Consider the following 72,089-nt stretch of genomic DNA (forward strand, 5'->3'; position numbering starts at 1 on the left):
ACAACCTCTCCTTCTCGAGGTGTGGGGGGGGCATTCTTTGCCAGGAGCCCTCCAATGGACGGTGTCTTTGCTGCCCAAGGCGCCAATCAGGACTAAATCATCCAGTTGATCCTCTGTGATGCGAGAAGGGACCCAATTGCACTCATACACTTGCTTGGCCATGATGAAATCTACAAAGTACATTGATATGTGCAATGTTAAACCGGAAGCAGATCTATCTAAACCGGAGTTTATGAAGCAACAGCATCACGGCGGTTCAACAAGGGGACTAATGATATATGATAGATTGCTTTTTCAAAAGTGAACCGCCTATGTGGTAAAGAGGATACATATCTAAGGCAAGAATGACTAAGGAAGGTAAAAACAGATTTCATAAGGTCGCAGTGAAATTTTGGATCTATCGTAAGACAGGAAAATAAAAGGATTTAGACCTAAAAGGTTGATCTCAAAGCAATTCACAAGGGACCAGATCAGTGTTTTATGCGCATAAAGGTTTGCTTTGGTAATAGAAGATAAGCCATTACTCGGAATACATCAGGTTTGAAGTTTTATTCATGGGCTAAAGAAGAAACAAAGGAAGAACAGCGCCAGAGTCTCGATGAACTTCGACGAACAAGGAAACCCTAGAACAGATCTGCGGGGGAAAGGAAAGAAGATTTACCGGAGCTGAGGAAGAAGCGGAAAGTCGCCGCGATGCTCTGGTGTGCTCAGGTTGATGCACCGGCCAAGGTTGATGCAGAGGTCGACGGTGGCGGCGGAGCTCCGAAGCTGGGCAATGCAAGGAAGATGAAGCAGAAGGGGTCGGAGGGAAAGAGAAAGGAAATGACCCTTCGGTCCTATTTATAAAGAAAGGGGTATGTCAGGCGCGAGAATCAAGGAGCCGCGAGTTTGGAAACGAAGCTGCGGCCTTAATTGTCACAGGCTTGTTAACAGGATAAGGTTCTTTATAACCAGTGACGTCACACCGGTCTACCGCGAGCAGAGAAGGTGACATCACGGCGGTTCAACAAAATACAAGAAGATGTTGAAGATGAAGATTTTTGCTAAGGATTGACATGAACCTGTTCAAATCAATTTGGGGCCTAATGTTGGGGATATTACTACTAGGCATAAACCGGCCCGGACAGGTCAGGTTAACTTCATCAGTAGTTGAGTATGATAAAAGCCCATGAGGGCAGATGAGGGCTGAAGGCCCATAATCGGTTTAAGGCCTATAGCTATAAACCGGCATCGGTATGTAACTTGTGTTATAAGTTAGGAATAGTGGAGACCGAACCGGACGCATCTATGAGCCGGTATCGGGACTCTGTCAACCGGCGGGCGTCACCCATGTATATAAGGGGACGACCCGGCAGCGGTTCAAAGACAGACAATAACTCGAGACATAGGCGAAGCTTATTTGCTCCCTATTCATCGAAACACCCATCAATTCCATCACAACTAGACGTAGGCTTTACCTTCATTGAAGGGGCCGAACTAGTATAAACTCTCTTGCGTCCTTGTGTCCGCTTTAACCCCTTCAAGCTAACCCGTAGCGATGGCTCCACGACTAAGTCCTTTCTCTAGGACATCTGCCGTGACAAAACCATGACACATTGGCCTCAGTGTCGCTTTCCATGGCGCCATTGCTTCAGAGTTAGCTATAGCCCAGCGCATCGTTGAACTGAAGCAGAAGATTGACTTTGAGAAAGCTCGGTTCAAGAAGCATATGGCCAAGCACAGCGTGCAAGAGGTCAAGAACTTCAAGATCATGCTGCACGAGCTCAAAGAAGCCTTTCTCAAGAAGCGTGAAGAAGCTCAAGGTTCTTGTGAGCGCATGAAGAACCTGGCTGACAAGTATGTGCAAGCCTACAATGAGGCTGAGAAACGCAAGGCCCTTGGGCGCCCTGGCATTGACCCCAGGATGGCTGCAAAGCAGCAGAAGAAGAAGCCCGCTATGGCCGAACCCAACGCACCAAGGCAGGAAGCACATCCCATTGTCTTCCCAACCAGCATGACTGGCTCAAAGCCAAAAGCCAGGTCTACCGCTTCAGAACTGAAGAAGACGAGGACTGCTGAGGCTGAAGCCAGAAAGAGGAAACATCCTGAAGCCTCTGCTGCTGCTCCCTCCAAGAAGAAGCAAAAGACCAAGAAGGAACGGGTTGCTCTCACAGAGCCCTTAATTGTTGAACCTATCTCCATGGTTCGCCCTGCCGCTGAACATCAAGAGCGCCAACTGACTATCCATGAGCCTGCTTTCACAGAGGCTCATGAAGCTGAAGACATACCAACAGCTGACCCCACCGCTGCTGAAGACATTGGTCACCATGATCATGTTGAAGATGATGTAGTTCTTCCTCAGATCGAGCACCAACAGGTATCATCGCCTGTGCTTACGCACAGTGAACTCATCAGCATTGGTTGTCCTCTGACGCCAATTGCTCAGGATGCATCATGGGCTGATCACCCACAACAACAAGTCACACCACCCCGGCAAGAAGAAGAAGATGACTTTGAGGCCCAGCCAACTCCATCTCCAAGGGCGTCGCCAGCGTTACGCAGGCTTCACAAAGGACCAAGGTCTCAAGTCTCCGAGTCTGAGGCTAAAACTGCTGAAGACATTCCGGCTGCATCAGCCGATGACACTCAAGAAGAAGAACGTGTCCCTACTCCCCCAACTACTAAAGAAGTTGTTCTCGAGGAGAACGTGTTTGTGCCCGACCCTCCAGCTCATCAAGTGGAGGTAGAAAATCTTGAGGCTGCCACCACCAACACCAATGAAGCCACTGACGCTGTCATGGCTGAAGCAAATGTGGAGCCTACACCAACCCAAGAACCAGAAGTCAGTGAAGCCAATAATGCTACTGCTTTTGTTCCTGCGCCTGCTGCTGGTCCTCAATTTGACTATCATATTGAGCATAGGCCTCAGGTACAGAAGCCCATGCCAAGGTTGCCCAGGTTTCCAGGTCCTGCATCAGCACCTGGATCCTTCAATGTCAATGGCTTCAAAGCAGACAACACCTTCTTCAATAGCTCCAAGAACCCCTACTCAAGGGAACGAATATCTTCTGATCGGTTCTGGAGCTATCCACAGTGACGCTATTACTCATGCACTCTGTACAATCAAGGTCGCATCTTCCCACATATGCGTCTTGACACCGAAGCAATAGCCGGTCTGCCCTGTTTGGAAGACGCTCTGGATTGCTTCAAAGAGGTTGGATTGCTGCCCTTCATCACCGACCAAGAGCACTGGAACGAAGAGTTGCTGCTCCAATTTTATGTCACACTTCACATACGTGGTTACAACAAAGATCCGAAGACTTGGGTCCTTGAGTGGATGACAGGAAATGTTCATCACGAAGCCAAAGCTTTTGATATCATTGAGCTCACTGGTCTGCCCACTCCTGGAGATCTCTATGAACCTGGCTGTCAGCTTCACAGTGAAGCTATGGAGAGCATCTTTCACAAGCCTGAACCGAACATGAGTCAGATGCTCAGTATGATGAAGCCTTTGCCACAAGATGCCGCATATCCTAAGGAGTTCTTTGTTGAAGACCTGGAGTATCTGCCAAGGACTATCTATCACATTCTACGGCGAACTCTCTGGCCCATCAAAGGACATTCTCCACATGCAAAACTGGAAGGTGCAATGAAGACTTTGGTCTTCTATATTCTCCATGGCAAATGCTTCAATGCACAAGACTTCTTCATTCGCCAACTTGCTGCATCAGGATCTGATCTTTTTGGCTTGAAGTTCTACGCTCCATGGATAATGCAACTGATTAAACTCCACTCAGCTATCTCATATCAGCCATCTGCTCGCAATCATCGGATCTTTCTGCCTGATGTGGATATGTCCGTTGAAGCCATTTATCCAGAGCCTACCAAGGAACCTCTTAGTCTTCAGAATGCGGAGCATCAAAGTTTCACTCAGAACATTGAAGGAGTTGAAGCAGTCACTCGTGTTTATCCTCTGGCTAGTACTACACGTGCACCTCATCGTGCCCTTACTAAAGCCACTAAAAGCACTATTGCCCACCGACCCAAGAAGCAATCTTGTGTTCTCAATGACTGAGAGCTTCTGGTTGCTCTTCATCAGAAACAGGATAGACATCATGACTGGCTGAAGTGCCAAATGCACAGCCTCTTGGTGGATGTCAACCGCATTCGCAATCTTGCCACCAAGAATGCCTTCATTGCCCATGAAACCTGTCGGCATACATGGAAAGGGCTGACGCTTATGTGTTCTGAGGATGATCTTCAAGAGGATGGCTTCTCTGAACGTTTCAAGTTTGACTCCACACCTCCCCGAAGGACTGTGCTGCGACGAACTCCATCTCTTGAAGACTCCGAGTTCTCTTCCTCTGCGGCAACTGTGAATGCTAGAGTGATCGAGGACGAAGATGATGCCACTTCACCGCCCCCTACTTCTGCACGCCTCGACACTGCCCCAAGTTCTTCTGCACCGCCGAACACCACCGACGACCCTGCTGCTTCACCTATTCTTCATGGGAACGAGTTGCTGCTCTATGTCTTCAAACCTTTTTGGTCCTCACTGACAAAAGGGGGAGAAGCATATGAGTTTGATAGTCTTCAAGCGGGTCCATATGGGCGGTTACTTTATGTTTTGCCTAGTGTTTACAACTCTCGCTTTGATACATTTGGTTCTTTGAGTTGTAACACTTAAACTCGATGGTCGTCTACTACTTATTTGCTATTTTGTGATGCGATGATAAATCCTGCATGTGCGATGATAAATTCCGCACTTAGATCATTTTGCAGACGTTCATTTTTCATTATGCATGTCATTATCTTCACATACCCTTCATGCATGATGAATTGTCATCATAAGTTGAAGAGGATCTCCACAAGTACAACCTGCCATGTGCATTTGCATTCCAAAAGCAAATTACTTATATGCACATCTTCAGGGGGAGCCCTTGCAACTTATGAAGACAATTCCTTATACTTTACAATTTCACATATTATATTCCCCGTTGAAAACTTCAACTAGTTTGTCATCAATCACCAAAAAGGGGGAGATTGTAAGTGCATCTAGTGTCACCCCTAGTTGGTTTTGGAGTATTGACGACAAACCTAGTTGAGGGACTAATGTGTTTGTGAGAATTGCAGGATAACACAGGTAGAAGTCCCCCATTGATTCGGTTTTCCTACCAGAGATGACCCCTAAAAATGTATGAAGACATTGAAGTCAAAGGTGGTAAGTGAAGACATTCACCTTGAATACTATGACAAGAGAAGACATCGCATGAAGACTATGGAGCACGAAGACTTAGATCTTTCGTAGTTCTTTTTCTTCTTTGTTGAGTCATAGGAACCACCGTACTATTAAGTGGGGTCCAAGAAAACCAGTCAGAATGACTATAGTGATGCTTAACCAAAATCCTATGTCTTCGAGTGAAGACTATGAGAGCGAATCTTGTTCAGAGTTGGACAAGTCAGCTTTGCTTGTAGCCCAAGTAAAGTTGCCGTGTGTGTTTGAAATCTGACCGTTGGAACACGTGTCAGTTCCTTAGTGACCCAGGGTCATTTCGGACAAATCAGGTCGGGTTGCCTAGTAGCTATAAATAGCCCACCCCCTACAACCATAAATGGTTGGCTGCTCAGAGTTAAAGTACGGCTTTTGTCGTTTGAGAGCAACCCACCTCGAAGCCTTTGAGAGAGAATTCCTTGAGAGGATAAAGCCCTAACCACCCAGAGCCAAAGAGTGTTAGGCATCACTTAAGTATTCTTGTCTGTGTGATCTGAAGACTTATTACACTTGAGGACTGTGAATCCTCCAGCCGGTTAGGCGTCGCGTTCTGAGCATCCAAGAGTCATTGTGGATCGCCAGTGAACGAAGTCTGTGAAGGTTTGGAAGTTTACCTTGAAGACTTACCAGAGTGATTGGGCAAGGTCTGTGTGACCTTAGCTTAAGGGAAATACGGAGAGGACTAAGTGTTCTGAGCTGTGTGCTCAGGACTAAGTGTCCGGGACTGAGTGTCCTCAGGTTTAAATACCTATCCGCCCTAACTAGACGTACAACTGTCACAACAGTTGAAATTGGTCTACCAAACCTTTGTCTTCGTCATGCACGCTGGTTCTATCCTTCTCATCTCTTTATTTACAGTTGGCTCTTGTAAAGTCGGTGCCTATTTGCTTTATCTATTTGTCTTCACTGTGTACCTGATCCTTACTGCCTAGCTACTATTAGTCAGTGTGGTTTCACTTCATTGAATGCTTGACTATTGTCTGTCTAGTGTAGTCTATCTTCCACTGCATGGAAATAGGTTCATTTCTATCATTTGTCTTCGGAACGTCCATGTTTTGAAGACTTTCATAAAAATCACCTATTCACCCCCCCTCTAGTCGATATAACACACTTTCACGACGGTTTAATTACATCACAAATAAAGTTTCGTCGTGCATAATTCAAAGTTTCGTCATACAGATAGTATAGACTAAACGGACACATTGCCATATATCGACAATCACTCCATGTCATGCCATCCATCCAAGTCAGGGAGATAGTCCCCGAGCTTAGTGAAAGGCTTCAAGTCGAGACGCTGAGCGGCTACGCGTGTTCGGACGTCTTCCTGCGACATTTGTCCGTCTTCGTAGAACATCCCTATTTTTTCGACGACCTCCTTCATGATGATTTGGGCAAGTTCGTGCTGGATGTGATAGAACTCAGCTCGAAGTCGATGATCCTTGATATCTCCTAAGTTCTTTGCCCATTGCAGAATATGGGCATCGCCGGATGTAGGTGACACGCGGAGTTTCTGGTGATCCCGTCTGTACTCCAGCATCTGGTGTAGGACATAGAATCCATCATTAAGAGAATCACTCGGTTGCTGGATGCAGCAGAAGTCGGTCTTATGGCTGAAGGCGGGCCTGTCGTCCTTTTTCTTCTTGTCCTTGACCTCTCCAACCCGTGCGTCATAGTAAAACATAGCACTGTCGAGAACATACTTGATGTGGGTGTAATCCTTTTTGTTAATGTTCTTCGACGAGTCCAAGTAAAGAGCGTGGGAGTATCGGGGGTAGAGAATGATGAGGACGACGCGCCCGCCGCTGCGCAAAATAAGTACACCTCAAATTAATTAACATCGGTTGATCGTCGGCAAGGCTCAAAAATTCGTCTGCCGCCAGGTAGACATCGTCGCAATCACGAGAACCCGGTCCTTCATCGTTGCTAGCCATGTTTCCTATGATTAAATCTAGTAAATTAATTCTACACCTAATAAAATGAATAATGACATACAAAAGGCCCATGTTTTGCAGGAAAGTTGACTCCTTCCCGGTGCGGCAAATCCCGGGCACTCGATATGTCCTAGTTTGTAGCACAAGTCATGCCGAAATTTACGAAAAATTTCGGCATGACTTTTGCTAAAAAGTGGACAAATCGAGAGCCTGAAATTTGCCGGAACGGAAATGAATTAACATTCCGGCAAAACATAGGCCACCCAGCTTCATTTCCTGGAAACAACAAAGCCACTTGGGCACAATCGAACCACTTCAATGAAAAGATATAACATGAGCAAACACTATTGAGGAATTTGCATATAACATGGCCACTTTAATGAAAAGATATAATCAACAATAATGGAATATGCAAATAAACATCAATGACATATATCATATAACAACAATCTTGTTTTTTGTTTACATAGTAACAATTAGTTTAACCAAGTTTTTGAAAAGAAAAACAATTCTGTTTTTTGTTTATAGCTAAATGCCATAGCTCTGTTTTTTATTTATAGCTAAATACTTTTGTTTTTTCTAAAGCTAAAAGTCTAGGAACTCCATTTTCTCTAACCCTTCCGACCTCACCGAAAATTCCACAGCAAGACCTTAGTACCTACACCCAATTTCTTAAAAAATATTCAGGTTCATAGTCCAAATAATTCAAATTTCATTTGAATGAAATTTGGAACAGATTCAGGACCATAGTCCAAATATTTTTTTATAGCTAAGTGTTTTTTGTTTATAGCCTCTGTTAATTTAAATCTAAATGCTACTATTATTTACATACCCTCTATTAATTTAAAGCTAAATGGAATTGCTATTTAGGCATTTTCATAAAAATTTGCCCTAGCTAATTTCCTAAAAAAAATTGCTAATCATTTTTCCTAAATGCTAAAAAATGCCTACTGCCCTAAGCAAATCTAGGGTTCATATGAACAACTAGGGTTCATATGAACATCAACACAGCATCAACATATATATGAATTTCCCTAGCAAAGAGAGAGAGGAGGGTAGGGGAGAGGAGAGGCATAGCCTTACGGCCGGCGGCGAGGGCAGGCTCTGGTTCAGGCGGCGGAGGTCCTAGGCGGGCTCGGGCGGCAGCGGTGAGGTCGAGGGCGGCGGCGTGAGCTCGAGGGTGGCGACAGTGAGGTCGACGACGGCCTCGGGCAGCGGCTATGAGGTTGAGGGCGGCCTCGGGCGGCGGCGGTGTGGTCGAAGGCGGCAGGGTGACGACGACGATGGAGCAGTTGGGGGAGAGGGGGAGTGGAGGGGGGAGGACTTAGCGAAATTTTGAGCCCGCGCGGCCGGGGGTTAAGTCAAACTAGCAGTAGTGTGTTTTGCCAAACGCGCTATAGCTAAGTTAGCTATAGCGTTTTCCAGCGAAACGCGCTACAACTATTCCTTTCTGTTTTATTTTATTTTTATTTTGTTTTCTTTACATTTTCTTTTTTTCATTTCTCCTCTTTCTATTGCTTTCATTTTCATTTACTTTTCTACTTATTTTCTATATTTTTTTCATTGCAGTAGCGCTCTACAGCATAAACGCGCTGCTACAAAGTTTTTACCAGTAGCATGCTTCTGGAAGAACCACTACTACTATTCCTAGCCTACCGGCACCAGCGAGGGAATTATAGTAGTAGCGCTTTTCCGTGCAGACGCGCTACTGCTACAACAATGGTTGTAGCGTGCTTTTGTAACAAGCGCTACTAATAAGTAGCAATAGCGCCGTGTTTTGACCAGTGCTACTGCTATACCTCTGTGTATAAGGTTTTCCCTAGTAGTGGGGTGCGTCGGAGTGCGCCTCGCCGGGCGGTGAAGACGCCGTGTGCTGGTTGTCGCCGGGTCCGGCGACTCGGACGGAGCCGGCCGGCTTGGCGAGCTGGTTGAGGCGGTCTTGCTGCGCGTTGGCCGCGGCGAGGAGGTCGTTCACCCTCTTGAGGCGATCCTGCAGCTCCTCGCCCGCGAGCTGATCCATGCCGGCCGCGGCCGCCTGGGCGGCACACATGTTCTTCACGGGAGTCTCGTAGAGGGAAGGGAGGATGCCTAAAGCGCGCCCGATCACACCATCCTGGGCTCGCACGTCGGTGATCCGGCTTGGCTCGGGGGCGGTAGGTGTGAAGCCGTAGGCGGCGTCGTGCTCCAGCTGGGCGGAGTCGAGGCGACGCTGCGTGGCGGCGAGTGTCTCGGTGAGATCCAGCAGGTGCTGGTGATCGTCGTTGAGGCGAGTCCGGGCCTCATCGATGTTGGAGGCGTCGATGTCGGTGCCGATGGGAACGCGGAGGCTCTGTATCGTGGTGCACAGTGGGTTGGGCGAGCCGACCCTATCCGCCGCGGCCTTAGCTTTGACGACCTTCCTTTTCGCGCTCGATGAGGAGGAGGCGTCGATGTCGGTGACGAAAACCTCCACGCAAAGGTCCATCGCGCCGGCGGGAGTGCCGTCGTTGATGGGGAGCAGGGAGTCGGAAAAGCTAAGTACCTCACGGGGGTACTCGTCGTCCGTAGGCGCGTCGGAGATGCGCAGCGTGGCGAAGGAGGCGGCGAGCGCGTCGATGACGTCGTTCGCCAGCATGACGGCTCGTCGGAGTCAGAGAAGATCCCCGTCTGAAGCATGCTCCCGGCCAGGACCTCGAGCAGCCCCATGGTGGGCGCCAACTGTCATGGTGGGCGCACGGCAGATGCCAAGGGATGGCTAAAGATAGGAGGAGGCTTGAGGGCACAGGTGGGCTCCAGAGGCGAGGTCGACATGAGCGAGCGCGAGACGCAAGACATACCCAGGTTCGGGGCTCTTCGGAGAGATAACACCTCTAGTCCTGACGAGTGTGGTTTATATGTAACAGTACAGAGCTGCTCCTAGAGCTGTATGGAGGAAGAAGGAGGTCTGGCCAAGGCTTAGGCTGCTCCCTCTCCTCGGGTGTTGCTTGCTAGGTGTGCGTGTGATCGCCCGTGCGAATGAAGTGGCTGCCCGTATGCATGGGGGCACCCGGGGGTTTTATAGGTCAACCCCCCAGGGGTACAAGGGTAATGTTGGGGGTTTGCCTCGAGCTCCTTGGCCCCTGTTCATGCCCCGACACCACTGTCATTTGCCTTCCCAGGAAGTTCCTGTTCGCCTCGGCTTCGACTTCATCATGCGTGGCCATAACCACACCAAGATGTTGCGTCTTGCACCTGTGATGTCTTGCGTGGACGCATTTGAAACCGGATTGGAACCTCAAGAGCCAAGTACCGTGAGTCCGAAGATCTTGGATGCACCAAGTCCCTCGACGACAAGTTCCTCTCCGAACATGTACAACTACACCTTGTGATGTGTCGAGTACCTCTACCGACGTCCCCGAACATCTACGAAACGTGTACGACTACCGTCGAACCTTGAAGACCTGTGAACGACTACTTCCCATGACGCCCTATGAACGACTACTTCCACTACGTCGTGAGAATGACTACTTCCCTTGACAAACTCGTTCCGCCTTGAAAATGCATGTTCAAAGGTATAACATCGAGACGGCCGCCGTGGACGAATGTTGTGCGATGTATGATATGAACCCCGTTTTTACATCGTGCATGTTTGTTTCGTGCACGTCCCTTGTTTGCCATGCCACCGACACATGGGACACCCGGTATCCGGGATCACTCCCCGTTGCATTACACATTCCATGCATCCCATGTTTCTTTTGCATCGACGTCTCAATGAGTTGTCGGAATCGGAACAATGCCTTGGCATCATTTTTGTTATCGCCGCCATGGCACCCCTTTCATTCCGTCATGGCGACCAAATGCATCATACCATGTTCATGTCAACTTTTAACAAAAATTGCGTAAAACTTGCATATGTCATCCGTATCATGATAACAACATGTAAATGCATTAAGAAATGTTGTTTGCATGAAAATTGCTAAATATGCATATGGGGATTTTCCGGAATTATTGTTGTTGTTTCCGACCTCATTTAAAATGCCTAAATGTGTAGTTTACTTATGCTTTACCTCTTGCCATGTTTAACAACATTTAATATTGATGGGTAGCATAAGCGGGAGTGAACTAAATCTTTGAATGTGGTGTTTCATCAATATGCAACTCGTTGCATATTGAGATCCACTTAACTTGTAGTATTGTTTCTTGCACTTTTCCATGCCATGACTCATTAAACTGGACATGCATCATACTTGATTGGACATCATGTCATGGTTATGATATGTGTGTTTACCGTGTTGTTTGCTTCTTTTCTGGTTGTACTTCTTCTCGATAGTTCCGGTTACGTTGCGATTGTGAGTATCCGTTCGACTACATTGGTTCGTATACTTCATGGATTCGATCTTCTTCCTAGCGGGATTTCAGGCAAGATGACCGTTACTCTGGATACCACTACTATCTTTGCTTTGCTAGTTGTCTCGATGCTATCGCTATGTCGCGCTACCTACCACTTGTTTATCAAGCCTCCCAAATTGTCATGATAGCCTCTAACCTTTTCCACCATCCTAGCAAACCGTTGTTTGGCTATGTACCACTTTGCTCAGCCCCTCTTATAGCGTTGCTAGTTGCAGGTGCAGTTGCAGTTTGTTCCATGTTGGGACATGGATATCATGGGATATCACAATATCTCTTATTTAATTAATGCATCTATATACTTGGTAAAGGATGGAAGGCTCTGTCTTTTGCCTGGTGTTTTGTTCCACTCTTGCCGCCCTAGTTTCCGTCATACCGGTGTTATGTTCCTTGATTTTGCGTCCCTAACACGACGAGGGTTTATGGGCCACTCTTGACAGTTCGCTTTGAATAAAACTCTTCCAACAAGGCCCAACATTGGTTTTAACATTTGCCATAATAATATTGAACTAAATAATTAATTGGCATAGGGCATCATGAACCCGAGGATTCTTTTCTACATACAGGGGGCCAGTGCTGATGGTGTTGGTCCCATACTAGAGTCCCTTACAGCGCCGCCACAGTTGTACGGACTGCTCATCCGGACGTGGCTTGAGACGAGATACGCGCGGCTACTATCAGGGTGTCGGCACGCGGGGAGGTCTTGCTGGATTAGTTTTACCATTGCCGAAATGTCTTGTGCATCGAGATTCCGAGTTTGATCGGAGGGTCCCGCGATGGAGGATTGTCTCCGCGGATCATGAGCTTGTCATGGGCTAAGTTGGGACACCCCTGCAGGGTTTAAACTTTCGAGAGTCGTGCCCGCGGTTATGTGGCAGATGAGAATTTGTTAATATCCGGTTGTAGTGGACTTGAACTAAACTCAATTAGAATACACCAACCGCGTGCGTAGCCGTGATTGTCTCTTTTTGGGTGAGTCGAGAAGAGAACACGGTGGGGTTATGTTTGAACGTAAGTAGTTCAGGATGACTTCTTGATCATTACTAGTTTGCGACCGTTGCATAGTTTCTCATCTTAATCTTGTACTCGTAAGTTAGCCACCATACAATGCTTAGTTGCTTGCTGCAACCTCACCACTTATCCATTCCATACCCTTTAAGCTTTGCTAGTCTTGATACCCATGGTAATGAGATTGCTGAGTCCTCGTGGCTCACAGATTACTACAACAACAGTTGTAGGTACATGTAATGCGATGATCTGGCGTGAGAGCAATGCTTGATTGCTTTTGGAGTTCTTCTTCTTCGATCAAGGGAATAGGTTCCGGGTCGGGGAGCCTGGGATTAGCAGGGTGGATGTCGTTCTTCTTTTTCGTTTGGTTTCATCCGTAGTCGGATCCTGCTCTTCTGTATGATGATTGCTATGTATTGATGAACTGTTGTATTCATATTGTAGCTTGTGGCGAGTGTAAGCCTTTATCTTGTATTCTCATATATTCAGTACATGGTATGTTGTAATGATATCCACCTTGTTATGCACTCGAAATACGGTTGTGCCTCAATCATGAGTTCATCGCGTGATTGGGATAGAATCGCATCTTGGGCGCTACAAAATTGTCCAATAATCATTCTGTTAGAAGTGTGATTTTATTTAAATTAAGTTTCCCAAGGTTCTCCCTATTACTGAATCATTTTGACTGCATGCATGTGAATCGTGTTCTCATTGGAATATCATATATGCATAATTCTTGAAGTGCACTTTACTCTTTTCTTTCTTTCTTTTTTATGACTACTGAGTTAAGGTTATCCGATACGTCCAGGTACATGCATTTAGGCGAATTTACTCTTATGGGATGTGCAGTCCATTGGCCATAGCTCACTCTGATTTCATGGTATCACTCCTACGTATTGTTTGGGGCTTATCTACCATGGCAATATGATTGACTTATCTCATGCATGTCCACTCTTTCTTTTTGAAATCTAACAAGTAGACTTTGCATGAATTCCCTTTTGTCGTCCTAGATTGACATAACTTCCTGATTGAATGGCAAGACGAGTTATTGTTTGAGACAAAAAAGTTTGTTGATTCTTGAATATATATTGTGAAAAGTTATGAAACCGACAAGCGATCCAAATTAGCAATGAAATGGGAAGGGTCGCCATCTTTAAAAAAAGGGTATTGTATGCCTTTCTTAGTTTCAACCTTTGATAATTCGCATATGCTAATCAATACCTATTTGCTAGCTGTCCACTAAAATACATGGAGGTATGCAAGGTGACAGTTAAATTTTCACGAAACAAGGTATCTATTTTTGTTAGTAATGGAAGAGGTGAATATATTATCGACAGTTGAGCCCAAGAATATTTTGATTCTAAAATTGATCATTTGAACACTGGATTTGGTGGCTTTGATTTATCCAGGTTGGTGCCCCTGCAATCAACCACAAAGTCTTTGCTTTCCACTCTTTGTTGTCACAGTGTATCTGTGTTCCATGACCTTAGTTCCCTTGGCAGAAATTGTTTAAGATTGTTGGAGATACCCTGCAAATCATCCTTTTGTTTTACACTCACTAATGACGGATTCACTTATATTTATGTACCCCCTATTGATCCTATATAAATTCTCGTTCGTTGTGCTAATATTCAGAGAATTCCACCTCTATTTTTACTCCTTATTCTGTAACAATTTTCCTGTATTGACCAGATGTTTAGTGCCCGGGTGTAATCCCTTGGAGAATCTTTGTCTATTATACTGCAATGTACAGTAGAATTTTATTGCAGGCTGGCAATAATGTCTGAAATGCATTGTCATTGTTTAAGTAATAAAAGTTGTTCAAAATTTCTAAAATATTTGTATGGCTTATTTTATTCTTAGTTTATGAAATATTCCTAATGCCTTTCCTAAATATTTATATTTTTAGATGTCATGAAGCGAGTATTTGTGAGAGAGTTTTTTTAGAGCCAAAAGAGTCATGATCAATCATGAAACTTGTATCGATCAACCATCTTAATTCAAAGATATGTTTGATTTCACAACTTGAACCAACAAGTCTATTAGGCCTAAAAGGGGCTCAACATGTCACTTTCTTGCAGATCCACCAAATTTCTTTCTTTGGTTGTATGCCACCATTGCAGATTAACCGAATTCCTCTCTTCGATTACAGACCATTAATTCCAAAAAATGAAGTCAAGCACAATCTACGAGAAAGCACGATACTTTTTGAAGTTGCAACACGCATTAATCCCTAACAACTAAGAGCAAAAATAGACGGGCGCGGCAACGCGCGCCATCAATGATCTAGTATACACAGATTATGACACACACACATCGAAAACATATATCACATCTAGTAAAGTAAATATAAAATAATTTGTCTCCAGACGATATTGATCCCGGTAGTCAATATCAAAACACAAGGCATGGGTATGTGGTTTTCCCTGTTGCAACGCACGGCAGTTTTCCTACTACCGCCGGCTCGTTGAATAAGTCTTTCACGTAGTTTTAGGTCAACGATTTAACTATCTAAATATGTATTATATGTGAAAAAAATATATACTTAGAAACTACATCCGTGTAGAAATCTAGTGATATACTTTTCATGACATATAATACATATTTAGTTCCTCAAATCAATGACGTAGAACTATGTGAAAGACTTATTCATCTAGACGGAGGTAGTAGTAAAATAAAAAAGAAAAAGGAAACGAAAGGAAAACCAGTCATGGAGGATTAACAAAAAAGGAAGAAACCAGAAAGAACCGTGAAAAAAAAATACGTTTCCTAGCTATTTGGGCTGGCCCATATGCGGTCTGTTCGCCTAGTAGGAAAACCCTATTTGTCCGCTCGAGCAGAGCAAGGGATTCGTCAGGTGGCGGCGGCTCGCGAGTACGAGCTCGACGGCGGCTGAGCATCGTCGGCTACGGGAGTTGGAGACTCGCGAGTACGAGTACCCACATGGGTCTGTAGATTGAGAGAGCAGTCAGGCGGCGGCGACTCGCGAGTACGAGCTCGACGGCGGCTGAGCATCGTCGGGTTCGGGAGTTGGAGAGGATGAGGGGGAGGCGGCGGCGCGGCGGGCGCCTGGAGTCTCGGCATCCGACCTCAGGTCCAAGCTGCCGACGGAGGCTGTTGCGCCGCGAGCACGCTGAGCCTGAGGTAGCTGGACGACGGCCACAGCGATGCACGAGGAGGCGAGCCCGAGGCGGTGGGTGGCGGCGGATCCAGTCATGCTCCTCCTGAATTCCCCGTCGTCGTGCTACCGAGGGCGTCTTCACCCAGATCTCCTCACGCCGGTGCGCATGGCGACTCCTGCCGCTGGTTCCGCCTGCCGGTCGCGACGACATAAACGAACAGAGCATGTGCTCGCGGCGGAGGATGCTCTCTCGCTCCCGCGGAACGCTTGCCTCGCCCGCCGCCACGGACAAGGTAGACACCCTCCTACAGCCTTATGTTGTTGCTTCCCAGCTGTTTGCCGTGTGATGCTCCTGCTTCCCTTTGTTTGCCGCGTGATGCTCTGCTGCTGCCACTACTCTGCTACTGCTGCTAATTTGCCCCGCTGGAACTCACAAGGAAGATATAAATTTTGTGACTAAAAGCATATTTGATCAGCTGTCCTGTTACAAAACATAGATTTTTTCTAGCATCAGGCAAAGAATCATAATGTGCACTCAGTTCACACAGCACACACTCTTTTTCTTTAGGGAAACATATACGGAAGTTGTGATTTGAAAGGACTATCAATCTACATAAATCATGGCAAAGTTTCCTACATTTTTCGGAGCGGGTTCATTGACGAGATTCAAGATACAACCTGCTGCTGCTAATTTGCTGTAGTGCTATTTTAAAGATGATGATGACAGATTACCACCATCAAGCATTGCTAATGACGAGTTAGAATTTTTTTATAGTTGGTAGCCAATGGAAAAAGCAAATCAGCAAGAGTTCTACTTCTCATTAGATGAATGCCAGAAATGGATTATTTCTTTAGATTATGAACTTAGCACGTTGAGAAATACAACAATGTGTAGAATGTGAAGTTCAAAGAATGGCTGAAGATCATTATGGACAGGCTCAGCTTGCACCATGTCACTTGATTCGTCTATTTAGGTGGTGATGTCAGAAGAAGGTAAATTGTTAGGTTTCAAGTAGATTCTCATACGGTGGGTATAGTTAGTGACATGTGTTATCAGTAGATTCTCATATGGTGGCCAACTATCTGTTCCTGAACGGTTTGTGGCAAGATAGTGGGAAAACACACCAGTTGTTCCAGCACTTATGATGAATGTTGCCCTCCTGAGAAGTTGATCAGCTCTTCTTGGTCTGACTAATCTTTGGAGGTTTCTTCTGTTATGCCATAGGTCCTCGACTTGATTGGAAAATGATAGTGTATTCTATCATGGAGAAAAAAACAAAAACACAGCTAGCTAATTAGTACCTAAAATACTGGCACTGAATAATCGGAATAGCTTGATTTATTAACTAGCTATCCACTCTTTTGTGATCTTGTAACTAATTGAATTTGGTGAATGTTATTTCTGTATGCAATTTGCATGTGCTAGTAGAATGTTACTCCCTCGGTTCACATATATAAGATGTTCTACCTTTTTTTCTGATTCAGATGTATATAGATGCATTTTAGTGTGTTTGTTCATTCATTTCAGTCCGTATGTTGTCCATGTTGAAATATCCAAAACATCTTATATTTGTGAACAGAGGGAGTATTTCTTTATGTAATTGGCAAGCGCTGGTGGAAAGTGACAACAGAAGTTTTCTTGCTATTGCGGCAGGCAACAAAATGGAGCATATTCCAGAAGGATTTATTTTGCACATAAAAGTGATGGCTTGGGCCTTCGGCACCATGGCGGCATCAGTTTGCACGTTGTCGCTCCACTTGTATTGCTGGTTGCAAAGAAAGGTGCGAACAGTCCATTAGGAGGTGAAACTTAAGCACTATGTAAGCTCAGCAACTTGCTTCCAGTAAAAAACACAAATTTGGATGAGGTTTGTTCAGTGCAACCTGCTTCTAATTCCTTAGCATTAATGCTTCTATTGATATTGCAGTTAGTGAAAATTTCTCTAGCATTGTGCAAGCTGCTGCTGTTGCATTTAAATCGGTTTGTCCAAATCGACAGTCCGAGGCTCCAATCGATGCAGTCGCGACCCCGCCTCTATCAGCTCACCACCCAACCAGTTACACTCAGTTATGTGACAGTTTTGATTCATTCTACAGAATTATTGGAACTCTGGAATGACCAAATCCCAATTCTGCTTCAAAGGTAATGATTCTGTTCTATCAACCACCCTAAATTTGTCCACAAGTGATGTTTACGACATGGTTATCTATTTCACACATTCTTATTCTATGTATATTGTGATTATATTTTCTTTTCCTTAGTTGTGTTGCTGTTCAGTTGGCTGTTAAGTTTACGGTTATTTCCCCCGCAAAAAAAGGGTTATGGTTATTTATTCCAAAAGAGAAAAGCATGTTTCTTTGTAGGAGACTATCTGCTATATAGACTTGAATATTTGTAATGTTTCTTTTACAAACATACGATGTTATAGAGTGTAGACACGGGCCTAGACATCTAGCCAAACCTACCTATAGCATTTCTAAAACGATATAATTATAATGGTTACATGTAAATTACGTGTGTAGATTTATCCTTTTTTCATATGCCTTACTTGGTAGATTATGAAAATATGGTGTGATGTACTGATGTATAAAAGTTTATGGTCAATGCTAGTTTAGTGTTTGGGTCAAATTATTATTTGAAAGTAGGGGTTAAAGTTTGCCAAGAAAAAAGCAGATTATTATTTGAGATTGATAGAGTATGACTATATCCCACTCGGTCTTGTTTCCATCAAAAGTGTGTCCCCACTTCGTTGAAGGATACAGCTACCACTCGGTCTTGAGATTGATAGAGTATGACTATATCGCACTCGGTCTTGTTTCCATCAAAAGTGTGTCCCCACTTCGTTGAAGAATACAGCTACCATTTTGGTAGTGGGCCTAACTCATCTCAGCGGTTTTGTTTGGGCCTCATTCCCCTAATACGCTAGTAATTGTTTTATTTCCCATATTTCCCTTAGTCTCGCTCCCAAGGAAGGGAATGCCAGCAGCCATGGCGGCAGTGTCCCCTTGGGCCATTCATGCCACTTGAGAGGATGAAGGCTTCGACGGCGTCACACGAGAGACATCGGCGCAAGCGAGGTTGCCACCATCCTTGTTGCAACGACAATGCCACAACGGAGGGTAGAACGGGATGGTGGGTGACGGCATTGCGGAAGGAGGTGCCGACCACTCATCTGACCCAGGGAAGCAACAATAATGTGCAATGTTTTAGTCCCGTATCTATCTATCTATCTATCTATACCTATATACTAATTACAGACTCCCAAAAAATTACCACGTTAATCAGTAATTAGGAGTCGTTAATCTGGTGGGACCGAGTTATTACGGTGTAGATCGACCGATATAATCCCCTGTGAATATTTTGCTTAATTGTGAAGAAAAAAACACTTTGAGGCCCACAATCGTTAGCGTTGGTTATAAAAATAGAATCACACGAGATGTGATTCCACTTCTCTTCCACGTTTCTCTTGCTACTCTAATTCAAGCAAACTCTATCTCTTTCCTTTGGATTTTAAATCATTGATTCAGATTAAATAATAGACTGTGGTCAGAGTCCCACAGGTATACAATCTGCAGTCCAACATAGTTTCAATCCAACAGAGTCCCACGGGTATACAATCTACAGTCCAACATAGTTTCAATCCAATGCAAAAACATGGCTCCATCGATGGTTACAATCTCATCTGCTGTCATCTTCCCTGACGCAGGCCTTCTTCCTCTCCATAGATTGCTGAACCTTGCATATCTCATGGGTTCCTGCAGGCCCCACTACCGTTGCATGTTAGATCAGCCTCCTCTCTTCTCTTCCGCCCACTTGCCAGATTTCTTTCTCGACATTTTCTCCAACTCAAATCGCCGCTAAGCTAAGTATCTGAAAAGAAAATTAAGCAAGTATTCATGCTCTTCATTGCTTGCCAAAAAAGTTGCAGCTACGATGTCCTTCCCTAAACCAATGTATTACTCCTGCGCGGCTGCCATTTGTAAATCCCAATTTCACTGAAACCGCCATCTTTTCTGTTCTTCCTAAAAACGATGCCTGCTGCATCCGTCTCTCCTCATGTTCTTCTCCTAATTGAACTCGCCTTTGATGAGTCCTTTCCGCATAACATGGCATCATCAGCCACCAGTCGCCTCACATCAACCCGTTCCTGTCCATAGACAAAATCTGATTTGAATTGAATCACAAAGGAGGATGGCAGGAAGAGGAAGGTCGCTGTCTTGGAGATGTATCATACCGGTTGATCAGTGCGTAGGACTGTGCTGCAAGGGGATACGCCAGCAGGGCCTGCAAGACCAAGATTGAAGGAAGCTTAACTATGATGTATTAATGCCAATGGAAGATATGTTGCATCATTCACCATGCATGTGCCGGCAACCTGACTTTTTTATCAACGACTTGATGAAGACCGAATAGACATACAGGTGCATTCGTTACACCATATAGCACAATAGAGTAACCATCTACCCAGTTCCAATCACCCCTCCTCCATCTTTTTTTTTTGCGGGGGAATCATCCCTCCTCCATCTAACTGCTAGAACTTGGACCTGATTGCCATGTTTGAGATAATATTTTTAAGAATACCTATGCAATGGTTATTTCTTTTCATGATATCACTGTGGAGATTTATAGTTGAAAAAGGATCAATTTCTATATAGAAGTTAATAGTATATAATGGTTCGGAGCAGCTCTAACAGTATTGAATTTAGGATAGAGTACATGACGTGATATACACTCTCATTAATAGTAGCTATTGTTGTCCGTGCAGCTTTTTCCCCTTACAAGATGCTATAGCCTATATGCAAATTTTCATGGCTGCAAAATGAGTCTATATGATTATTCCATATTTATGAAGTAACAATAGCACTGTTGTGTGCAGTATTTTTCTAGAGGATCATTTATGCAGATCATTTTCTCTGCAAGTTTCTGTCGCGCACATCAACTTCAAGCCAGCGCCCTAGGCCAATAAAATCACTTCCTCCTTTATTTATCCCTCCCTTTCTGACTTCCATCCTGCTTCCTTCCGGCAGGTGAGTACTGCACGAGCAAGTCAAATTTATTGGGACGTAGAAGAGGCAGCAAGCACATCTAGCAGCCGGAGACAAGCAACAGTTTGTTCCCCAACAGCAACAGCAATCCTGTTTTGTCTGGCGAATGGTGGCGATGGCATCATCCACGTCTGTCGAACTGGTGGACACTTACAGCAGGTATGCTAGCTCCTCAGATTAAATACATAATATTAAGTTTGTTACAGTTTATGGATGAAACTGGGAATCAGGTTCTACAAGCATGCCTCATAGTTATGTATAGTTTTTTTTGTACATATGGTGTGCTGAACTCATCCATCTGATCCTTCTGTTTGTTAGTTGGTTTCTTGAATAAATCAGTTCAGACGATTAATTGATTTGGAGTAGAACATGTCTTGCATTATAAGCTCCCAGCAGTTATATTTCAGATCAGTATTCGAGCTGAAAGGAGGCACTTAGGTTAGGAAACACCCAAGATTTGACTCGCAGTACTAACAAAAGGAAAGATACATTTATCAGAATAGAAATACATTTATCATTTAAAAGCAAGGTATGTTACATATTTGTTTTCAGTGATTAAGACATGGCTGGGGGAAACTCAATAAGTAAACTTACAAGGAAAGAGACCATTATCATTTTGGCGTGTAATATGTTTCCTTCCATTAATATGTGAGTACACCTGTATCAAGCCGTCCAAATAATAAAAGACAAAAAATTATTAGTGTGAGACAATTGGTAAACCTACATATATGTAAATTATCCGATTAGGAATCTATTGAAAATAGATCATTCATATCATAAATAACCAACATGCATTGGTTTTATGCATGTTATTAGTTGCGGTCGTTCATAATTGTATTATTATTAGTTCTGAATTCAAATTTTGAAAAAACATTGCATCCAAAAAAATGTTAGCAGGTGTTCATCCTATATACATCTACCTAAAATAGGCTAGCGGGTTGACGACTAGTTGCTACTAAATAAGGATCTTGGCCGAGAGAATCTAGAGTATGGTGTATGGTCTAGAAAAGGAGCAAGAGTGCACTCGAGCATGTTTAGGGGGAGGTATGTTCGGGGCGGAGGCCACAGGGGGGAGCTATGCCCGGCTGGATGACCATAAAGGGCGAGGGCGAATTCCTTCTTTTAAGTATAAACATATACTCCCTTTGTTCACTAATACGAAATGTTTTGGATATTTTAATATGAACTACATACAGGAATGAGTGAACAAAACACACTAAAACGTGTCTATATACACCTGATTCAGAAAAAGTTAGAACATCTTATAATAGTTAATGGAGGGAGTACTAGAGAATAAAATCCTTCCCTAGCTAATGGTGGATCAACAACACTGAGTTTGAAGAGATGGAGGAATTATTTGATCCTGCACATTGGAGCATACGAAGGAAGCATCGACACCAATATGCTTGGTGAGCTATGTTGCACGGAGTCATGCACAGTACTGATATCACATCTAAATAGACAAGACTCCCAACAAGATGATGATAGCGCGTCAGATCAAACAAAGGTGGATGTTGAGCTCCATGGGAGTTTCATGCCACTTGAGAGGATGAAGGCTCTAGCAACATCGTGCGAGAGGCATCGGCGCTAGCGAGTTTGCCACCATCCTAGCCACGACGACAATGCTGCAGAGCATATAGTAGGAAAGTGGAGCGACGATGCCGCGGGAGGAGGTGCACTCGAACGGGGGGCATTGCACTGCAGTCTGTTTCTTCTTTCGGGCAAGTGCCAGGCAGATAAACAAGGCTTGCAACAAAATGTCGATAAAGCGCCATATCAGACAGTAGGTCAACATCACTAGCAGGGAGGTGAACATTAAGCTCCATGGGAGTCTCAACATGCGCTCATTAGTAAGAGCAGCGCTCCATGGGAGTCTCAACATGCGCTCATTAGTAAGAGCAGCGCGAGTAAGAAGATCCTAAATTATTACTTTTGAGCAAGAATGGACCTCAATCCCAAGAAAGTAGTAGAGGGCCAAGATAAGACATAAGAAAGTGGGAGCAAAAATGAAGTGACTTAGAATGAGAACGTGGTATGAAATGTCTAGACGAGTGACATCTAAATAGACAAGACTCCTAACAAGATGATGATAGCGCGCCAGATCAAACAAAGGTGGATGTTGAGCTCCATGGGAGTTTCATGCCACTTGAGAGGATGAAGGCTCTAGCAACATCGTGCGAGAGGCATCGGCGCTAGCGATTTTGCCACCATCCTAGCCACGGCGACAATGCCGCGGAGCATATAGTAGGAAAGTGGAGCGATGACGCCGCGGGAGGAGGTGCACTCGAACGGGGGGCACTGCACTGTAGTCTGTTTCTTTCGGGCAAGTGCCAGGCAGATAAACAAGGCTTGCAACAAAATGTCGATGAAGCGCCAGATCAGACAGTAGGTCAACATCACTAATAGGGAGGTGAACATTGAGCTCCATGGGAGTCTCAACATGCGCTCATTAGTAAGAGCAGCGCGAGTCAGAAGATCCTAAATTATTACTTTTGAGCAGGAAGGGAACTCAATCCCAAGAAAGTAGCAGAGGGGGCCAAGATAAGACATAAGAAACTGCATACTAAGACATGCCTTAACAAAGGCAAATATACTCATGGTCTGCGTCAGTGATGATCATGTCATCAATATATAGAAGAAGAGTCGTACCAGGAGCAGAAAGGAGGACAAACAACGTTGGATCATGAGCACTCGATGAAAACCAACAACAACCACCATAGAGGCAAAACGCTCAAACCAGGTGTGAGGGGCTTGCTTAGAGCCATAGTGAGCGATGAAGACGACAAATCATGTCGTAAGGAGTAGAATACCCAGTGGTGGTTGTATGTAAACCTCCTCACGCAACTCACCATTAAGAAATGCATTCTTAACATCAAGCCTAGACACAGATCAGTGGCGAACAGAGGCCATAATAAGAAGTGTGCGAACAGTGGTCAAAGAAAGTCTCATCGTAATCAGGACCATGCTCGTGCTGAAAGCCATGACCCACAACACGAGCTTTGTAACGCCCAAGAGAACCATTAGAGTGAGTCCTAACCTTGTAGACCCACAAAGTGATGGGATGAACACGAGGAGGAACATACACAATATCCCACGTGCCGATGCGCTCAAGAGCAGCAGTCTCCTCTGCCATCACAAGGTGCCATTTGGTATGAACAACATCACAGTAAGAAGTTGGCTCAAGAACAGCATCGCCAACGCTTGGAAGACATTGGCGGTCAACATGCCAAAGCGGACGAGGACGCAAGCCATAAGTAGGCTGAAATGGGGAAGATGGCACATCGGTAGACGCATCCACAACACGTAGATGTCCTATATAGAAGTTAGGAAAAGATGGAAGAATACGAGCTGGAATCATCGGGATAAACTTAGGTGATGGAGACAAGGAAGCCACCAGTGATGAAGGTGTAGAATCATGTGATAAGTGAGGTGAGGAAATCATAGGAGATGATGGCGTTGGTTCTACAATAATCAGAGAAGAGTGTCGGGAAAACTGTGGAAAGAGATATACTCCACTTAAAAGGCCGAAGAAGATGGACTCAACAAAAGTCACATCCCAAGAAGTAGGCATCCGATGACCAACATGATCCCAACAACAATATCCCTTATGCTCATCGTTGTATCCTAAGAAGACACACTCAACAGACTGACAAGTTAGTTTGGGCGTTCACGAGGGGCAAGAAGGACATAGCAAACACAACCAAACAATTGAAACGTTGAATAAACGATCAAATAGACGCTCGAAAGGAGCGTCACCCTGCAGAGCAGTGGATTGCTAAAGGTTGATGAGATAGATGGAAGTGGAGACAAACTTGACCCAAAAGTGCGGCGGAAGAGAGGCGGTGACCATCAACGGACGAGTCGTCTCAAGAAGGTGACGATGCTTGCGCTCAGCCACGCCATTCTGAGCATGAGCACCAGGATAAGAGAACCAAAGTCTGCTCAGAAAGGATTCCACCAGAGCCATCATAGAACACACGAATAGGCGTAGAGAACTGAGTGTGAACCATGGTAGCAAAAAGCTTATAAGACCTCACTACAAGAAGAAATAAAGTATATCCAGGTGTGTCAAGAGAAGCTACTACCAGAGGCAAAGGCAGATGGACCCCTGAGATCATATTGAACAAGGTCGGAAGGACGCTGAGGCACTGTCTCGCTACGAGTATAAGGTAACTAGACCGTGGACTAGGGATATCATCGGAGACAGATCCAAGAAGACCACGTCGAACTAAGGATGAGAGATCACAAGTGACCCAAGGGGATGATGCCAATCCTGAAAATAACTGGTAGACAAGGCAACAAAGGCAGATACTGGTGGCGGTGGCAGCAGAGGGACTTGATCCAGCATCCACGTGCCTGTGCACTCTTCGTACCCCATCGATCTGGCTTGGCGCTCTTTTCCTGTTTGCGGGTTGTGGGTCACGCACTTGATTAAGCACCCCATGTTCTCCTACTGCGCCCTTGGCCTCGACTTTAGGTAGCGCCTGTCCTCGGCTTGTCTCGTGTATAATCCAGGTACGCGTTGACTGTCCGAGCTCCTGCTCACCATTGGTGGTGCTTGAGCGTGCGGTTATGGTGTCGCACACAAAGGGAACATGGGATGTGGGATTGAGACAGTACTCATAGCAACCCGCAGCAAGGCAAAGAATGCCCATCCAGACTGGCAGGGAGCAAAGGTGGGCAGAAAGGTGGACGTTGATTCCGTAGGAGTGAGTCTCAACAGTGCGCTCATCAGTAAGAGCGACACGAGCAAGAAGATTCTGGATATACTTCTCTTAGGAAATAAGAGAACAATCTCAAGGAAGTAGCGAAGAGGACCAAGATTAAGCAATGACCTTATCATTAAGAGCAGCATGAGCAAGAAGATCCTGAATGTGCTTCTCTTGGGAAATAAAGAAGCCATTAGAGGTAGAAGAAACCTCAGTTCCAAGTAGTGAAAGGGACCAAGATCAGACATTAAATCTATTCACTAAGACGAGCCTTCAAAAAGGCAATGCACTCAAAGTTGTTGGTAGTGATGATCATGTCATCGACATATAGGAGCAAAGCTCGACCATGAGCTTAAAGATGGATATAAAGTGCAGGATCATGAGCGTTTGCAGAAACTAGTCGCAGTCATCGTTGAGACAAAAAACCTCAAACCGTGCATGAGGGCTAAAGGCATAGAGGGAGTGACAAATATGGCAGATCATGCCATCAGGGAAAAATATCTATGTGGTGGCTACATGTAGACCTTCTCATGCAACTCACCATTAAAAAAGACATTCTTGACATCAAGCTAAGAGACAGACCAGTGGCGAGCAAATATCACAATGAGAAGTGTGCGGGGAGTGGTCATGTGGGCCATATGAGAAAATGTCTTGTCGTAGTCATAGCCATGTTCCTATTGAAAGCCACAAGTCACAAGACGAGCTTTGTAAGGCAAGGGAACCATCAGAGTCTAAATCTTGTAGACTAATGTACAATATACAAGTGATGGGTTGAGCATGAGGAGGAAGGGAAATGAGATCCCACGTGTCAGTGCGTTCAAGAGCAGCAATCTCCTCTGCCATCGCATGTCGCCGTTTGGGTGAACATTGTGTCACTGTAAGTGGTAGTATTGAGAAGAGCAGTGCCAGAACACCCATAGTGATCAATAGGTGGAAGCGGGCAAGCGCGGAAGCTAGGTTGAGCTTGAGGCAGTGCGTTTCCAATAGAAGGAGACATAGTAATGGGGGGGGGGGGGAGATTGCACATCGAAAGATGATGCATCAGAAGAATCCACAAGATGCGGATGACTAGTGTAGTAAAGAAGAGGATGCGGGGGAATCACCGGGGAAGTCTTAGGGGATGAATGAGGTGGGGAAGCCACAAGTGATGATGGCGTGCGGTCTACAATAGTAGTACAGGGAGACACATTGGAATGGATCTAGGAGGGCAAAACATGAGTGATAGGTGTATCAGAAAGCGTTACGAAAGAAATATCCTCAATGGGAGAGGCCGAAGGAGAGGATGTACGTGGATAGAAAGGACGAGACTCGTCAAAAGTCACACCCTGAGGAATGCGCATTCACCGATTGATAGGATCCCAACACTGATAGCCCTTGTGCTCATCAGCGTAACCTAAGAAGACACATTCCATAGACTAAGCAGTCAGTTTGGCGCGTTAGGGGGGGGGGGGAGAAGAATGTAGTAAACCGCAACAAAACAAATGAAGCGCTTAGTAGCCATGAGAACGACAAACAGACACTCGATAGGAATGTCACCTTGCAAAGCAAGGAAGGCTGACTTTGACGGGGTTGGTGGAAGTAGAAACAACTTCAACCCAAAAGTGAGGTGAAAAAGAGGTGTTGATCTTCGATGCATAAGCCGCCTCAAGAAGTTGATGATGCTTACACTTAGCAAACCATTCTGAGCATTAGGGCCACAACATGAGAACTGAGAAAGTGTGCCCTGCTCAGCAAGGAATCCGCACAACAAATGATAGATGAACTCACAAGCAAAATCTTCATGGAAGACACAATTGGGAGTGGAAAACCCGGTATGAAGCATGGGGGCGAACTTCTTACTGATAGATAAGACCCCACTACAAGAAAATCATACAATATATCCATGTGTGTTGGTGATGGCCTCTTTTTGAGGCAAAGGGAGCTGGACCCCAAACATCAAAATGAACAAGACAGAAAGGACGAGACACAATCTCGCTATGAAGATAAAGTAATTGAACCTGTTTGCCAAGCCGACAAACCTAATAGTCTAAAGACACCGCTAGAGATAGGTCCAAGAAGACCACTTTGAACTAAGGATGAGAAACAAGAACCACACAAGTGAAAAAGACGATGATGCCACAAAGAGACAGTAAACGAAGTAACCAAGGCGAAGAGACTATCGATGGTGGCAGCAAAGCGACCAGTCAAGCTCCCAGAGGACGTGGGAGTTACAACGATGATGGCCAACACAAGTAAAGCATCCATCTGAGGATCCTAATCAGAACAAGAGTTAAACTAAAGAATGGTTGTACAACCAAAGTCGACAATCTGACCACCTAAAATAAGCTGCACGGGCCAAGGAATATGAGCAAAAGAATTAACATGAAAAGACCACTTCGAACTAAGGATGAGAAACAAGAACCACACAAGTGACACAGGCGATGATGCCACAAAGAGACAATAAACGAAGTAACCAAGGAGGAGAGACTGTTGACATTGGTAGCAAAGGGACCAGTCAAGCTCCCAGAGGAACACCAAGTAAAGCATCCATCTGAGGTTACTAATCAGAACAAGAGTTAAACTAAAGAATGACTGTACAACCAATGTCGACAATCTGACCACCTAAAATGAGTTGCATGGGCCAAGGAACATGAGCAAAAGAATTAACATGAAAAGACGAAGTAGTAAGAGTGCCTCGACTGTCGACTTGGAGGGAAGTTCCATCAGTAGTAAGAACATGAACATGAGAATCTGAAGGTCGAATAGCTGACAAACTCAAAGAATCGTAAACTATTTGAAAATACGTCCAGTATCAAGGATTCATAGAGATGTACTTGATTGTGTAAAAGTGGTCACTTAGTACTAGAAAAATCAATGGCAAAACTTGTTGATGGAGAACCCAAAGAATCAGCTAGTAGACATGGAAGTCGCCTAATCTCCAGTGTAGTCACTGTCTCAACTGAAGAGGTTGCCGAAGAAGTATTGTGCGATGAAACTAGAAGTAGCAAGTAGGTGTTATGTTAAAGATCAAACACCCAAAAATATTTCTCTTTCTTCTTTGTTTAGTTTAATTTGGTTTTTGATTGTTTTCTTTTGTGTTCCTTTGTTTCTTTTGCTCCCTATTTTTTCTGTTTGTTTGTTGTTTGCTTTTAAAAGAAACCCTCCTTTAGTTCTTTTGGTATTTTTAAGTTCTTTTAGAAAACAATAAAAACATTTCTTCGTTCTCTTTGCTTTTTCTTTGGAAGTTTATTTGATTGCCTCTTTGTTCAAACTTTGGAAATCTTCTATCTTTGGGTTCTTTTTTGCCTTTGATAAAAACCAAATATTCTAAATTATTTTTGTTGTGTTTCTCTGGGTTCTTTGCATTTATGTTTCAGAAAATTCAAAAATATTTCTCTTTCGTCGTTCTTTTGTTTTCTATTGGTTGTTCTTTTTACTTTTCTTTATTGTTTCTTTCATCTTTGTGTTTAAGTTGCAAAACCCAAAATTTCCAAAAAGATTTTTTGTTTGCATCTTATTGAGTCCCAAGTGTTTGTTGTATTTTTTTACCCCCTATTGTTTGTGTGTTGTTTGCTTTTGAAAGAAACCCAAAAAGATTTATTTTTTCCTTTCGTTCTTTTTGCTTTTCCTTTGGAAGTTTATTTGATTTTGTCTTTAAAACTTCGAAAATCTTCTTTTTGCTTTCTTGTTTGCCTTCTTTGAGAAAAGAAAAAAAATCCAAAAATATTTTTGAAGTGTTTTTTGAGTTCTTTTTTGCCTTTTATGTTTTAGAAAATCCAAATATATTTCTTTTTCTTTGTTCTTCTGTTTTCCATTGTTTTCTTCTGGTTGTTCTTTTTGGATTTTCTCCGTTGTTTTCTTTTTGTCGTTTCTTTCGTCTTTGTGTTTAAGTTGCAAAACCAAACATTCCAAAAGATTTCTCGTTTGCGTCTTATTGAGTCCTAATTGTTTCCTTTGTTTTCTTTTGGTTATTCTTTTTCTCTTTTCTTTCTTTTTCTCTTTTTGTCGTTTCTTTCATCTTTGTGTTTAAGTTGTAAAACCCAAACATTCCAGAAAGATTCTTGTTTGCGTCATATGGAGTCTTAATTGTTTGAAATGTTTTTTTGCTTCCTATTTTTTCTTTTGTTTCTTTGTTGTTTGCTATTAAAAGAAACCCAAAAAGATTTCTTTATCTTTTTATTCTTCTGATGTTATTTGAGAAAACCACAAAAATATTTCCTCATTTTTTTCTTTGGATGTTTATTTGATTACCTCTTTGTTAAAACTTTGAAAATCTTTTATCTCTGCTTCTCTTTGCCTTCTTTGAGAAAAGCCAAAATTCCAAAATCATTTCTCTGTGTTTCTCTTAGTTGTTCTTTCCCTTCTATTTGTCAGAAAATCCATAATTAAAATATTTTCTTTCGTTGATCTTTTGCTTTCTTTTGATTGTTCTTCTTGGCATATTTTTTGATGTTTTCTTTTTGCTATTTCGCCTTTGTGTTGAAGTTGCACACGTTCAAAAAAAAGTTGCAAAACCCAAAAATTCCACAAAGATTTCTCTTTTGAGTCTTAAGTGTCTGTAGTGTTTTTTTTGCTTCCTATTGCTTCTTTTGTTTTTTGTTCTTTGCTTTTAAAAGAAACCCAAAAAGATTTCTTTCTCCTTTTGTAGTTTTGTTCTTTTGAAGTTCTTTGAGAAAATAATAAAATATTTCTTGGTTCTTTTTTGCTTTTCTTTTGGATGTTTATTTGATTTCCTCTTTGTTGAAACTTTGGAAATCTTTTATCTTTGCTTCTCTTTGCATTCTTGTTTGCCTTATTTGAGAAGAAACAAAAATTTCAAATTATTTTTGTTATGTTTCTCTGAGTTCTTTGCCTTTTGTGATTTAGAAAATCCAAAAATATTTCTCTTTCGTTGTTCTTTTGTTTTCGTTTGTTTTTTTGGCTGTTGTTTTTGGCTTTTCTCTGTTGTTTTCTTTTTGTTGTTTGTTTCATCTTTGCGTTTATTTATGTTGCAAAACTTACAAATTCCAAAAATATTTCTTGTTTGCGGTATTTAGTCTTAAGTATTGTGAACCAAAAATATTTCTGATTGGCTCTTATCTGCTTTATTGTTGAACTAATGAAAAGACCAAAAATATTTCCCTTGTCTTCTCTTTTGTACAAATTGTCCAGTAGTAAACCTGCAAAACCTATCGATAGAGAACCAAAAGAAGCAGCTAGTAGACATTGAAGTCGCGTAATCTCGAGTGTAGTGAGGAGGTCAACTGAAGAGGTTGACGAAGAAGCACAAGGCTATGAGTAAGAACTAAAAGAAGTAGGTGTCGAAGTCGTGCAATCTCTGTTCCTCGTCGATCCGGTTTGGCGTCCTTCCCCTGGTTGCAGGTTCTGTGCCACGGACTTGAAGTTGCATCCCATGTTCCCTTTGGTGGCCCTTGGCCTCGGTGACAGGTAGCGTCGTGCACACATCTTGCGGGGTAAGAATGTTGAGGAAATCGCTATCTGGTAACTGCTCACTCAACTTGGGAGTAGTGATTAATCGTTGAATCGGCGTATTAACCGGATTAACCGGTCAACCACTAATTAGTGGATTTTTCAACTCAATAGAAGCAAATTTTGTATGGAGGGAAAATCTACATTGCAAATAGGAGGCAAATGGCACCGTTTTCTTTTCTCAATAGACCACAAACATGTATACAACAACAATCATCCATGTGGGCATCAAAAGTCATCAACAAACATTTATACAACATTTTTTGCTAAATTCTGCCCGTGTCGCAACTCTAAGAGATGGTGGCCACACGATGATGACAGACAGAGGGAAGGTGACGGCCTTCGTGAAGGGCATCTGAACGGGTCGGTTGCAGTAGGTGTTATGTCACGAAGGAGGGGAAGTAGCGGTGCGTAGAGGGAGAAGAGGAAGCGGCGACACACATGGGAGGAGGGGAAGTGGCAGCACGCCGACGAGGACTTGGTCGGCCGCCATCTAGGTCGGGAGGGGATGAAAGGAGCAAGAGGGGTGACAGGAGGGCTAAACCCTAGCTATTTAGGAGCGGGAGGGTTTATGGGCCAAACAATTGGGCTTTGTTTGCCCACAAATTAACATGCCAACAATGATTAATCAGCCTGACAACAGATTAGTCGGTCTAACCAACCATTTAATCGGTCTGGCAAGTTAACGTGATGAATATACAAGTGATGGGATGAGCATAGGGAGGAAGGGAAATGAGACCCCACATGCCGGTGTGTTCAAGAGCAGCAATCTCCTCTGCCATCGCATGTCGCCGTTTGGGATGAACATGGCGTCACGGTATGTCGTATATTGAAGAGCAGCACTAGAATACCCATAGCGATCAATATGCGGAAGCGGGCGAGCGCAGAAGCCATAAGTAGGATGAGCTAGAGGTGGTGCATTGCTAACAAAAGAAGATATAATAGTCGAGGTAGATGGCTCATCGAAAGATGACACATTAGAAGAATCCACAAGATGCGGATGACTAGTGCAGTAAAGAAGAGGATTGGGGGGAATCACCGGGGAAGTCTTAGGGAATATGAACGAGGTGGGGAAGCCGCAGGTGACGATGATGTGGGGTCTACAACAGTAGTACAAGAAGACACATGGGAATGGAAGAGGGCGATACGTGAGTGATAGGACACATCAACACGATTATGGTTGGTGAGTTCATGCTTTTCAGGATAGCACGCAATATTGATAGCATTTGTACTGTTTGACAAAGGAGTAGGTCTAGTGACAAAAACATCAAAATCCTCAAGCAACCATCGTAACCAAGTCACCTCTGTTGTCAACAGAGGTATAGCTTGCAACTTAGCCTTTGCACTCAAAGGGAATAGCGCAGTCTGTTTCTTTGTCTTTCGGGCAATGAGAAAACCATGAAGAAAACACAGTAAGTACAACGGGACGAGCAAACTTGTGCATAGGAATAAGGAGATGGTGAGGTAGTTCCACAAAGATATTGTAGAACCGGGGGAGGGGGGTGACTCAAAGTGGATTAAAGTGGGAGCAGAGACAAGCTGATTTAGAATGAGAACGTGATATGAAATGTCTGGATGAGTGACATCTAAATACAAGACTCCCGATAAGATGACGATAGCGTGTCAGATCAAACAACGGTGGACGTTGAGCTCCATGGCAGTGTCAATAGTGACTTTATCACTAAGCAGCATGAGCAAGAAGATACTGAATGTACTTCTCTTAGGAAATAAAGAAGCCATCAGAGGTAGAATAAACCTCAATTCCAAGGAAGTAACAAAGAGGACCAATATTAGACATAAAAACTATTCACTAAGACGAACCTTCAAAAAGGCAATGCACTTAGAGTTGTTGGCAGTGATGATCATGTCATCGACATATAGAAGCAAAGTTTGACCCTGAGTTGAAAGATGGTATAAAGTGCAGATCATAAGCATTTGGCAAAAACTGGTCGCAGTTATCGCTGAGACAAAACACTCAAACCGGACACGAGGGGCTAAAGGCATAGAGAGAGCAACAAAGACGCCAAATCGTGCCATCAGGAAAAAAATCTAGGTGGTGGCTACATGTATACCTTCTCATGCAACTCAGCATTAAGAAAGAACATAAGTAGGTTGAGCCGGAGGAGGTGCGTTGTCAATAGAAGGAGACATAGTAGTCGAGGGAGATAGCTCATTGAAAGATGACACATCAGAAGAATCCACAAGATGTGGACGACTAGTGTAGTAAAGAAGAGGATGAGGATGAATCACCGGGGAAGGCTTAGGGGAGATAGCTCATTGAAAGATGACACATCAGAAGAATCCACAAGATGTGGACGACTAGTGTAGTAAAGAAGAGGATGAGGATGAATCACCGGGGAAGGCTTAGGGGAGATAGCTCATTGAAAGATGACACATCAGAAGAATCCACAAGATGTGGACGACTAGTGTAGTAAAGAAGAGGATGAGGATGAATCACCGGGGAAGGCTTAGGGGACGAACGAGGTGGGGAAGCTGCAAGTGACGATGATGTGGGGTCTACAATAGTCGTATAGGAAGACACATTGGAATGGATGGACAAGGGCAATATATGAGTGATAGGTGTATCGGCAAAAGCTAGGAAAGAAATATCCTCAATGAGAGAGGCTGAAGGAGAGAATCGACGTGGATAGGAAGGACGAGGCTCATCAAAAGTTGCACTCGGAGGAATGCTTATCCGCCGATCGATACGATCCCAACACTGATAGCACTTGTGCTCATCAGTAACCTAAGAAGACACATTCAATATACTAAGCAGTCATTTTGAGGGGCAAGAAGAACGTATTAGACGCAACAAAACAAACGAAGCAACTGAGTAGCCACGTGAATGACCAAAAAGACACTCAAGAGGAATATCGCCCTGCAAAGCAAGGAAGGCTGACTGTTGATGAGGTAGGTGGATTTAGAAACAACCTCAACCCAAAAGTGAGGTGGAAGACAAGCGTTGATCTTCAATGCACAAGCTGACTCAAGAAGGTGACGATGCTTAGCAAATAATTCTAAGCATCAGGACCATGACAAGAGAACTAAGAAAGTGTGCCCTGCTCAACAAGGAATCCGCACAACAAATGATTGATAAACTCGCAAGCAAAATCTGCATGGAAGGCATAGATAGGAGTGGAAAATTGGGTATGAAGCATGGCGGCAAACTTCTTACTGATAGATAAGACCTCACTAGAAGAAAAGCATAAAATATATCCATGTGTGTCTAGAGAAATCATCTATAAAGATAATATAGTAGCGATGTCCTCCTTTTGAGGCAAAGGGATCTGGACCCCAAACATCGAAGTGAACAAGATCGAAAGGACGATGAGACACAATCTCTCTATGAGGATAATGTAACTTAACCTGTTTGCTAAGCCAACAAACCGACAACCTAAAGACAAACCGCTAGAGACAGATCCAAGAAGACCACGTCGAACTAAGGATGGGAGACTAGAGCCACACAAGTGACCAAGACGATGATGCCAAAAGAGTCGGTAAACAAAGTAACCGAGGCGGAGAGACTGGCGGTGGTGGCAACAAAGGGAAGGTTAAGCCAGATAAGCTCCCAAAGGACCTGGGAATTACAAGGTTGAAGGCCAACACCAAGTAGAGCATTCGTGTGAGGATTCTAATCAGAACATGAACTTGAGAATCTGGAGGTCGAATGGTTGACAAACTGGAAGAATCATAAGTTATATGAAAATACGTCCAGTACCAAGGATCCATGGAGATGTACCTGGTTCTGTAAAAAGTGGTCACTCGGTACAAGAAAAATTAGTAGCAAAACATGTTGATGTTGAACCAAAAGAAGCCACAAGTAGATACTGAAGTCGCCTAACCTCCGGTGTAGTTAGGGTCTCAACTGAAGAAGTTGACAAAGACGTACCGGGCAATGAAACTAGAAGTAGGAAGTAGGCGTTCTGTTAAAGATCGGAAACCCAAAAGTATTTCTCGTTCTTCCTGTTTGGTTTCATTTGGTTTTTGATCTCTTTCTTTTGTGTTCTTTATGGTTTTTTTCCTTCTTATTGTTTCTTTTATTTATTTGTTTGCTTTTACAAGAAACCACAAAACATTTCTTTCTCCTTTTTTCTTTTGAAGTTCTTTGAGAAAACAACAAAAATGTTTCTTCGTTCTTTTTGCTTTTTCTTTGGAAGTTTATCTGATTGCCTCTTTGTTGAAACTTTGGAAATCTTTTATCTTTGCTTGTCTTCGTTTTATTGTTTGCCTTCTTTGAGAAAACAAAAAAATTCAATTTTTTTTGTGTACTTCTTTACCTTTTATATTTAAAGAAATACAAAAATATTTCTCTTCCATTTTTCTTTTGTTTTCCTTCGTTTTCTTTTGATTGTTCTTTTTGGCTTTTCGTCCTGTTTCTTTTTGTTCTTTCTTTTGTCTTTGTGTTTGAGTTCCAAAACCCAAAAATTGCAAAAAGATTTCTTGTTTGCGTCTTATTGAGTCTTGAGTGTTTAAAGTGTTCTTTTTGTTCTTTTTTCTTCCTATTTCTTCTTTTGTATGTTTGTTTGTTGTTTTCAAGAAACCCCAAAATATTTCTTTGTGCTTTTGTTCTTTTGATGTTGAGAAAACAACAAAAATATTTCCTCGTTCGTTTTGCTTTTTCTCTGGAAGTGTATTTGATTGCCACTTTGTTGAAACTTTGAATATGTTTTACCTTTTGCTTGTCTTTACGTTCTTGTTTGCCTTCTTTAAGAAAAAACAAAAGTTCCAAAAATATTTTTGTTGTGTTTCTTTAAGTTCTTTGCCTTTTATGTTTCCAGAATCCAAAAACATTTCTTTTTCGTTGTTCGTTTGTTTTTCTTGTTTTCTTTTGGTCGTTCTTTTTGGCTTTTCTTTGTTGTTTTCTTTTCATCGTTTCTTTTGTCTTTGTTTTTAAGTTGCACAACCCAAAAAATCCAAAAGATTTCTCATTTGCTCTTATTGAGTGTCAACTGTTTGAGGTGTTCTTTTTGTTTTTCTCTTCCTATTTTTTCGTTTGGATGTTTGTTTGTTGTTTGCTTTTAAAAGTAACCCCAAAAGATTTCTTTGTCCTTTTGTTCTTTCGAAGTTCTTTGAGAAAACAAAAAGAATATATTTCCTTGTTCGTTTTGCTTTTTGTTTGAAAGTTTATTTGATTGCCTCTTTGTTGAAACTTTGAAAATCTTTTATCTTTGCTTCTTTGTACACTCTTGTTTGTCTTATTTGAGAAAAACAAAATTCCAAAAATATTTCTGTTATGTTTCTTTAAGTTCTTTTTTGCCTTTTATGTTTCCAAAAATCCAAAAAATATTTATGTTCTGGTGTTCTTTTGGTTGTTCTTTTTGGCTTTTCTTTGCTCTTTTCTTTTTGTCGTTTCTTTCGTCTTTGTGTTTAAGTTGCAAAACCCAAAAATTCCAGAAGATTTCTCGTTTGCGTCTTATTGAGTCTCAAGTGTTTGAAGTGTTCTTTTTGATTTTTTTATTCCTATTTTTGTCTTTTGTTTGTTTGTTGTTTGCTTTTAAAATAAACCCCCAAATATTTCTTTATCCTTTTGTTCTTTTGAAGTTCTTCAAGAAAACAACAAAAATATTTCCTTATTCATTTTGCTTTTTCTTTGGAAGTTTATTTGATTGCCTCTTTGTTGAAACTTTGAAAATATTTTATCTTCGCTTCTCTTTAAGTTCGTTTGCCTTTGAGGAAAAACCAAAATTCCAAAAAATATTTCTGTTGTGTTTCTTTCAAGTTTTCTTTGCTTTTTATGTTTCCAAAATCCGAAAATATTTCTCTTCCGTTGTTCTTTGTTTTCTTTTGGTTCCTTTTGGCTTTTCTTTGTTTTCTTTTTGTCGTTTTTTTGGTCTTTGTGTTTAAATTGCAAAACCCAAATATTCCAAAAAGATTTCTCGTTTGTTTCTTATTGAGCGTTAAGTGTTTGAAGTGTTCTTTTTGATTATTTTTCTTTCCTATTTTTTTTGTTTGCTTTTAAAGGAAACCCCAAAGATTTCTTTGTCCTTATGTTCTTTTGAAGTTCTTTGAGAAATAAAACAAAATTCTTGCTCTTTTTCTTTGAAAAGTTTATTTGATTGCCTCTTTGTTGAAACTTTGAATATCTTTTATATTTGCTTCTCTCTGCGTTCTTGTTTGCCTTCTTTGAGAAAAAAAACGAAAGTTCCAAAAATATTTCTGTTGTGTTTCTTTGAGTTCATCTTTGCCTTTTATGTTTTCGAAAATCCAAAATATTTCTCTTTCGTTGTTCTTTTGGTTGTTCTTTTTTCTTTTCTTTGTTGTTTTCTTTTTATCGTTTCTTTCGTCTTTGTGTTTATGTTGCAAAACCCAAAATTTGCAAAAAGATTTCTTGTTTGCGTCTTATTTAGATGAATTGTTTGGATGTTAATCCCCTCTTGAATACTTCTTCGTTTTTTATCAAATTTTAGTCCTTGATGATTCTCACTTGGATTATTTGAGGTTCTCTAGAAACTAGGATTATCACATATGTTTAAGCATTAGCAACTTATCTGTTTATCAATCTTCATTTATATGATCTCTCCTTCTATTTAATTTCTTCTTCATCTACGTTTTCAACAATTCTGGTTTGCATTTGTGTCCTTTTGCCTAGAAATTTGGATTATACATCTTAACGGGAGCGTCTTCATGATGAGTTAGGATTATAGTTATCCTATTTCATTTCTTTGTCTTCGGGGTTTAACTTTGTCATGAATTCTGATTTGGATTTGTTGGTGTTCTTTGAAAATTGGAATTATAAGGGTTATGTTTTCTTTGGATGCCACATAAACGGAGGGTAGTAGTCACGTAGAGATGAATCAATGGTTGGAGAGGTTTTGTTTTTGTTAATGGCTAGTTTGACTTTGATGATCTCATTTTGGTATGTATGTCATCTTTGGATGCCACAGAAACTGAGGGTAGTAGTTCCGTAGAGATGAATCAATGGCTGGAGTGGTTTTATTTTTGTTAATGGCTAATTTGATTTGTTATGGTTCAACAGTTTTTTTATTTGGTCAGATCTTCTTGGATGATGTTTTGGTGTTGAACTGGAGTTTAATTATTTGGATAATAATCCCTTTTGATTACTTCTTGTTTGCATAGTATAATTTAGTCCCTTATGATTCTTACTTGGATTATTGGTGGTTCTAAATACAGTTTGGCGGGAGCAACTTATTTGTTAATCTATTTTGGATGAACTAATCTTTATTTAATTTGTTCTCAGCTTTCACCTTGTATGTATCCCTTGCATATGTAGGGTTGGGTACTCTCTGATATGCATAGAGATCAGGTTCTTTAAGGGCATCATCATATTCTTCACCTTCTAAAAATTCAGCGTCCTCTTGTTGCCGCCATCGTCATTTTCCTCCTCTTCAGGCGGTGTGGCGGTCTTCCCCTTGGTAGGAGCGCGGCGAGCCGCAATCACCTTCACTGGCTCCAGCTCAAGTAGTGCTACCATCGCTGGGCTCAGAGCTTTCCCAAGCAGCAAAGGTATGGATAGGAAGGCAGCGAAAGTCGCAAACTACTGGAAACATCAACAAGTCAAGGCAGGATGAAGAAGAGAAGAAAAGCCACTATGAATCTTAAGGCCACACGGCCCCGGGCTCGAGAACACTTGCGTCACTTGAGGGTTGGCAGCGCTAAAAGGCTCTATTGCGACAGTGAGCGGAATTTTGTTTGACCCTAGATCTTTTAGGGTGACGATGCGGGCTCGCAGCTTGTCGTTGCTGAGCTCTCGTGCCGTTGCCTAAGTCGGATTTTAAGGCCCCATGTATCTTGGGGTGAGCCCGAGTGGCTGGACTCGCCGCTCGAGATACATCTCCAAGACTTGCTCCCCGGTCAGCCCGTGGTCGATCAGGCTCTCCACCGCCTTGATCAGCCCCCGAGCATTGCTAGATGTCTTCTTCATCGGCTTCCAAGATCTCTCAGATGCTTGGGTGGCTCATTGATGAAAGGCGGCAGATCTCCCGCGAGCCCCGAAGCATAGAACCCTTATGCCAGTTGTAGACTGACTTCGCCAAAGCAATCTTGAAGTAGTTCGATTCAAGCTAGAGCTGGAGGTTTGGCGCCTTCAAGGTCGCAGATATCATCGCCATTCTTCTAGACCTTCACCAGGAAGTAGTATCAAAATAACTCAAAGTTTGGGTTTGTCCCGAGGAAGCATTCGCAAAGGGTGATGAAGTTGGCGATTGGAGAATGGCGTTGGGTGTCAAATGATGCAACTGACACCCGTAGGAGAACAGAAGCCCGCGCACAAAGCTGTGCAGAGGGAAAGCCAAACCTCGACAAAAGAACTGCTAGTGCAACACTTGCTTGTGCCGACCGACGCCAGGATGGCCTCGGTCCCCGCCGTCATCCATTGAAGTACCTCCCAAGGCAGCAGAAAGTCGTCTTCAACCAACGTAGTGGAGAAGAACCACTTGTCCGTGGTCTCGCCCGCCTTCTCGTTGGCGGAAGCGTTGTCCTTCCACTTGTCAGCGGTGGTGGCCTTGGGAACGCTCCGGCCACGACCTCGACCGCGGTCTCCCTCGACTCACACCATCAGCGGCTCGCTTGGGTGGAGAAGGAAAGAAAGGGAGGGCTTGAGGAGCAAGAGCTTGCGAGGATGGCGATTCCGACGGGGGAGGGAGAAGCAGTAGCGGAATCTACGAGAGGAAAAGAGGGAAAAGAGGAAGTGGGGAAATGCCTCTCTCCCCCCTCTTTATATCCCATCGGGAAACCCAAGCAACGGCTTTGGCAGGTCGACAACTGCCCCATTTCCTTTGCGGTTTCCCACTACGCAGGATGTGGGCGCGGAGATCCAGGCATTATCATCATGATGCAGCGGTCAAAGCGGAACCGACTGGCTATCTCCCTATCTTTACGACAGTGATGACGGGATGTGACAAAGCGAGCGGCAACGATGCCTAGGTTCCTATGGCTAGCAATTGATTTGAAGAAGACTTGACACCGGAGGCCGCACAACCATGAAGCTGTGAAGACGCGACGCCGAAGGCCGTGTAGCCGTGAAGCCGCAACATTGCAAAGACGCATACCGCGAAGCCATGAAGGTGAAAGATGCAAAACCGCTAGATCGCGACACCACAAAATCAGGAGCTACGAAGCCATAGAGATGCGTCGCTGGAGGCCGCGTGATACGTAGATTTTGAGGTCGGGCTATCGGGAGCTAGACTGTGTCCATCACTAAGAAAGAGCCTGCCTGGATTTCGTTCTCAAGGCAGCAAGACTCCACAACTCCAGACAAGCTCGAGCGCTATCGAAGGTACAATATACCGAGGGTGGCCCGTCTGCCGGGAAGCTCGAGACTTGGCTGGCTTCAGGGCCCAAGAGGCCTAGCGGCAGCCTTACCCAGCGATCGGTCCAAGGGTCCAGGCTTGGAGATAAAATTTATCCTTGGCGTGCAAGCCAAGAAGCTCTCACAATGAGGTCGGTTAGGATCCCTATCAACCCTAGCTCTCATCCCCTTTATAAGGCGAGGCTAGGGGTAGTCCGAGGCATCTGTTCCATTGCCCAGACCTCGGTAGCATTCATTATCCTCCACTTGTAACCCCCTCGCACGAGGTGCTGCCACATCAATCCAAAACAAAGCAGGAGTAGGGTACTACCTCGATCATGAGGTCTATGTTTTTAAGGCGTCGCCTAAGCGTCGCCTAGTCGTCGCCTAAGCGTCAAGGCGCCCCAGGATGGCAAGGCATCTACCCCGCCTTAGACAGACATGAAGTGTACGGCTGTGGCTGCCCTAGTTCTGGCTGCTCCTGGGGCTTGGAGATGACGGCCCCGCTGTCTCTCGGCACCATGAAGAGGAGGGAGGACTGGGCGCTCCTGGGGCTTGCTGCTGTGAGGGAGAAGGGTGGGGCCATGAAGAGGAGAGGGGACTGGAGGAGGGAGGGAGGGCCAGAAGGGTGTGGCTTCGTGGCGGCTGTGGTGGGAAAGAAGGGAAGGAGATAGTGGAATTAGGTCACGGGGGTGTATATGGCCACTAAATGGGCTTTTGGGCCACTGGGAGGTGCATAAGTAGTGGCCCATCTCTCAGCCATTGCTCTTTTTCTAGTATTAATATGTGCAGACCTATTAATAACTCTATTCCTGCAATGTTTAAGGCGTCGCCTTGCCTCGCCTTACCGCCTCGCCTTGGCGCTTAGGCGTCAGAGCGGCCCTCCTCCGCCTTATGACGCTTTACCGCCTTGAAAACATAGCATGAGGTCTCAAACCTGGGTAAAACCCCCGTGTGAACTCCCTTTACTTCCGACTACTGTCTCCACCCTAACGGGGGCACTGACGGGTTTCTCTGGTAGTGAGTTGGAATCTGTTTAAATCGTTTGGTTTGCGACCTATCTCTCAAGGTTTGGTCCATTATATGTACCCTTGGTCCCCATGTTGGTCTTCTGCGCTTGTTGGTTGCACGATATATTTAGGAAGTTAGAGTTGTGGATACAAACCTTGGAATGCTTAGTAGAACTAAAACCGAGTACATAATGTGCGGTTTCAGTACTACTAGGTGTGAGGAGGTGGAGGTTAGCCTTGATGGGCAGGTGGTGCCTCAAAAAACACCTTTCGATATTTGGGGTCAATGCTGCAGGAGGATGGGGGTATTGATGAAGATGTGAACCATGGAATCAAAGCCGGATGGATGAAGTGGCGCCAAGCTTCTGGCATTCTCTGTGACAAGAGAGTGCCACAAAAGCTAAAAGGCAAGTTCTACAGGACGGCGGTTCGACCCGCAATGTTTTATGGCGTTGAGTGTTGGCCGACTAAAAGGCGACATGTTCGACAGTTAGGTGTGGCGGAGATGCGTATGTTGAGATGGATGTGTGGCCACATGAGGAAGGATCGAGTCCGGAATGATGATATACGAGATACAGTTGGGGTAGCACCTATTGAAGAGAAGCTTGTCCAACATCGTTTGAGATGGTTTGGCCGTATTCAGTGCAGGCCTCTAGAAGCTCCAGTGCATAGCGGTCGGTTAAAGCATGCGGAGAATGTCAAGAGAGGTCGGGGTAGACCGAATTTGACATGGGATGAGTCCGTTAAGAGAGACCTGAAGAATTGGAGTATGACCAAAGAACTAGCTATGGACAGGGGTGCGTGGAAGCTTGCTATCCATGTGCCAGAGCCATGAGTTGGTTGCGAGATCTTGTGGGTTTCACCTCTAGCCTACCCCAACTTGTTTGGGACTAAAGGCTTTGTTGTTGTTGGTCTCGTGGGCAAACCTTTGCTCTGTAACTGAGTCAGGTCAGTGCCTTTTCGGTGGTTTGTTCGATTCATTTGTGTTGGCCTCCATGCGTTGGTTGCAGGACTGAATCTGGTATGTGGAGATCATGTCGATGGGGGTTTGAGGAAGGTCTGATTTGAAGGGCCATCTCCCTGTGGTCTTCTGTTCATGAGTTCCATCATTCATCATTTAATAGGAGGTGGATTCAGTGTCCTGATTTATTCTTATTGTAGCAGTTGATCTTGCTTTTGGTATGTGTGTATGTTCTCCTTTACTTGCAGCAGAAGCAGGAGGGTAGTAGTTCTGCAGAGATGAATCAAAGGCTGGCGAGGTTTGGTTTCTGTTCATGGCTGATTTGATTCGTTACAGTCAACTGTTCTTTTCATTTGGTCAGATCTTCTCGAATGTGGTGTTGAACTACTCATCAACCTAGAACTTCGTGATTGCTTGGATGATATAATCCCCTCTCGATTCAGCTTCTTCATTTGCACAATACAATTTAGTCCATCTTGCCATCAATCTGAGTCATATATATCTTGTGTTTATTCGGCTTAACTGGTCATAACTGCAAAATGCATATGCGTGAGAATATTTTCCAAAGTTCCAAGTATGTGATGATACATAATGAAATCCGTGGTACTTTTTTAATCAAACCTAAATTAACCAAAACAAGTTAAGGTACATTTCTTCGAGAAAAGGAGCATCAAGGCTCCCCAACTTCATTTTCACGAAACTAATAAAGTTAAGGTACATGGACCGCAAAATATCTATATATCAACTATGTGATATTCATATGATCAAACATACTATCCTAATATGTTTGATCATTGGTCATTTATTTTTCAGGGAAAACACACAACAGCATTGGTACACTTTTGCTCTGAGCTGTTGCAAGAATTAACTTCTCTGAGGGATCTTCTGCTCCTTGAGGTACCCTGCAAATTTCTCAGCAGTTGCAGCCAGAGGTCCGGTGCTGACCATAGCTTCAAGCCCGGGGTGAGTTTCCTCATTTATCTCATACACAATGGTCGATCTTATCACTGAAGAACTGGGTCCTTTGGCGATGATCTCGAACCTGACCATGTAATAGAGGAACCCGAGCTTCAGGATGTCTCCGTGGATCGTCTGCGCCTCCTTGATGTAGTTCTCATTGTCAACCTTGATGAATTTCTCCCTGTATGTCTCCAGGCCAGGGATCCCTAGCAAAAGCAGCAAACCGTTACTCGGTCAGTATGCACATGGACGACTTGAGGATTTTTTTTTGAAAGCATACGAGTTGAGGATTGAAGGGTGGTTTCTGGATATCTGACCTGGAGCAAATGTGAGCTCCAAGATGGTGCCGACGTCGCCGTCGCCACTCACGAGCTGTATCTTGGCGAGCACCTGCGGGAGAAGCTCTGGCAGCAGCTCGGCCGCACGGAGCGTGCCGTAGAGCCCCCATAGCTCAGCGGCGGGCACATCGGCCTCGAACTCGTGAACCTTGTTCCTCCTCATCGCCATGGACTTGATGGACTGTAATGCTTGGCGCCGAAAGCAAATTCCCTTGCCTACTCTAATTCTCTCTGGAAAAGCATGGTCATGCTCTCAAAATTGAGCATCTCCCAGAGGCCAGCAGAGTGCTCCATTCACCGCTAGCGCGCCTTTCACCGCTGCTGGCATGTCCTTGATGGTGGCGACGGCCGGTGAGGAAGATGGAGCCAGCGGCCGGCGATCATCGGCATGGGATTTGTTGCTGCACGCTATGGTTATGTATTTGTTTTTCTTTTTGGGGGAAAGGGTTTTATCCCTGGTTTCTTTACAAAATCATAGATGTTCTTACAGAATATGTAAAACGGAAACAATTTTGGAACCATCTGTTTCAACAGTGTGACAAAATATATCCAATATCCCAGTTATATGAAGTTCTCCTTTTGGGGAGATCAAAGTTTCATTTCACCTACAATTAATGCATGAACAATATTTGAAAATTACATGAACAATTTTCAAAACTACAAAAACATAATTTTTTCAAGTACATGGACATTTTTTTCAACTCAAAAAGAGTACATGATTTAAAAAATGTCAACGTTTAAAAATTATATGCGTTCTAAAAGAATACCCACACTTTTTCAAATTTCATGAACATTTTTGAAAATACACTAATCTTTCCCCAAAGCACAGATATTTGTTATTCAGTATGGAAGAACATATTTTATAACACAAGATTATACTTAATTATTTCCATGATTTAAGCATATTTTATTTTATATTTTTTATCAAAATTCTGAAGTAAAAATACCTATTTTCTAACGGGCCACACAAATAGTGGCCCATGAAACGGGGCTGCCGGTAATGGGGCGTTAATTCCCGCACAAAGTGGTATACAGCGGGTGCGTCTATATAATGCTTGCAGTGACTCCTTTTTATTTGTACGCAAGCTTTATTAAGGTGTCACCACCGTTACTGGGACGAACAAAAGATTATCATGATGGCCTAACCAAGTATGGTGGCAAACCCCTAAAGTAAGTGCATGCTTAGCGAGATTGTGAGCCTCAAAAGACATGAACAATTTTCAAAACTACAAAAACATAGAGCCACTGGTTATGACCCTTCTTAAAAGCATGCAGTTCCCACCAGTGGCGAATCTAGAAAAAAATGGAGGGCGGGCTGGGTTGCCTGGGTCATGCAAATATGTGTTGGATTGAGCCTGCAAGTAGTTGGGCTGGACCTTAAAACTAGTAGTAGAAACAAATTTTACAGTGCTGGAGGGGGGGCTTGAGCCTGTTAAAGCCCCCCAGTAGAATCGCCCCTGGTTCCCACCCCATTTAAAAAACATGCAATTGCAACCTCATCTGTAAACAAGTAGTTGCGACTCTATTTGAATACTTACAGTTGCGTCCCCGTTAAAAACATGCTGTTGCGGCCCCCTTTTGAAAACTTATGGTCATACAATTGCACTATGTGTATTGTGTAGCAGTGAAAAACACAAAAAGAAAACACGGAAACAAAAAGAAAACCACAATCGTCATTTTACCAAAGGACAAAACTAACTATAACACATTCAAACTATGAGAAAGCACCTCAAAAAACGAAAATGCCCTTCTTAGCTCGAGCACATATGAGCTTGGGTGAACAGTAAAATCTGATTTTTTTTCAAAAAAATCTGAAATTTTTGTGTGATAACATTTGACAAATGTTTTCAATGCTTGAAAGTTTCATCATGAAATGGCATTCGTGGAAGTCGTGGCAAAAAAAAAATCAACACTCCAAAAATAACTTTTTTGGATCATCGATTTTTCGTTTGCCACGACTCCCACAAATGTTATTTTGTGATGAAAGTTTGCAAGCATATAAAACATTTGTCAAATTTTGCCATTTTTTTAATACTTTACTCCTTTTTGTCGGATCTTACTCCTCGTCAAGCTCATATGAGCTTGGACTCAGTTTACCCGCTTCCTTTAAAAATACTTTCTCTATAAACAAATATAAAATGTTTTAGTCACTACTTTACAGAGAGAGTAACAAATACCAAAAGAAAGAGGCATAGAAAAAACAATAGTGGGGCCTAGTGCATCGAACAACAATAACGAGCCTAGCCTAACAATCTACTACTCTTATAAAAAACAAAGTTGGTGATGATGGTGTGCCTGCTATTTTATAATATAGGCCGTCCGATTTATATCTAATGGGTATGAAGGAAACTATGACAATTTTGCAAAAAGATACCCACACCCCTTTCCACATTTGCAAATTAGGCTTTCTCTTATTTTTTTCCCCACAAGATAAAATACTCATACAAATGCATCTTGATATTCCATGCACCGTATGAGCCTCTTGCTAGTAAGGAGAAAAAAATAAAAGCAATAACATGTCTAGCCTGAATAGGAAAAAAAGCCCCACCAAATCAGGGGTTGGGTCCGTACACACACGCGGGAAAAGCAGCAGATCCAGCCCGCAAGAGGGAAAAGCCCAAGAAATGGACAACTCGTTAACCCAGGTCGCCACGACAAAGTGTATCGCTAGATACGAATCTGCATACAATTTAATCGGATGGTTAGGGTATCTCCAATGCGGACTCACAAATCTCCTGCATCCATTCAGACCGTTTGTCTGAACTGCAGGAGCCATCCAATGCGTGTTTGTATTGATCCGTAGGACGGTTCAGACGCTATTTTTCTCACAAACCGAAGATAAAAATGGAGGAGGTTTGCGGGAGTCTAAACACGCCAAACATATGAAACCGACACCCTCAGCCAACCCAAAACCCTTTCCGAACCCCTCGACTTCATCCTCCTCATTTTCTCTCCTTCATTTTTTCTTTCTTGCCTTCACTGCCGCTCCACCATCCTGGTCACCATGCCAGACCCCCGCCTGAACTCTGCGTCTCCGTCACCTCCGGCGCTCCAGCAGGGTCCCCCGCCGTTTCTCCTCCGTCTCTGTTCAACCCATGTCCTCCGACCGCCCCGCCAGGTACTATCATCTACTGCTATTCTCATCATGTCCAGCAACTGTTCGATGACTCATCGGAGCTGAAAATAATTGTCCCTTCTTCTTTCTAGCAATGGATTTTGATTTCTAGCAATATATACGAGCAATATATTGAGTTGTCGCAGGGCTCGTCGGACGAGGAGGAGTACTCTGATGAGACGATGATGATGCAGGCGGTCCTTAAAGACGCGGAGCGCGCAGAGGAGCATGTTTTCAATTTCAAAGGCTTGATCAAGGGTCACTGAGTGCTCAACCGCAACAAGGCGCGTGGGCAACTAGAAAGGATGTCGACAGAGCATTTGGAGTTCCGCAGGCCCGTTTTGCAGTTGTTCGTGGACTTGCAAAACAATGGGAACCGGAGACCCTGTGGGAGGTGATGACATGTTGTGTGATCATGCACAACATGATTGTCGAGGATGAGGGTGACGATGCTGCCGCAGCTCTGGAATTTGAGAACAGGGGTGATCCTATCCAACTTTCGGACCAGAATCGGGCCACATTTGAAGAGTTTATCCAAATGCATCAACAAATTCGGCAGCGACCAACTCACGAGCAACTGAAAGAAGACTTGGTTGAGCATCAGTCGGTGGTGAAACGGGAAAACAATGTTAGGATGTAATATTGAAACTTTTTTTAAAATTTGAATTAGTGCTGCATGCAGCTATTTAAACGTCCGTAACCTTTACATGTGGCTATTTGATCGTGCGGACTTGAATAAAAATTGAAGAAGGCCGAATGTATGCAACTACGATTGGATGGTATCCTTCTGCATCCGTGTCCGTGGATGGAAGCGGCAGGTGGGTTGCCGTTGGAGATGCCCTTATGAATGTGAATGAGACCATGCTAAAGCAACCCCGTTATTTTTTTTATATGATAAGTCACTTGACTGATACTTTGTTAAGTCTTAGTCAACTAAGATCTAGCCACATCCATTGTGTAATTCTGGCCAACGAAGTAAAGGGTGAAAGATGATGAATCTAAACTAAATTATGAAAACAATTTTATCTACTTATATCTTAAAGCAGAGAGTTTTATAGACCCAGAAATGATGGCGTTAGAGCATTTATAGCCGCATATGATAAATATGACCCCATAAATGTTCGCGGACATGTCCGGGTGTGTCCATGAGCAATGTCGGGCAATCTTCAAATTAGCACAACTGCATCCGGACGCCTCATACTAGATTCTTAAATCCATATAAAATCATGAAAAGAAAAAACCTACGTACTACGTAGATCACCTTGCTACTCCTTGTCGGGGATGTCGACTATGTCCGTGCCCGGCTCCAGGATGAGGAACTGCCGGTTGGCCTTCACATAGGCCTCATTCTGGATGGACTCCGGAAAGGCCCGTTGCTCCGCAATCTCTGCGGCTTGGGCGACGGCGAACAACGCTTCGGTCTCCTCCATGTTGAACCCCAGAGCAGGCTGATCCGCCTCATCCTCCTCCGGATCTGCCACCTCCATCGGCTCCGGCAACTGCTCTCCCTCCTTCTCTGACTGCTCCTCCTCCTCCTCCGGCTTCGGCGAGTCCGGAGGCAGCCCGACAGTGATGTGGGCGGCGCACCTAGCCTGGATCTCCTCCGCGGTCTGTCCACGGAGCTCCGACGGGAGCACAACGTACGTGGTGATCTTCGGCCAGACCATGGCGATGCCGAAGAGTGTAGGAGAGCGGGCGAGAGGAGGCGGACGGGCTCGAATGGCGGCGCAGAGAGGGAGGAGGGGGATGGGCTAGAGTTGGGGGACGGCGGGCGGCTTAAATAGCCGGATTTGGCCTCAGGCGACGAGCCGGAGCGGCGCCATGCGATGTTCACACTGCCGCGACAGAGGAGACGTCCGTCGGACCGCCGGGTTTCCGGGCGGTTCCACGTGGGACCCCATAGTCCGTTCTACTGGCGAACGCGCAAAAAAGCCCTATATACGCCCCACATTTAAGCTGGATATTAGGGGTGTCAGTCAGACCAAGCGTTGGAGACATGTTTAATGTGTCTGTCTAGATCATATTTTTGTGACTGATCAATGCTGGACGGGCCGCCGGACGTTTGAAACCGGTTTGGATAGCCCGGCTGAAGATGCTCTTACATGCCTTGTCTCAAAGGAAATGATCGACGACGACGCGAGACGAGACCGATGGTGAAATATTGTTGCTACCGATCCACGAAACCACATACGAACTGCTAAATGCTCGTGAACGCGGTCAACCCAGGAAGATTCTACGCGAAGCTAACCCTGCCTCGCTGAACCAATCATCAGGCCGGTCAAAACAAATAGTAGTTTTCCTAAAAAAAAAACAAAAAACAAATTGTAGTAGCTAGCTGATGGATGGATGAGTTGGTGCACAATGAGAAACGTATTTGACTACCGTTTGTCCGGAGGGATCAGCATGCATGCATGCGACGCAGGTCGCCCTACTTGACGCGACGAGAGATTTTCAGTTACCTACGGCGCATGCACGCCGCGTTTACCGAAGCGACGACGCCGACGTGCCAACCAAACCACTATGCAGACAGGCTACACGTACCGCCGGCTGCCGGATGTAGTCTCGGTGGCTCCCTTGCACAAGGGGAAAGTGTACCTCGTGCGATGCGTTTTCCATGTGAGAAAGGTCACCGGTGAAGATTTGTGCTCGACGAAGACTCTGACGATGTGCTTTTGATTTTTACCTTGGATGGAGGATACCAACCAAACCACTATGCAACCGCTACCTGTCGGATAGGAAGGCCGGCGGTGTTTTATGATAAGACAAGCAATGCTGACAGTGGAGGCCCTCCTTCCAAGAACACCTCGGCTTGCGCTTGGGCTTGCGCTTTTTGCGTGGTCAAGGACGGGACAAGAACAGTCAAAAAGAAGAAGGTACGGCGGCGTATCCATACTGCCGGCCGACCCCTCCTCCATATATCTTGAAACAGGCTTTCGTCACGGAGGGGAACTTTTGGTTCCCGGGTATATATGTACCCTATATATAATTTTTTTTAGTAATTCAACGAAAAGTCAAAAATTTCTAAAAATATTTTTGATAAAAACTTGACCTTCTGTTGTGCTAGTGAGAAAAGTGACAAAAACATAAAATTCCTCTTTGACTTCTTTTTAAAAAAGACAAATTTCTAGTCAAAATAGCGTGAGTAGTGACCTATAGTAGCAAATAAATTTTGTCTTTTTCACTGTGAAGTCAACATAGTTTTCTTTTTTCTGAAAATGTGTATACTAGTGCGCAAGTAAGTCAACTTTATTCTAAAAATAGTTTCTTAACTATTATGAATTTTTGTTTAACTATTAAAAATAAATCCCCATATAGGGTACATATGTACCCAGGAACCATTGAGTATTTCCCCTTTCGTCACACTTTATATATAAAAAAACAACCAAACAAAATACACGGCTGAACGATACAAAAAGATAAGATAACGTTCTTACAAAGCTAATCCCCCGGTGGCTAGCAGTGCTCATCGCTTCCTTAGCTTTGGAAAGGAGGTGACTAGTACGAGCATGAGGTGGTACCAGAGGAGGTCCTGCTGAATCCTCTGGTCCAAGCTGCAATCGCAACTGTCAGTTCTCTGAAGGTCTCTGATGGCAGGAATCCACCAAAAAAACCTGCATCTCAAGAGGCTTCTAAACCAGCTCTGGCCTCGGGAGGTGACGCTGATGGGGCAACGACAAACAGGGTGGCCAAGACCTCAGCGGTGGCCGCGTTGGACCAGAACTACAAGCCTGTTCCCGTGGCTGTTCAGGTGGTCAACAGTGATGTTTCTGAACCTCTGGTGGGTGCATTAGTGGACATAGCTACTGTTCTGGGAGAGAAACTGGCTAATGGCTCAAGTGCTGCAGTAGAGCCATCATTCCCGCCGGGTTTTGGACCGGTACCCCGCTTCACTCAGGTGGTAGCGACGACGGACCAGCCCTTGAACCTGGTGGTCGGCCCAGAAATGGATGAAGCAGGCGACTCTGCTGGTGCTGCTGTACTTCCAAAAAAGAGAAACCTGAAGGTTGGCAGGGGTGAGAAGAAAGAGCCAGTGCAGGTTGGCTCGGTGCTGGGCAAAAGAGGAGGCCGTGAGAATGGTGCATCAAAGGAGACAGGGACTTCAGCTGCATGTGAGAACCCAGAACAGAATGAGAAGGTTTGTGGTGCTGGTAAGTCAGAAGAAGATGGCGGCGGCATGGATGACAAGAACGCAGCGACCGGGCCAGGGGCTCCCGACAAACTGGTGGGTGCTAAGGACGGCGCCCACCAGGAGCCATGACGGTGCTAGCATGGAACTATTGAGGGCAACCTCGCCCAGTTCAAGAACTGGTGTGCCTCGTGCACACATACAATCCCAAGCTTGTCTTCCTCTCTGAAACGCGGCAGAATAATAAGTATGTTAAGAACCTTAAGTGGATGCTAGGCCTTCGCCATTGTATCACGCAACCCGACATTAGAAAAGGTGCCGACATTGCCCTATTTTATGATGAGAATGTTGAAATAAAAAAGATTGCCACAGGGGCGAGATACATCGATGTGTTGATCAGGTTAAATCCCAATGGCCTTCAGTGGCCTGGAACTTTTGTCTACGGTGAACCAAAGGCTCATGAACAACACCATATGTGGACATTGTTGAGGAGAATCAAGGATACTAGTGACCTCCCATGGCTTATGGTGGGAGATTTTAATGAAACTATGTGGCAAGCGGAGCACTTATCTGCCACTAGAAGGTCAGAGAGTAATATGGAGAATTTTCGAAAGCTTCTCTCAGACTGTAACTTATTTGACTTGGGCTTCAGAGGGCCGAAATGGACCTATAACAACAAGCAGGGAAAAAAAGCAATGTCTGAGCCCGGTTGGACAGGTTTGTGGCATCGCCAGAATGGTCGGATTATTTCATAAATGTCTCTGTTGAACATATTTGCTCTTCAAGGTCTGATCATCTCCCTATTCTCCTAAGGGTGGGAAGTAAGAAGGAGTGGGGACCAGTAGATGAGAGGAAGAGTAGCATTTTTAGATATGAACAGATGTGGGAGAGGACAGAGTCTTTGAAGAGAACCATAGATGACACCTGGCTGAAGAATGGGCCGGCCGCAAGTATGCGAGAGGTCCGTGCGAAGCTGAATCACATGCGGTCCGAAATGAGTGGATGGCAAAGAGTGATTTTGGTTCAGTTATTAGGAAAACAACGGAAATCCGGAGAAGGCTAAGTAGATTATGGAATCTACCCCCAACTGAACGACGGAGAGTAGAAGAAAACAGCTTGGCAGCGGAGCTAGATGAGCTGCTCTTGAGGGAGGAGATCATGTGGAGACAACGTTCTCGAGCGACATACATCCGAGAAGGCGACAAGAACACTAAATGGTTTCAGCAGAGAGCAACATGGAGGAAGAAGAAAAACACCATCCTGAAGTTGAGGGATGGAAGTGGTGGCTGGGTAGAGGACAAAAATAAAGTACAGGAGATGAAAAATGCCTTTTTCAAGAATTTGTATGAGGCCGAGGAAGGGATTGAACGGAGTGAAATTCCGAACCTTGTCATGGAACGGGTGGACAGCAACATGAACGCAGCTCTGACCAAGGCGTTCTCCACCGAGGAAATCAACGACACCTTGTTTCAGATTGGCCCTCTTAAGGCTCCAGGCCCCGATGGATTCCCGACACGTTTTTTTCAAAGAAACTGGGAGGTGTTGAGAGAGGATGTCGTGAAGGGAGTCCGGGAGTTCTTTGAGATGGGAGTTCTCCCGGAAGGAATAAACGACACGATGATCGTGCTCATCCCGAAAGGAAATGATCAGCAGTCCCTAAAGGATTACAGGCCAATTAGCCTCTGTAACGTCATATACAAAGTGGTGTCCAAGTGTCTTGTGAATCGGCTTCGCCCCATGCTGGACGGGATCATTTCGGAAACCCAAAGTGCTTTTATCCCAGGTAGAATGATTACGGATAATGCTATCAGTGCATTCGAGTGCTTCCACAAAATACAACACTGTAAGAATGCAAAGGACAACTATTGTGCTTACAAGTTGGATCTCACGAAGGCCTATGATAGAGTTGATTGGAGTTTTCTAGAAGGAGTCTTGAGGAAAGCTGGGTTTTGTGACAAATGGACCGGATGGGTGATGCAGTGCGTCCGATCCGTTCGATACTCAGTCCGTTGCAACGGAGAATTACTAGAGCCTTTCAAACCATCCCGTGGACTACGGCAAGGAGACCCTATCAGCCCATATCTTTTTCTTTTTATTGCAGATGGCCTAGTTCATCTCCTAAAGAAGGAAATGGCTGAGAACAGATTGACACCTATTAAAATTGTTAGAAGCAGCTCGAGCATTTCAAACCTTTTGTTCGTGGATGACAGCTTGATCTTCTTCAAGGCTAAACCAGAACAAGCGGAAACTATAAGGAGGGTCCTGATCACGTTCCAAAAATGCACGGGCCAATTACTTAGTGAAAGTAAGTGGTCACTCCTATTTAATGAAGTTTGCCCAACAGAGATTAGAAAGGAAATCAGGAGCATTCTTGGGGTGACGTCGGAGACCTTTGAGAGCAAGTATCTTGGTCTCCCCACCCTGGAGGGAAGGATGAAGGACGACCAGTTCCAACCAATCATGGACAGATTCTGGAAAAGGTGTAGTGACTGGTCGGAAAAATTTATGTCTTATGCAGTGAAGGAGGTACATGTAAAGTCAGTGGTTCAGGCCCTTCCTACATTTGTCATGAGTGTCTTCATGTTGTCCAAAGGATTCTGCGAGAAATATGAAAGAATAATAAGAGACTTTTGGTGGGAGGATGAGGATGGACACCGAAAGGTGCACGGATGTCGTGGGAGCGAATGACAAGGCCAAAAAGAGCGGGAGGGATTGGCTTCAGGGATATGCACCTTTTCAACCAAGAACTTCTTGCCAAACAGGGGTGGAGATTAATTCAAAATCCAGATAGCCTCTGCGCGAGGGTCCTAAAGTCGAAATACTACCCAAACGGGAACCTTCTGGACACGGTTTTTGCTTCGGATGCATCCCCGGTTTGGAGAGCCATTGAATTTGGGCTCGAGCTCCTAAAGAAAGGCCTCATCTGGAGGGTAGGAAATGTAAAGAACATTCAGATTCAAAGAGACCAGTGGTTAGCTAGGCGAGAGGGTTTGAAGACGGCCTCTTTCATTCGGAGGTCAAGAATTCGATGGGTAAATCAGCTCATGCACCCGGATAGGAGAGAATGGAACAAGGCCTTGATAAGGCAGCTATTTTACCCCTTTGATGCGGATGAAATATGCAAATTAAACATCCCGGCCTCAGAGGTGGACGACCGCATCGCTTGGCACTATGAAAAGAATAGAATTTTTTCGGTGAGGAGTGCTTATAAGCTTGCTGCGGCAAGTCTTCCCCAATTGGCCTAGAACCCATCGAGCTCGTCAAGGGAGCCAAATGATAGAAATATCTAGGACCTAATTTGGAAGGCTAAAGTCCCTGCAAAAGTACGGATATTTGGTTGGAGAGTGGCCACTAATACACTAGCCACCAAAGAAAATAAGTGGAAAAGAACCATCGACTTGGATGCTACATGCAATATCTGTGGGAATGGTGTTGAGAATGAACATCATGTTGTGGTCATGTGCACAAAGAGTAGAGCCCTGAGGAATGCATTGAGGGTGTATGGAATTTACCTGGGGAGGAAAAGTTTTGGTACACGGGGAATGATTGGCTGCAGACCCTGCTGGACACAGAGAGCGAAAAGGGACACGCAAGGGTCCTGATGATGCTCTGGAGATGTTGGCATCTCAGAGAAGACTGCATTAGACACAATGGAAAAGAGTCAATTAGCAGCTCGGTTCAGTTTCTGCTCAAATATGAGGAAGAACTTGTTAATGCAGAGTTGCCTAGTACTGTGTCTGATGGAAAGGAAAAGGTGATTGAAAAGGGACCTTGTAGTAGAAATGCTGCTAGGCAGGGAAATCAATGGACGCCACCTACACAGAATGAAGTTAAAATCAACACTGATGCAACGTTTTGGCCTGATACAGGTGAAAGCGCTACGGGAGTGGTCGGCCGAGACTACAGAGGCTATGTTTTCATTGCTGTCTGCAGAAAGCTTCCACGTTGCTACAGCACGGAGGAAGCAGAGGCTCGCGCTGCCCTTGTTGGTTTGCAGTCAATGGCAGACGTTTATAATGGTCAGGCAGTGTTGGAGATGGACAATCAAAACATAGTAAATGAATTGGCGTCCCCAAGCCTGACACGCTCCCCTCATTATGGTCTAATAATGGACATTAAGAAAGCCATGGCTAGCTTTGCTTCTTGCAGCGTCAGACATGTGAACAGAAACTGCAACTCGTTGGCCCATGGCCTTGCAACGCTAACCAACAGTGATGGAGAGAAGATGCTGATTGCAAATGTCCCGAGTGAGCTTCGGTCCTTGATGCTCTCTGAATACACAACCCCTTATGAGTAGATGTTTTCTACTCTAGATCTCAAAAAAAGTTAATCCCATAATACTCGGATCACACATAACTACAATACCAAAAAATAACACAGAAATATCAGAGAACAATTCCACGCTACTCCCTAGACCTAATCTCCACAACACCGCCCTCAAAAGAGAGAACGGTGCAAAGCGCCGTCTAGTCCACAACGGAAAAAGGTTTTCATCCGGAACCCAGACATGAAGAAGAACACCACAACGATGTCTTCAAGAAGAGAGCGGCGCCCAAGAACAACGCCGTCCTTGGCAATAAAGCATTGAGCTTTCGCTCGACATCTTCTCTCGGATATGAATCATGGCGCACCACTTCGAGAGACAGAGCGCGCGCCCGAGCCATCCGCTGCTATATCTCTTGTCGCCCACACGACCAAGAGACATAGCCATCACCGCCGCCATGAAGCCCGCCGGAGAGCCATCTGATGACCTACAAGTATTTAGGGGATCAATCGTAGTATTTTCGATAAGTAAGAGTGTCGAACCCAACGAGGAGCAGAAAGAATTGTCAAGCGATTTCCAGTAAGGTATTTTCTACAAGTGTTATAAAATAGCGGTAACAGATAGTTTGATAGAAAGATAATTCGTAACAATTAGCAAGTAACCAAAGTAACAAGGTGCAGCAAGGTGGTCCAATCCTTCTATTGCAAAAGGACAAGTCGAAAGTACTTCTTATAGTGAGCAAAGTGTTCTCGAGGACACATGAAAATATTGTCTAGTTAACTTGATCATGATTCGTTGACTCACGTTCATTACTTTGATAAGTTTTTGTGTGGGAGGACCGGTGCTAGGGTGTTGTTCTTACTTGAACAAACAACCCACTTATGATTACCTCCCCCCCAATCCTCGCAAACGTCCGCAACTACAAAAGAAGAATTAAAATAGATCTAGCCATAGCATGAAACATATGGATCCAAATCAGCCCCTTACAGAATAGTGCATAAACTAGGGTTTTAAGCTTCTATCACTCTTGCAACCCATCATCTACTTACTAATCCCACAATGCCTTCCCCTAGGCCCAAGCATGGTAATGTGTCATGTAGTCGATGTTCACACGACACCACTAGAGGAAGAACAACATAACACATTATCAAAATATAGAACGAAATGCAACTCCACATGATTACTTATAACAGACTTCTCCCAGTGTGACGAGGAATTGAGGCCAAAAGTGGGGATGTTGTTTGATGACATTGGCTCGGTGATGAAATTTTACATAACATATGCACAGCATGTTGAATTTGGTGTATGTCTTGGGCAACAAAAGATCATAGATAATGTGCTTCAATGGAAGCGTTTCTTGTGTGCAACAGAAGGTTTTCGGCCCGAGAAAGGTATGGTTGTTGTTGACCCTTCAAAGAAAAGGAGAAAGGTGAACTTGACTATATGTGGTTATAGGTAATATTGTTCTTGTTGAATTCATGATTGCTCTTAAGTGATTAAACTGTCCAGTGCCTTCTCCCGTCCAGCCTAGAAGCATTTGTCAGTAATTTTCCTTCCATGTGTTATGTGTAGCAAACAACTGAATGGCATTGTTGATGCATATTCATTTCTTTAGGTGACGGTGATTAAAAATTAAGTATGAATGCATGACACTTGTATAGAACTGTGCTAACTGAATCTTATTTGCTAGGTCTGACATCTCCCAGAACAAGACGATTGATAAGCAAGAAACAACACAAGAAGATCGATAAGCAAGAAGCACTAATACCGGAGGCAAAAGGCAAACGGCTATAGCTTTTCTGTTGTGTACCATCAACATAGCAAAAGTTGATGCAAATTCTAACGACAATGCTTGTTTAGCGATGTTGATTTTAGTCCTTCATACTTAGTGTTCTGTGTGGTGTACCAAAATTGATCCTCTCATGATATGTAACACTCTATATGTGTGTATGTCTCTTCTGTTATGTTATGTCTGGGATCGTGCAATTTAAAATGATGTTTACTTATGATTTAAAGCGGATGGATTAATTTTATCATGTCTCAAAATATTTGTTATGATGTTCCCATACATGTTCGTGACCAACATGTTTGGAGTTCTTGCATGATTACGGATGTAGTAGAGGCTACTAATGAAATCAAATATACGTCAAGTATTCTACATTACATATGAAGTTTTTGTTTACCGGTAGATATGAAACTTTGTCTTATTTATGACGTACAGAATGATTCATATATCAGAAATTTTGGGTGGTTATTGCAAAAGTTATCTTCCATATGTAACTAGTACTAGAGGGTTTTAAGAAGTGTACACTGAGAACCCTCCACCTTAATCTGTACCAGTCATCTTCCATCCAATGGTCATGATTTGTTTTTCTATTCTTTCACCCTAGGCCCTTCTTCTATTGTAGTTGCTCCGCGGTCTTGTATGGCTTTGCTTCTGTCGGCATGATTGTGTGTGTCTCTCTGTGTGTGTGTGTGTGTTGGGGGGGGGGGGGGGGGCTGTGTGCATCATAGTTATGCGGAGATCGGGTGTATGTTCATTATGATTGTATCCCACTATGCCGCATTACTAGTCAATAAAAAATCCCTTTATAAAAAAATAGAATTGTATTTTATGGACGTAACACCATCAGATAGATGCATTGTCCTATTTTTATGATACCTTATTAGTTGGGGTAGGAAGTTGTTTGTGCAAAGTTGAAAGGTGATGGAGCTTGGACTTCAAAAGAAATGTGACGGAGCTAGATCAAGCACCTTGAGACCAACGCACGGTCTTCTAGAGCCGAGACGGAAGCCTACACGAAGGATTTTACCTCCTATCATGTAACAACATCAAATTAAATCTAATCACTAGATGTGCTAAGCATAAAGAAGTGATGACTTGGCGCTCTAGCTGATCGATCCGTACAAGAGCAGCAGAAGGGTCGTTCATAGTTAGGAGTTGAGTAGGTTAAATGCTTGCCCGATGTTTGAAGCCATTGGTCCATCACGAATGCTCGGAGCCGAAAGCAAATTTCCTTGCCTACTCTAATTCTATTCCCGAAAACATATACAGTAAGCATGGTCCATGGTCTCAAAGTTAAGCATCACCCAGAGGCTAGCTGACTGCTCCATTCACCTCTAGTGGCATGGCCTTGATGCTGGCGACGACCGGTGAGGAAGATGGATCCAGCGGCCGGCGATCACCGACACGGGATTTGTTGCTGCACGCTATTGTTATGTATTTATTTTTTCTTTTGGGGGAAATGGATTTATCGCTGGTTTCTTTACAAAATCATAGATGTTCTTATAAAATATGTAAAACGAAAACAATTTTGGAAACCTTCTGTTTCAACAGTGGGACAATATATATCCGGTCTCCCAGGTATACGAAGATCTCCTTTTGGGGAGATCAAAGTTTCATTTCACCTACAATTAATGCATGAACAATGTTAAAATTGGATTAACATTTTGTTCGAAAGACATGAACAATTTTGAAGACTATGAAACATTACTTTTTTCAAGTATATGAACATTTTTCTCAACTAAAATATATCACATGATTTTCTAAAAATGCATGTCAACGTTTTTAAATTAAATTCATTCTAAAAACATACTCAAAATTTTAGAATTTCATCAACATTTTTAGAATATACTAATCTTTTCCAAAATTACATAAATATGTTATGTCAGTATGGAAGAATATATTTTCTAGTGAAAGAATAATTTTAATTATTTCCATGATTTAAACATACTGTAGTTTATTTTTTTTATCAAAACTCCGAAATAAAAGTTCCTATTTCCTGAGGCGTTAATTCCCGCACAAAGCGGTATACGGCGAGCGCGTCCATATAATGCTCACAACGACTCGTCTATGTGATGGTACTGCGCTTACCTCTGGGTCTCATTATGCTGATGTCTTGCTTTTTTGTTATTATTTATTTATATTATATAGAAAATACTAAAATATAATATTAAAAATAAATTAGTCAATTCTTTTAAAAAGTGTGCATTGGAAATTCAAAAAATGTAACTGAAATGTAAATAAAAATTCACTCACTTTTAAACAAAATATTTGTAGCATTAAATAAAATGAATGTGACATTACATTAGTTTTCACGCTCTTCAAAAAAATGCACATGAACTTTTCTTAGAAAGTGTTGTACAATGTAAAAAAATGTTTTTGTAATTCAAAGAAATGTTTTGGGTGTATACAAAAAAATACAACGCGTATAAAAAATAGATATCAAAACACATATTTTTAGAAAATATTAATTTTGTATTTACATCTTCTTAAACACACACACACACACACATAAATGTTTTGAAAAATGTACAACGCATAGAAAAAATAGACATCAATACATATATTCTAATATATATATATATATATGAAAAATATTAATCATGTATAAAAAAAGTTCGTGTTGTATACAAAAAATATACTATATGTATGAAAATGGTAGGCATTTAATGGAAATTTTTTAAGCAAAAAAAGGAAATGAAGAAAACAAAGAAAGAACAAAGCAAAATGTAAAAAACCGAGAAAGAAACAAAGAATATTGAAGACAACCAAGAAAGGAAAAAATAAAACCAAAGAAAAATGAAAAATATAGACGAAAAAACAAAGGAAACCGAAGATGAACGAAGGAAAAAAGGAAAACAAACAAAAAAAACCTGAGGAAAACCGAAAAAACCCTGCAAACAGAAAAAAAATCATCCTTCAGTGAAGGGGCGGCCAATAGAGCGCCAACCACAGGCGAGATGGAACTCCCATATCGAAAATGGCTATATATAGCTCTGGCCGTATACAACAGTCCTGTTACAAGATGCCCTAAGGGAGGATAAATTCAGTTATCTTCCCATACGCTGCACCTAGCCGATCCTCTAAAACAGTTACTGGAGGATAAATCATTCTCCAGTGCCAAAAGAATCCTCCCCCCTTCTTCCTAAATATCCTCACCGTGCGATCGGCTAAGGAAAAGTGGCTCATCTTCTCTCCCGCCTCCTCCTTCCCACCGCATCCGCCTCCACGACCCGCCGCTGCCATCGATGACCATACCACCCGCTGTAAAGGATACCCAGGACCCCGCCGCCACTGCCGCTAGCTTGTCGCCACCGAAAATGACCCCCGCGCCGCTGCCCACGCCGAAGAAGAGCTTGGGGATAAAAAATCCACCGGGTTCAAGCTCCAGCTCCAACCGTGGCAAAGGCCGCCGGGGTGGCGACGACGTGCTGCCCTCCGGCCGCTGCGAAACGAGCAAGAAAACCGACGGTTGCGGCATCGGCCCTCGCCGGAGTCCGAGAAGAGGAAGAAGAAAAGGGCCACAATGGTGCCCCGCCCATGGCCAGTGCCTCGTGCATCGTCTCTAGTGACACCTACAAGCACTACTCCGACGTGTCCGACGACGTCAGCCGGTAAGAAAGGTCGCGGCTGCCAAGTGTACGACGAAAGGCCTACAAGGTAAAAAAACTTCAACATTTTGGCTGGTCGGTGATTGTTGTTGGTAGCCGATCGCGATGTAGTTTGCTCGTTTTGTTGTCATAGTGCGGAGATGAACATAGCCGAATTTTTAGCATCTTTGGAGTCCTAGGCAACGGTGGGGCTTGATGAGCTCAATTATGACTCCATTTGTAATGATTCAGAGGCAGCCGAAGAAGAGGAGGTGGCCGAGGAAGAGGAGGAAGTTGTGGAGGTGACCAAAGCAAGCATGCGGTTGTCAAGGTCACGCACCGCCAACTACAATTGGAACGAATCAAACGAAGACTATGTTTTGGGTGAGAATCACGGAATACTACAACAACTCCGTGGAGGTGAGCTCAAGCCGTATGCAAGGATCTCTTGGGCATCGTTGGAGCACCATTCATGACCATTGTAACCGATTGTTTGGTTGCATCGACCAAGTGAATCATGCACCACCGAGCGGTGTGCAAGTGGCGGAGTATGGCCCCTACATCCAAGAAATATCCAAGCATAGGAACACGAGGTTCGGCCACAAACCCTCTCGTTGCATCATTGCTACAAAAGAGCTATGCAAGAATGAGAAGTGGATCCAAAGAATTACGGAGACTAAGAGATCAAGGTTGAGCATATTCGTTGAGGAGAATGACGAGGTTGATGAAGAGGCCAATAATAGACCGGATGGGAAAAATTTCACAAAAAGAAGAAGAAGAATGCATTCGAACGGTGGCCGACGAGGTTGAGGAGGACAACTTGTGGCCACGATTGAGGCCAAGAAGTTGTTGGCGGCCGAACGCAAAAAAGAGAAGATGGCGAGGTGGAATGAGCTCAAGTCGTTGGAGGATGAGAAATTAATGGAAGGCCAAGTTGACTGCCGAAGAAAGGAAGTTGAAGGCGGAGGAGCATAGACTTGCACTTGAGGAGGAGAGGATCTGTGATGACAAGAAGGCCGAAGAACATGCTATCATGTTCATGAATCCAAACACAATGGATGAAACTGCAAGAAAGTATTGGGAGCTCACTTGTGGGGAGATCTTGACCCAAGCGAAATCCTCTATTCATAATGGTGGTGGTGGCCGAGGAGGTGGTGGTGGTGCCGGCGGCGGCGGCCGAGAGGATGGTGGTGGTGGTGTCGGCAGCCGCGAGATGGAGGTGATGGTGGCCGAGAGGATGGTGGTGGTGGCGGCGGTGATGTTTTCTTCGGAGACCACCTCGTTTGAGTTTGTACATGCCAATGGTTGGCTCGATCCACAACATATACATGCTATACTCGTGGTGATTTTGAATAAAACATTTGTGTTTGAAGTGATGCCTTTTGGATGAACTATGCATGTTTTAATTAAAAAACACGATGATGAAACTTTATGTTTATGACGATTATGTTATGCATGTTTTAATTTGAATGTTTTTAAGATATATATTGTATATTGTTTGAAGTCAAGCGGCAGGACACAAAATATACACAATTTTATTTTTACTCCACTAAGTATATGGAGGATCGGCTATACTTTAGTGGAGTAAAATTTTCCTCCACTAACTTTACTCTGCCAGATTCTTAACATTTTGGGGACAGTGTATCAGGCAGTCTCAAAAAAAGGTAACGTGGTACCATGGTGTAGATCTTCAAGAGGGTGGTACCAGGGTGTGGATCTTCAAGAGGGAGAGATAGGTGCTTGTGAAAGTGGCGGTCACTCTCTAGGCATTTTTGATAGCCAGACGAAAAGCTGACGAGAAAATCTTCCAAAGCCCCCTGTGGATGTTTTCATTACTAGCTTCTCTCTGACCTACGGATTGTGCATTCACCGACAAGTAATCGTACCCAATCTACAATTGAGCTGGCCACTCGGTTGATCCCCCCCAGCCATCTGGAAGTATGAAAATCAGTGTTGATGGGGTTATTGCCAAAGTAGGCTGTCGTGGAGCTGTAGCTGCAGCATGTTGAAGCAAAGATGGCATATTCATGGGCGCGCCAGCGATTGTCTTTCCACGTAAGGTATATCTGACCCGGACACCCTCGAAGCTCTAGCTTGTTGTGAAGCTCAGCATTAGCTTATGACTGAAAGTGGTGAATGCAATTCATGTGGTCAGCGGTGTGTGCCATCTAATGCTCCATCTTCCAAGAGATCCATCTTCGTTGGCGGAGCTTCAGCCTTGTCAATTTCATCCATAAAGGAAGATCATCAATTCATACACACATGCTCATTTACTGGCCCATAATTTTGACATGGCCGTCCGGTACGTCTCACCTTCCTCCATTCGCACGAGACTCGTCTCGCTCAGTGCTGCTGCCATGTGGAGATGGTCGTACAAGACGAGGCGACCCGGGGGTGCTCAGGTTGAACGGTCATAATGTACACAGATTTTCGGCACCAATGATCAAAGACGACCATGGCAGATAACTAGTAGACGGCCAGCGTGGCCAAGTACGAGCGCACGGCTCGGCTACTCAGCTGCCTCACGCATGCTCTTTCTAGTGGATCAGGTGGCGGTCTGAACCTGAACGGGAAGGCAACGTGGTTTTCCACGGGGAGAAATGGCTGGTGGGCGTGAGCCACGGTCCCGAGTCCTGACTTGGCAATACGGTGATGAGCACCCAGATTCAGAAGCAGCTCCACAGGAGCTACAAGAGCCACGGTGCCTCCAAAAACATCCAGTCATGTTTCATTGAACGCATGCCTAACTTTCGGCAGTGGTTTTCCACGAGTATTTTAATCGGATTCTTCACCGAATTCACGACCCAAATCATCTGGCGAAACCTCGATCAAGCCGCCAGCAGGATAGGTAAAGAAAATACTATAGTATAGTAGTAGGATGGTAATCGTAGGCTATTATTTTCCTGAATCGTAGGTAAAGAAAACATGGACGTAACGTAATTTGAAACATTATTCAGCGGTGAGATCAGCGTGTCGATCAGCATCTCCAAGGAAGGAGACGAGGAAGGTTCCTCACTCGTCCCTGCCACTACCTGACGTGCTTAACCAGATCCTGAATTACAGGTGCTACACTACACAGAGCGCTCTCATAACGAATTTTCTATACAGCAGCCTGCCACTTGTTGGGAGTGTTCACTTTATTCTTCCTTGTTGCGTGCCTTGCGACATGCAGCGCATGCAGGATATATCTGATCTTACGTGGCCAGATCTCCGGACAACTGCCCTCCTTGACTTACATCGTACACACGCCTTTTGTTTACAGTATCCGACATGGACAAACTGTGCAACACTAGTCGCCACGACGGCAGAATGGAAGGAAAATTCGTAGCTTCCGCGGCACCTCTCGCTCGTGCCCTGTCAATCTGTCATGGAGTACGACCATGGACTGGCCGTGTCCTCTACTCCTCTATATATACGTGGCCAAGGGAAGACACGAACATAGTTTCTGAGTTCTGACTTCTGGCTACTACATCCTCCATCACAGCCACCAGTCGATCCTAGGTAACTAGCTAGCAGAGCTTGTATCGAGAAAATCGATCTGATGGGGAGGTCGCCGTGCTGCTGCCGCGACGCCGACGTGAAGAAGGGGCCATGGACGGAGGAGGAAGACAAGACGCTGGTGGAGCACATCCAGAAGCGCGGCGGGAACGTCGGCAGCTGGCGCCGCCTGCCCAAGGCCGCCGGCCTCAACCGCTGCGGCAAGAGCTGCCGCCTCCGCTGGACCAACTACCTCCGCCCCGACATCAAGCGTGGCAACTTCACTGACGAAGAGGAGCGCCTCATCATCACCCTACACGCCGGCCTTGGCAACAAGTACGTACCTAGTCCACGTCCAAATTAATCCAACTACTCCACACACCATCACTCGCACAACAGCTTAGCCGCCATGCACTGTCAATTTCTTCACCGTTGGCTTTTGTATAATAGTTGTTAGTCTTGAAGCGACACTGACATGCATGGATAATTTTTCGGTGGATATTAGGTGGGCAACGATCGCGACGCACCTGGAGGGCCGGACGGATAACGAGATCAAGAACTACTGGAACACGCACATCCGCAAGAAGCTCCTACGCATGGGCGTCGACCCAGTCACGCATCAGCAGCTGCCACCCGGCCAGAGTCACCACCACCTCAACGCCACCTCCATCGCCCACCACCCCGGGGCGCTCCTCTGGGCTGCGGCGGCTACAAGCCTCGGCAGCTTGGACACCGGCGCCCTTATGCAGGCGCAACTTCTACAACAGCTCCTCCAGGTCATCGGATCCAACAATGGCGCCAGCGGCCTCATCGCCAACCTAGCTGCAGCAAACGCAATGCTAAACTCAAGCGGTAGCATGGTTCCGAACCTCTTGCAGGAGCAGGACCAGATGAACTGCCTGCAGCCGGGTTACCTCTGCAACACCTCCAATTTTGCAGAGCAGCACGTGCCGCAACAGCAGCTGACCAACGACACGTCTCCGGGAACGAGCTCCTTTGCAGCAGCTAAACAGGCTGACCAGCTCTGCTGTACTGCAACTTCATTTGCATCGCATGATGTTGCACCCGTGGGTAACTGGTCGCCTGCGCAGGAGTTCGGTGGCTTGCTGGAGCCCATGATGGAGCTGCCCGATCTGTGCTCTCTAGAGAGTGATTCTTTCTGGAAGGACATACCGGAGGACAGCTACCGTTTGTAGATTCCTCCTTCCGGCTGAAACAAGTGTGTTGTGTATAATAGTTTTGTACAGTGTTAGATCCATCATAGAGGTGTAGATGGGATGATAAAACATGCATTGATTTGTTTGTGTGTTCATTGTGCTTCTTCCAGTATATTGGTCAGTGAAGTTGAAGGTTGTCCATTGCTGATTTAATGTGACTCAGTGCTCCTTATCAGTTAAGATGTTGCCAATAAGATGGCAGACAACCGAAACAATTTTGTCGCAATGACTGTGGTGCTTATTAGATAGAATTTGGTTAAGGTTGGAGCTTAGTAATAGATGCTTCAATGAAATATTATACTGGCTTACACATCCCATGTTAGCTAATAAACGAATGGACCTAAGGTGTCCTAAAAAGCTAGTAGATTTCATTTTCAATGTTTCTTGAAGGAACCGGCAGGAAAACTATCTTTTCATTTTTTCTCAACCAAAGATGAATTTTATTGGCTCAAAATGAAGCATAAAAAAATACATAACATAATGAGGATATACTCGGCCTCTGCATAGTTAGGATACACACAGCAACGCCAACTCACACATGCAAAAACTGGACGACAACTAACAAAGTCATAAAAGACCACAACTTTGCGTAGGCAAGAAAACAAACCAAAACAGTCAGATCTGCGGTCGGCAGACTACAATAATGGCCATATCCGCATAAACCATATGATGACACCAAATGGACGACAACGTCATTCAACAACAACACCTTCAAGAAGGGAGCGACACTCAAGCGCCGTCGTCACCAGATCCAACCACAAGGCCAGAATCTAGGTTTTCGCCCTGAAGAATCAATCTGAGCATATTCAAGCAATGCCTTCAACAAGGTATGAACGTACTACGGGAGGGGAGCAGATCCCGCCGCCGCCAACCACCGGCGGGCTTTGCCTGATATGTGCTCTCTGGAGAGTGATTCTTTTTGGAAGGACATACTGGAGGACAACTACCGTTTGTAGATTCCTCCTTCCGGCTGAAACAAATGTGTTGTGTATGATAGTTTTGCATAGTGTTAGATCCATCATAGAGGTGTAGATGGGATGATAAAACATGCATTGATTTGTTTGTGTGTTCATTGTGCTTCTTCCAATATATTGGTCAGTGAAGTTGAAGGTTGTTCATTGCTGATTTAATGTGACTCGTGCTCCTTATCAGTTAAGATGTTCCCACTACGATGACAGACAACCGAAACAATTTTGTCGCAATGACTATGGTGCTTATTAGATAAATTTGTTTACAGTTGGAGTTTAGTAATAGATGCTTCAATGAAATGAATTGTTATACTGGCTTACACATCCTATGTTAGCTAATACACTCGAATGGACCTAAGGTGTCGTAAAAAGCTAGTAGATTTCATTTTCAAAAAAATTTCAAAGAACTGGCAAGAAAACTATCTTTTCATTTTTCTCGATAAAAACTGAATTTTATTGGCTCAAAATGAAGCATCAAGAAGATACATAACACAATGAGCACATATCCGGCCTCTACATAGCTAGGATGCAGACAACAACACCAACTCACACATACAAAAACAGACGACAACTAGCAAAGTCATAAAAGACCACAGCTTTGCGTAGGCGAGAAAAAAAAATCAAAACAATCAGATCTGCGGCCAGCAAAGTACAATATTGGCCATATCCGCATAAACCATCTAATGGCACCATATGGACGAGAGGTTATTCAACAACAACGCCTTCAAGAAGGGAGCGACACTCAAGTGTCACCGTCACCAGATCCAACCACAAGGCCAGAATCTAGGTTTTCACCTTGAAGAATCAGTCTGAGCATACCAATGCCTTCAACAAGGTAACAACGTACTATGGGAGGGGGGCAGATCCCGCTGCTGCCTACCACCAGCGGGCTTTGCCTGGAGGCGCTAGCCAACGGCGGCGAGGAGAGGGGCACCAACGGGCAGGGGGGGAGGGGGTGACTAGGGGTAGGTTCTGCCCAAGCCGCTCCCTAGGAACAGCTCGAGGGCTTCTTCCAATTGGGAAGGAGTTAGTTATATCGTCCCCCTCTCACTATCTTTTCATATGAAGAGAAGGAGGGTTCATGTACAGAGGTGGAAAGTTTTTGTAGAGAACTAGCTGAAACTCGACGTTTTCAACAATGTATACGCCTTCCATACAATTTTATGTAAATATATTTGTAGGCAATGGTTTTATGAAGTTATTTAGATTAAATAGTGATACATCTCCAACGTATCTACTTTTCCAAACATTTTTGCCCTTATTTTAGACTCTAACTTGCATGATTTGAATGGAACTAACCCGGACTGACGCTGATTTCAGCAGAATTACCATGGTGTTATTTATGTGCAGGAGCAAACGTTCTCGGAATGACCTGAAACTTCACGAAGCCACTTTTCAGAAAATAAGAAAAATACCTGTAAAAGATGAAGGCCAGGGGGCCCACCACCCTACCTCGTGGGCCCCCTGTTGACTCTCCGACTCCAACTCCAACTTCATATATTGTGTTTCGGGGAGAAAAAAATCAGGGAGAAGAAATCATCGCGTTTTACGATATGGAGCCACCGCCAAGCCCTAAAACCTCTCGGGAGGGCTGATCTGGAGTCCGTTCGGAGCTCCGGAGAGGGGAATCCGTCGCTATCGTCATCATCAACCATCCTCCATCACCAATTTCATGATGATCACCGCCGTGCGTGAGTAATTCCATCGTAGGCTTGCTGGACGGTGATGGGTTGGATGAGATCTATCATGTAATCGAGTTAGTTTTGTTAGGGTTTGATCCCAAGTGTTCACTATGTTCTGAGATTGATGTTGCTATGACTTTGCTATGCTTAATGCTTGTCACTAGGGCCCGAGCGTCATGAGTTCAGATCTGAACCTATTATGTTTTCATCAATATATGAGTGTTCTTGATCCTATCTTGCAAGTCTATAGTCACCTATTATGTGTTATGATCCGTTAACCCCGAAGTGACAATAATCGGGATACTTACCGGTGATGATCGTAGTTTGAGGAGTTCATGTATTCACTATGTGTTAATGCTTTGTTCCAGTTCTCTATTAAAAGAAGGCCTTAATATCCCTTAGTTTCCGTAAGGACCCCGCTGCCACGGGAGGGTAGGACAAAAGATGTCATGCAAGTTCTTTTCCATAAGTACGTATGACTATATTCGGAATACATGCCTACATTATATCAATGAACTGGAGTTAGTTCTGTGTAACCCTAGGTTATGACTGTTACATGATGAACCGCATCCGGCATAATTCTACATCACCAATCCATTGCCTACAAGCTTTTCATATATTGTTCTTCGCTTATTTACTTTCCCGTTGCTATTGCTATCATCACTACAAAATACCAAAAACATTGCTTTTACTACCGTTACCTTTTGTTATCGTTATCACCACTATCATATTACTTTGCTACTAAACACTTTGCTGCAGATATTAAGTTTCCAGGTGTGGTTGAATTGACAACTCAGCTGCTAATACTTGAGAATATTCTTTGGCTCTCCTTGTGTCAAATCAATAAATTTGGGTTGAATACTCTACCCTCGAAAACTGTTGCGATCTCCTATACTTGCGGGTTATCAAATAGCTAGTGTGGGATAGCAAAACCACCTTTTGAAAAGACTTGTTCCTGGATTAAAATTGGTTCATGATGTTTTTTCCCACCGTAGTTTCCTAAAAAAATTACACTAAGAACCATATATTTTCTAGCAAATTAAGTGACAATTTCGAAGCCAGATCAGCACAAAACCATTTTGAATAGAACCATAGTTAACTATTGGACAATTTTTTTTACTTGGTGGCAACAGTCAGCATGACATGTCGCATCCGGTTGGACAACCACTAAATGTGTTTGGAAACATAATAAAGAAATAATTGTGCTAGATCCGTTCACTCAAGAAAAATTGTGCTAAATCCATTGTAGTGACTTTACACACAAAAAACACTTGAGCATGTTTTCTGTGTCACAAATATTAGATTCGTTTTGTTAAACTATTGTGTACCCTAGCAGAAAAAATTGATCTACAAAAATAATTACTGAGCATCGACATATGTAGAGGACTAAATTTAGAAAATGTTACAGTCCCAACCAATGTAATAGGAAAGCTCGAGATATTAATTAACATTGGGTGATGCTTCTCGATTACTTGGTCTTGGTCTCCAGGGTGAAAATCCTATGTTTGATCCTACTTGGTTATACCTCGCAATGACGGTGTTCTTTGTGCCGTTATCCTGATGAAGGCATTGCTTAGAATTTACATTGACTTGATCTTCGAGGTGAAAATCCATGATATGTCCTTTCGTGGTTGGATCCGGCAATGGCGGCACTTGTGCGTTGCTCCCTTCTTGAAGGCGTTGCTTTTCCAGAACCTTTTTCGTAGTCTTTATACTATCAAGAGATGGTTGGTGCTAATGGTCACTGTTGTATATCACCAACTGTTGTTTTCTTTGCTTTGGTTTTCCTTTTCTTTTTCTCCCTCTACTAAGGCATAGCTTCGGTCTAGTATGGCTTTGCTTCTGCTGGCGTGATTGTGTGTGTGTGTGTGTGTGTGTGTGTGTGTGTGTGTGTGTGTGTGTGTGTGTGTGTGTGTGTGCATCGTAGTTAGTATGCAGAGGCCAGGTGTATGCTTATTATGATTGTATTCCTCGATGCTGCATTATGAGTCAATAAAAATGCCCTTTATAAAAAAACAGGCTTGCATTTCATGGACGTAACACCATCAGATAGATGAGCTGCCCTATTTCTTTATGGTGCCTTATTAGTTAGGGTAGGAAGTTGTTTGTGCAGTGTTGAAAGGTGATGGAGCTAACTCAAGCATACAGAGACCGACGCGCGGCCTTCTAGAGCTGAGACGGAAGTCAAAATGAAGGGTTTTACCTCTGATCATGTAACAACATCAAATTAAATCTAATGGCTAGATGTGCTAAGCATAAAGAAGCGATGGCTTGGTGCTCTAGCTGATCGATCCCTACAAGAGCAGCAAAAGGGTCGTTTATAGTTAGGAGTTGGGTAGGTTAAAGGCTTGCCCGATGTTTGAGGCCTTTCTTTTTTCTTTTTTGTGAAACGTTTAAAGCCATTGACTTGTTCCAACAAAAATAAGGGAAGAGAAGAAGGATCGCTGTGAGTGACCAATGATTATCGTTGGGTTATTCTGATCTTACACCTTTAAGGAAGTCATATGTGTCATTTCAATGGATAATGACTGGTAGCATTTTTAAGTACAAGGTTAAAAGAACTCTGTTGACTTTAGTTGCTCGTGCCAAGCTAGTTGTAGTTAAGGATATTGTTTGCTCTGGGTTCTTGGAGCTGAATAGGAAACGGGGTGGAACAATTAAACTCGGTGCACGTTTTCTTAGTGTGCATATGAGCGGACTGGATTGGCACGGATCGAGCCGCTGGGTCATACTGAGCAATTCTGGCCAACTAAGTAAAAGGTGAAAACGGTGAATCCAAACATTTTTTGCAGGGCGGTGAATCTAAACTAAATTATGAAAGGGCAACGTTAGACGCCAGCCATAAAAGATCCGCCGCCTCGCGAGCCATTGGATTCAATCGTAAGATGATCGTCAGATTCAGCTACAAGCTTTGCAACAAGGATGATGTTGCGTTCAGGTGTTTCAACAGAGTTCATGTTGTTGAACTTTCGTAACAAAGGTATTGTTGCGGAATTTTTTCACAATAGGGATAATGTTGCAGACTTCTTTTGTCTCCACTAGAAAGTCTTTCAACATCGATAGTGTTGCAGAAATCTTTCTTGCAATAAGGAGGATGTTGCAAGAAAACAAATCACGGTATCTCGTTCTGCGCGAGCTCCGGTCGAACAATGGTGAGGGAGGAGCGGCGCTCGCCATCGCACCGCCGCCAATGAGCGCCGGGCCTCTGACAAGGTCGCCTCGCCTCCATCCTCCTCTCCGGCAAGGTGGGCACACCGCGTGCGGCCGACGGTCGTGGTGGAGGCAGGCGGCAACGGTGGCGACCGCGCCTGACCCCGGCTGCAACCTCTCCACCATCATTCTCTTCGGCAAGGTGGACGGTTACCAGTGCTGAAGGGTCGAGTGACGCACGTGGGATCTGGATGTCGCCGCGTCACAGTCTCACCTTCGTCATCCTCGGTCTGCAACAGACCAATTGTTGCGGGGCGTAAGATTACAACAAAGGGTGAGTTGCAAATCTAATGGTCATGGCCCATGGGCCCCGTGGTGTGCAGAGAAGACGGCGGATGCGAGAGCTGCGATCCGCCGGGTGAATAGAAGCGCTTCTCATTATGAAACGGACTTATCTACTTATTACTCCCTCCATTCCAAAATATAGTGCGCCCGCGCTTCCCGAGGTTCAACTTTGACCGTAAATTTAACCAACAAGACCAACTACGGCGGGAGAAAAAATTATATAACTGAAAACTTCTTTCGAATACGAATTCACTAATATAATTTTTGCTCCCGCCACAATCGGTCTTGATAGTTAAATTTACGATCAAAGTTGAAGCATGAGGATAAAAGAAGCACTACATTGTGGAATGGAGGGAGTATCTCTTAAGGCAGAGAGTTATGTACACCCAGAAATGATGGCGTTTTACATGCCTTGTCTCAAAGGAAACACTTGATGACGACATGAGACAGGACCGATGGTTAAATATCGTTGCTGTTTTTCTACTTACCCATGCACAAACCACACACGAACTGCTAAGTGCTTGTGAACGTGGGCAACTGAGGAAGATTCTAGGCGAAGCTAACCCTGCCTCGCCGAACCAATCGCCAGGCCGGGCAAAACAAAACAGTAGCTAGCTGGTGGATGAATTGGTGCACAAAGGGAAACGTATTTGACTGCCGTTTGTCCGGAGGGATCAGCATGCATGCATGCGACGCAGGTCGCCCTACTTGACGCGACGAGAGATTTTCAGTTACCTACGGCGCATGCACGCCCCGTTTACCGAAGCGACGACGCCGACGTGCCAACCAAACCACTATGCAGGCAGGCTACACGTACCGGCCGGCTGCCGGATGTTGTCTCGGTGGCTTTTGTCCCTTCCCTTGCACAAGGGATCAGGTGGCGGTCTGAACGGGAAGGCAACGTGTGGTTTTCCACGGGAAGAGATGGGTGGTGAGCCACGGTCCCGAGTCCTGACGCTCGGCGCCGTATGGATATG

At 44.1% G+C, this 72,089-nt stretch overlaps 2 protein-coding genes across 11 annotated transcripts; both read left to right on the plus strand.

Annotated features, from left to right (window-relative positions):
- The first annotated feature begins 15,358 nt into the window (after nucleotides 1-15,358).
- On the plus strand, nucleotides 15,359-43,965 carry LOC123190353 (uncharacterized). Of its 10 annotated transcripts, none has more exons than XR_006496299.1 (7): nucleotides 15,360-15,969; nucleotides 17,331-17,497; nucleotides 17,605-17,819; nucleotides 20,705-20,881; nucleotides 38,230-42,811; nucleotides 42,911-43,060; nucleotides 43,253-43,965. XR_006496299.1 is itself a non-coding variant. In XM_044602978.1 (6 exons), exons 1-4 carry the CDS (start codon nucleotides 15,723-15,725, stop codon nucleotides 20,706-20,708), a joined length of 594 nt encoding a protein of 197 aa, XP_044458913.1. In that variant the 5' UTR covers nucleotides 15,361-15,722; the 3' UTR covers nucleotides 20,709-20,881; nucleotides 42,911-43,060; nucleotides 43,253-43,965. The 10 variants fall into 10 exon arrangements, 1 of the variants encoding a protein (XP_044458913.1); XR_006496296.1 differs by having other exon boundaries at nucleotides 38,230-42,395; XR_006496298.1 differs by having other exon boundaries at nucleotides 15,369-15,969; nucleotides 42,147-42,395.
- A 19,780-nt stretch (nucleotides 43,966-63,745) lies between these two features.
- Nucleotides 63,746-64,946, plus strand: LOC123186019 (transcription factor MYB93-like). Its single transcript, XM_044597816.1, has 2 exons — nucleotides 63,746-64,086; nucleotides 64,256-64,946. Exons 1-2 carry the CDS (start codon nucleotides 63,815-63,817, stop codon nucleotides 64,944-64,946), a joined length of 963 nt encoding a protein of 320 aa, XP_044453751.1. The 5' UTR covers nucleotides 63,746-63,814.
- The last annotated feature ends 7,143 nt before the right edge of the window (nucleotides 64,947-72,089 follow it).

The sequence above is a fragment of the Triticum aestivum genome, chromosome 2A (assembly GCF_018294505.1).
Source record: "Triticum aestivum cultivar Chinese Spring chromosome 2A, IWGSC CS RefSeq v2.1, whole genome shotgun sequence".
NCBI lineage: Eukaryota > Viridiplantae > Streptophyta > Magnoliopsida > Poales > Poaceae > Triticum > Triticum aestivum.

What these genes read in the sequence shown, in the direction of transcription:
- LOC123186019 (XM_044597816.1), top strand. Translation starts at nt 63,815, where the DNA reads ATGGGGAGGTCGCCGTGCTGCTGCCGCGACGCCGACGTGAAGAAGGGG. An exon ending in CACGCCGGCCTTGGCAACAA is followed by an intron (nt 64,087 to 64,255) that starts GTACGTACCTAG and finishes GGTGGATATTAG; the next exon opens with GTGGGCAACGATCGCGACGC.
- LOC123190353 (XM_044602978.1), top strand. Translation starts at nt 15,723, where the DNA reads ATGCACGAGGAGGCGAGCCCGAGGCGGTGGGTGGCGGCGGATCCAGTC. An exon ending in CGCCCGCCGCCACGGACAAG is followed by an intron (nt 15,970 to 17,330) that starts GTAGACACCCTC and finishes CTATTGCGGCAG; the next exon opens with GCAACAAAATGGAGCATATT. An exon ending in ATTGCTGGTTGCAAAGAAAG is followed by an intron (nt 17,459 to 17,604) that starts GTGCGAACAGTC and finishes TTGATATTGCAG; the next exon opens with TTAGTGAAAATTTCTCTAGC.